Source organism: Arachis ipaensis, chromosome B4, assembly GCF_059453495.1.
Source record: "Arachis ipaensis isolate K30076 ecotype BB chromosome B4, ASM5945349v1, whole genome shotgun sequence".
Taxonomy (NCBI): Eukaryota; Viridiplantae; Streptophyta; class Magnoliopsida; order Fabales; family Fabaceae; genus Arachis; species Arachis ipaensis.
The window spans coordinates 6,119,091-6,180,038 of NC_142439.1; the positions used below are offsets into that span (position 1 = coordinate 6,119,091).

The 60,948-nt window shown below is 32.1% G+C and overlaps 4 protein-coding genes and 1 non-coding gene across 6 annotated transcripts; 2 read left to right on the plus strand and 3 right to left on the minus strand.

Moving 5' to 3' along the window:
• Positions 1-29,621: 29,621 nt before the first annotated feature.
• Positions 29,622-31,489, plus strand: LOC107638625 (protein S40-6). 2 transcript variants are annotated; one of them, XR_015881429.1, is made up of 2 exons: positions 29,622-30,402; positions 31,078-31,489. It is a non-coding gene; the product is annotated as a protein S40-6 (transcript). The 2 variants fall into 2 exon arrangements; XR_015881428.1 differs by having other exon boundaries at positions 31,105-31,489.
• Positions 31,490-40,010: 8,521 nt separating this feature from the next.
• Positions 40,011-40,799, minus strand: LOC148566549 (uncharacterized). Its single transcript, XM_088484297.1, has one exon. It carries the CDS (start codon positions 40,797-40,799, stop codon positions 40,011-40,013), a length of 789 nt encoding a protein of 262 aa, XP_088340423.1.
• Positions 40,800-44,824: 4,025 nt separating this feature from the next.
• On the minus strand, positions 44,825-45,678 carry LOC148566550 (uncharacterized). Its single transcript, XM_088484298.1, has 2 exons — positions 45,350-45,678; positions 44,825-45,071 (listed from the first exon to the last, which is right to left on the minus strand). The coding sequence occupies exons 1-2, from the start codon at positions 45,676-45,678 to the stop codon at positions 44,825-44,827; spliced, it is 576 nt and encodes a 191-aa protein (XP_088340424.1).
• A 3,560-nt stretch (positions 45,679-49,238) lies between these two features.
• LOC107638626 (calcium-dependent protein kinase 2) lies at positions 49,239-53,338 on the plus strand. The gene is made up of 8 exons (XM_016341977.3): positions 49,239-50,264; positions 50,853-50,996; positions 51,110-51,262; positions 51,691-51,806; positions 52,155-52,322; positions 52,424-52,551; positions 52,679-52,778; positions 52,860-53,338. The coding sequence occupies exons 1-8, from the start codon at positions 49,559-49,561 to the stop codon at positions 52,932-52,934; spliced, it is 1,590 nt and encodes a 529-aa protein (XP_016197463.1). The 5' UTR covers positions 49,239-49,558; the 3' UTR covers positions 52,935-53,338.
• Positions 53,339-53,837: 499 nt separating this feature from the next.
• On the minus strand, positions 53,838-60,684 carry LOC107635906 (uncharacterized). Its single transcript, XM_088484299.1, has 9 exons — positions 60,588-60,684; positions 60,291-60,470; positions 59,987-60,179; positions 59,676-59,842; positions 59,521-59,592; positions 57,963-58,401; positions 56,929-57,857; positions 55,619-56,836; positions 53,838-55,501 (listed from the first exon to the last, which is right to left on the minus strand). The coding sequence occupies exons 1-9, from the start codon at positions 60,682-60,684 to the stop codon at positions 53,838-53,840; spliced, it is 4,959 nt and encodes a 1,652-aa protein (XP_088340425.1).
• Positions 60,685-60,948: the final 264 nt, after the last annotated feature.

The window sequence follows — 60,948 nt, forward strand, 5'->3', positions numbered from 1 at the left end:
ATTGTGCATTGAAGTGGACCTCACAAAACCTTAAATAGGGAGATACTTTATTAATAGAAGGGAATATCATGTGGAGTATGAGGGCATTCATCAAATCTATTTTTCTTGTGGAAGGATAGATTATGATTAAAAAACAACTGTCCGTATAAACAGGAGTAAAACATAACAAAAGAGCCAATGGCACAAAACAACGAACAGAATGGAAATACCAATGGAGCTACGGCTAGTGAACAAGCACAAGGAGAAGCAAGAAGACAAGACAAAGGAAAGCAAATTGCCTACGCAGGCCAATATGATTATGGGAAAATGGTCGTACAAAGGCCAAAAAGAGGAAAGAGATGCCAAAAAAGAGAATGACTCAAGTAATGATATAGAACCTAGCAAAGGCAAGGAAAGAAGCAACAAAGCTAAATGAAAATCAAGATTTAGTGTGTGAGCCATAGAGGAATCAACACAGGAAGAAGCTCAAGAGCACATGGAGGAAGCCAGCGGGAAGGAAGAAAGGAATGAGATTGCAAATAAAACTAGACTCGGGGGGAGAATAGTGACCTATTAACAACGAAGAGCTAAAAGAAAAGGAAGTTGAGAAAGAAACCAGAGAAGAAGTTAATACATCAATCGAAAATATACCAGCACAAAACATGAGCAACCTAAGGAAAGAAAAAGGAAAAGAAATAGTTTCTGAAAGAGAGGAAAGAGCAGCTCACCATGAGAAAAACTGGGTTGAGGAGATGGAAGCTATCCTTACAAACATAGAGGAGTACATAGAACCTTCAAACCAAGATCAACTCACAGAAGAAAAACCACCTGATCCAGAATTTGCCAAAGCCCTGCCTATGAAAATAGAGGAAGGCAACAAAGATGAGGATATGAGTTTATTAGAGGGGATAGATTTCACTACCCCAAATTGTAATGCCTTTATGGACACTGAAATGCAAATGAATTAATTTTTCCTAGCCTTTTTTCTTTTGTTTTTTTAGTGATTATTTTTGTTTTTTTTTTACTGTTTACATTTTTTTATATTTACTCATTAATGATTTGCATCACTTAGAATGTTAAGGGAGCAACTAACGGAGCTTTTAGGAGAATCTTTAAAGACATGATGAGACAACATAAACTAGATATAACTATCCTCTTGAAAACAAAATGCAATGGAGAGAATGCTAAAAGAGTTATTCAACAATTAGGTTTCACCAACCACATCATAGAGGAAGCACAGGGGTTTGCAGGGGGTATATGGATATGTTGGAACAAAAATGACATCAACATCAACCCCATAGAATCCCAACCCCAATTCACTCATGTTAAAAGAATGGTCATAAAGAATGGTTCTTCACCACTGTTTATGCAAACTCTCATTATCAAACTAGAAGAAGTCTTTGGCCCACTCTTTCAAACATAGCTAAATCGATTAATAGGGATTGGTTGATTGCAGGAGACTTCAATGAAATAATGGACAACACATAAAAAAAAGGGAGTTGTAATTGACCTCCGAGCTTATAACTTATTTGCGAATTGGAGTAACAATTGTGGTTTGATAGATCTTGAATTTTTTTTTGCTCGATGTTTACCTAGAGAGGCCTCCAATAGGAGGGCCAAGACAAAGTCTTTAAAAGATTAGATAGAGTTCTGCTAATATTAGATGGAGAAATAGATTCCATGAAGCATCGCTTGGGGTCTTAACTAGAATAAAATCTGACCATCACCCACTCTTAATCAATATAGAAAAGATGATGAATGAAGGAAAAAACATACCTTTTAGGTTCGAGGCTATGTGAATCACGCATCCTAATTTTCAGAATCTCATCAAGACTAGTTGGAGTAATCACAACTTGCTCACTAGTGCCTTGGAAACTCTTAAAAAGGATCTGATAGAATGGAATAAAAAAAACTTTGGTAACATCTTTAAAGCCAAAAGAAGAATTCAAAATAGGTTAGATGGTTTCCAAAGAAGTAATGCCTATGGAAGAAATCCCTTTTTGGACGAGATAGAACAAAATCTCAATAAAGAGTTGAACGAGATCCTAGATAAGAAAAAAACGTTTTGGCTATAGAAATCAAGAGAAAAATGAATCATTGAAGGGGACAGAAACACTAAATTTTATCATACTAAGACGATAATCAAAAGAGAAAAAAACAAAATAGTCAAGCTAAGAAGCGCTAATGGAGAGTGGATTGAGGAAGAAGAGGAACTCAAAGCACATATCACCAGTTACTTCAAGAATTTGTACCAACAAGAGGTATCAATTGTTCCTTTTGATCTTTGCTATTATTCCCTGCCTAATTTCCGTTCATCTATATATAGAAATTTAATTGATATTCCTAATGAGGCAGAAATTAAAAAGACCTTATTCAACATAGGTTCCTAAAGGCACCTGAAAGTGACGGGTTTCCTACTATAATCTACAAAAATAACTGGGAGACTATGAAAAATAAAGTAGTGCGAGTTTATCCAAAGCTGTTGGAACGATCCAAGTCTCATAAAAGAAGCAAACAACACTCTCATTGCCCTTGTCCCAAAGCTTAATAACCCAGAGCTCATTACCTAGTTCAGCCCTATAGCTCTATACAACATTAGTTATAAAATTCTTACCAAGATCTTAGTTGAATGGATCAAGTCGCATCTCAATGAAAGAATAGCTGTCCACCAGTCCAGTTTTATCCAAAGGAATAAGATTCAAGATAATATCATCATAGCTAAGGAATTAATGCACTCTATGAGAAAAATGAAGGGAAAAAGCACTTTATGGCATTAAAGCTTGACTTTGAAAAGGCCTATGATAGGTTGAGTTAGAAGTTTATCAAAATCAGGCTGATGGAGTTTAAACTTCCAGAAAAATTGATCAGCATCATTATGCATTGTATCAGCTCTGCTTCTTATAACATCTTGTGGAATGGCAACAAAATGGAGGATTTTATCCCTAGAAGAGGAGTAAGACAAGGGGTCCTATCTCCCCTTACATATTTGTTATATGTATGGATAAATTATCTCATCTTATTGAAAAAATGGTGCAACAGGAGGATGCCAATGATTGCGGGAAAGATAAGACCCCAAATATCCAACCTCATTTTCACAGATGATGTTTTGTTATTCGATGAAGCCACACATACCCAAATGACAAGAATTAAAGAGGCTCTAGATAAGTTTTGCAAAACTTCAAGTTTAAAAATTATTGCGAAAAAGTCTTTCATAGTTTTTTTTCAAAAATATGCAAGAAAATATAAAAAAATACTGGAAACTGCAAAATTTAAGGAGCAGAAGGACTTGGATAGATATTTAGGAGCTATCATAATGAATAATAAAAAAGACAAAGAAAAATTTAAAGATGTTGTAGGAAGAGTCAATAGTAAACTAAAAGGCTGGAAGAGTAAGTGCCTCTTCCTTGCAGAGAGGCTGGCCCTAGTGCAAACCACCATCAGTCCAGCCTTAAACTATCACATGCAACATGAAAGAGTGCCAAAGGATATTTGTCAAGAAATTGAAAAGCTTTAAATAAGGTTCATATGGAGAAAAGAGGTCAATCAAAAGAAAATGTATTTGATCAACTGGAAACCACTTTGCCTTCTGAAACATGAAGGGAGAATGGAATTTAGAAAGCTATCAGAGATGAACGACACTTTCCTAATTAAAATTATATGGCAAATGGAACAAGAAGCTAACAATCTATGAGTAAAGGTCCTAAAATATAAATACTGTAGAGGAAACCAAATTGATAGCAGCACAACTGTAAAGAACTCAGACTCAAATTTTTGGAAGGAACTTGTCAAATTATGGCCAATTTTCTAGGAGAATTCAGCACAATTTATAGAAAATAGAAAGGCAACAAACTTTTGGAATGACCATTGGGTGAATGGAAAAGAAATACTTAAAGACTAAGTCTTGAACCAGAATATTGACAACCACAGTAAAGTGAAAGATTGGATCAACACCTCAGGAGAATGGAACAGAGAACAGCTCAGAGTCAGCCTACCTAATGCAACTATCCATAAAATTTTAGCTACGCTCCCCTCATTTGATGGCGATAATGATAAAAGAGGCTAGAAGCATACGAAAAATGGAGAGTTTCAATTGCATCAACATACAAGGCCTTAAACAAATGGTCGAAGCCGAATAGAACTATATAGAGCCTAATTTAGGACTGGAAAGGTCTGCAGAGAGCGAAAGTCTTGATGTGGACCATAATACACAGAAGAATTTTAGCTAATGAAAGGAAGGCTAGAACTTTCGGGTGGAACGGAGATTGTAACTACTACTAAGGAACCCAGGAAAGTTGTTTGCATGTTTTTAGGGATTGCCTGAGAGCCTCTATGAGTTGGGTTTAATTTTTAGAAACACCTAAATTACAAACCTTCTTTAACCTTGAATGGAAAGATTGTGTGAAAGCTATAACCTAACTCAACAATTAGGGAAGAACAGATATATAGAATGGAAGGACCTATTCATTGTTACTTGCTGGAGACTATGGTATTGGAGAAATAGAGAAGCTCATAAAGATAATTACAGAAGACCAAATCAACTACACATAGAAATCAGAAATCAAATTCAGGAAATTAAACAAGCTATATAAAGGAGTTACCTGATAAAGAGCGCAAGAGTGAGGTAAGAGATCAACGTCAAGTAGGAATTACCGGCGTATGGGTGGATGAAATTCAATTCAGACGAGGTGGCGTAAGGGAATCTCGGCAGAGCGAGGTGCGGCAGTTTGCTGAAAAACAGAGAAGAAAGGTGAGTGTTTCATGTACAACATCAGAACCTGCATAGTGTATATGGTGGAGGTCTGGGGAGTTGTGGAGGGTCTGAAAATGGCATGGACTATGGGCATAAGAAAAGTTGTGGTAGAATGTGACTTAGCAGCTACGATAAAATTTCTGAACAGTGATAAAAATATGGAAAATCACCCCAATTCTCTAGCTAGAAGTATTTTTACACTAAAAAAAGAATGATTAGAGAATTTTTTTTTTGTTCATATTTATAGAGAAGCTAATAGAAGTACTGTTTTTTTTTGTGAGAAAAAGTTTAGAGTTAGAAGAAGATTTTTTGTTTTGGGACTTACCTCCCCCAAATTTAGTAACTATCCTCAATGAAAATCATAAATGGGCCTCCTTACCCCGTATTATTTGTATTTAGTTCGTGTTTATTTTTAAACATTTTTAGCCCCGTTTTAATATAAAAAGAAATAATACCTAAAAAGAATCAATGCTCAAAATATGTGAAAATACATCATAAAATTAAACAAAAAAATTATCAAAGATACAAACAAATACATACATGTGATAAAAAAAACACTAAATCGATATTCTTTCAAATTTTAAACGTATATAATAAAAATTAGGGTTAAGTATGATTTTGGTTCCCAACGTAGAGGCCGAAAACCGATTTCGTCCCCAACCTTTTTTGCTACAAAATGGTCCCCCAAAGTTTCAGTTTGTTTTAAAATCGTCCTTCGAACAAAAATATCCCTCCCTCCCCTTTTCTTCCTCAACATTAACCAGAAGCAGAAGCAGATGTACAAACGCAGAAATAAAAGTAGGCAACAATGGATAACAATTAGCACAACAACAACAACAATAACAATGGATAATGGAATTAGAGCGACAACAAAAATAAACCAGAAGTAGAAACAAAAATAGAAGCAACAGAAATAGAATCAACCAAAGCATCAACAATAACAATGGAATAAAAGGAATAAACAGAACCTACCAGAAGCATCATCATCAACAACAACAACAATAGAATCCTTTAAATCTTAAAAATTAAAAAAAAAAGAATAAAAAATTGAAACAGAGAGAAAGGGTTGCGGCGGTGGTGGTGGAGGAAGGGCTGCGGCGGTGAACGACGATGTGGAGGAGGAGGGGTTCCGGCGCTGTAGAGGGCTTCGTTCCTTTCTTCTCTTTCTCTCTCCCTCTGCTCTCTCCTCTCTTGCCATTAGTGTAGGGAGCAGTGGCGGATTACAAGCAGCAGGACGGCGGTGCGGCTTCCCTTTTCCCCTTCTTCCCTTCCCTCCCCCCTGTTTCTCGCGCCCCACCCCCCTTCTTTCTCTCCCCCCATTCTCTGTATCCCTTTTCTTTCTTTTTTATTTATTTATTTTATATTTATTTTATTTTATAATTTTTTAATGAGGAGTAATTTGGTAATAAAAAATAAAATTAGTAAAAAGGACGATTTTAAAACAAACTGAAACATTGGGAGATCATTTTGTAGCAAAAAAAGGCTGGTGACGAAATCAATTTTCGTCCTCTACGTTAGGGACCAAAATCATACTTAATCCTAAAAATTATAATGAAATTACTTCTACAAAAAATTTAACTTAATAAAAGAGACACATAAATGAATATATCTCTAACATACTTCTCATGCAAAAACTTTATTTTAAATTTCTATAATTTTTTTTGCATAGGATTTTTTTATTTTTTTCTTTTGGAAAATAATAAAAATCAAGGATCAACATTTTTAATTTATTTTTACCAGTATTTTTGACTAGCAGTCTAATATCTTTAGTTCATCAATCTAATATTATATTTTAGCTAATACTTTTACATATTGCGTCAAAAATAATAAATTATACTAATCCTTTAACATTGGTCAAAATCGAATTTTACACTTTTTGATTGTAGTCTGATACTATATTTAAAAAATATTTTTTAACAAAATTATTGCTTTTATAACAAAGTTATAGGTGTAATCATGTAGCTCTCTTTCTTTCTTATAGCAAGGCTCCAATAATGTAATATTCAATTCATGTATACGGACGTATTTGTGTATTGGACATATTTTAGACACGATATTCATCGACACTCGTCTGATACGCATGTCTGTCATATCTAACTGTATCTTAATAAAAAATAAAAAAATTTTTTTTGGACATATTTGGATACACATAAATATCATCATGTATCAGCGTGTCTAGTCTTATTCTTAACATGTATTGTTGAAATGAGTTTAGAAATAATATATATATTATTATTTATTAAAACAAAAAATATTTTAGATATTTTTATATAGTTAAAAGAAGATATTAAAAATAGTTAAAATTTATTTTATATTTGAATAACAATAAAATATAAAAAATTTATTGTAATTTATCTAAAAAATACTTTATATTTTATATATATGCCGTGTCTCCGTATCTTATAAGATTTTAAAATTTGTGTGTTTGCGTATCTTGTATCCATATCAGTGTCCATGCACATATATCATTAAAAAATGGCTTGTCTCTACTTTGTAAAAGAAATAGGAAATATTAACTAGATTTATGAACACATCTAATAATAAGGTAGTATTAATTTTACTAAATAGTAATAGTACATCTTTAAGATGATTGATTGATTAGAACAGATGTATTATGTTGGGGACCATATTCACAATAATTAAAGTTGAATAACTAAGTAGTTCTGCCCGCCATAACTATCCAATTAAAGCTACGATTTGATATGCCCCGGGGACCTTTCAGTGAAAATTTGATTTAGTAATAATGTAATATATATTATTTTTGTGTATTTTTTTTATAAATTTAATTATTCTGGCAGTTCCGATAATTTTATTAAATTTTTAATTAGATTTATACACACTTTTTTCTTTTTAATTGAGTTCTTATATCATAACGAATTTTGTAGTTAAGTCTCTGTCTTGATAAAAATATTGGAATTAATAGAATATTTTGTTAAACAAAACGAATATACTTAATACTTAATTGAATATTCTATATAATTTAATAGAATATTCCGTTAATTCCAACGTTTTTAACACGATAGAGACTTAATTATAAAATCTGATATAGTATAGGAATTCAATTAAAAAAATATATAAAGACCTAATTAAAAATTTAATAAAATTATAAAGACTGATAGGATAATTAAATTTTTTTATATTTTGTTAATATTAAAAATGGTTGATAAAAAGTGCGATAAAGTAAAAAGTATTTTATATTTTATACACCATAAAAAATGTATGGAAAAAGTGTGCATATAAAAAAACAAAAAATAATGTAATTATTATATAATTTTTAATTTGATTTATGTAAGATGCCGAGTAAATCATCATTGATATTTCCATTTTGCTGAATATGGAGTAATTATAGTTTATAGTGCTTTCATTTCACTATTATATATACCGAACCCTACTTTATCAAGAAAATGCACTTGCCACGACCAAGCACCATATCCACAAAGTCTTTGGTTTCATCATGTTCGAGTGGGTCTATGCAAGTGGGATTTAACCCTAGGCAATGCTATAGAAATCAAATAAATTAATTAATTATATGTTTCTTTCAAATAAAGCTGCTGTTTATTTTAATATTTTCAAAATATATACAGAGAAAAACTACTTTATTATTAACAATCCGTCAACTTGATCATTGATAATTGTGGTTCATTTTATAAAAATAAATGTTTTAGCAAAAGTGACGTCCACTAACTTATTAAGATTAGGTTATATATATATATATATATATATATATATATATATGGTATTTTCTAGTCCAATAAATTAATAATTAATTTGTCGTAGATCAAAATTTTATTTAAGAATTTGTTACTAACTAATAGATTATTATATGCACAACAGGACAAGACGAAATTCGGAATAATTAGACTCGACAAAAGATGAGAAAGGAAACGAATAGAAAATAAATACATACAGAATGAATTTCCAGTTTCAGTGTCTAATCTCCTTTATGTGTTACACCAAATTAGTGTATAAACAACTAATCTAACAGTGATTAGACTAAAGTAGAGTTAACTAAGTTGGTTAACTTTGATGCAAGTAATACTAACTGCCGTACACCAATGGCAAACCATCAACTAACTATCATTAAGCTAACCAACTGCTAAATTGGGAAACTGAGTAACTAACTAACATAAAAGGAAAATAACCAACTAACATGCGAGACATGCTGCTTCATTTTTTTTTTAAATTATTATAATAATATTTTGAGTGTAAAAAAAGAATAATTGACTAGTCTTCTTATTCAAAAATAAGACAAAAATAAATCAATTTATATTCGTTAGTGGTCAGTTTATTTTTTCGTTTAAACAAGTATTGTGAGTTTAAATTTTGTCTTGTGCAATTTATTGGTTAACGATAAATTTTTTAATGCAACATAGATCCGTGACAAATTAGTTCTTAATCTATTAGATTAGAACATATCATAGACAAAAAAAAATTAAGGCAGAAATATAAAAAAAGTATTGATTACCTATAAAATTTCTCTAAGAGGAATAACCTTTGAAGGCTTAATTAGTCAAATCAGTTCCTACAACTAGGGATGTCAGGGGGCGGGGTGGGAGCGGGGGATGCCTCCCTGCTCCCCGTTCCCGCCCCAATTCCCGCCATAGGGAGATAATTACCCCATCCCCATTCTCTGCGTTCCTCGTGTTCTTCACAGGTCCCTATTTCCCATCTATTTATGTTGAACATTTATATAAAAATTACCATAAAAAATTTAAAAAAATATAAAAAAACTACAAAACATTATTACAACACACAAACATACATATCTTATCCAAGATTACAATTTACAAGTCAAGAAATATAAAATAACAAATCATAGTCCATAAAATGAAATTTTAAAATACAACTTCCATTCTTAAAAAAAGTCATAAAATAAAGTCTTCAACATCCAACAAACAACTCCATATTCTCTGTTAAAATACAATACAAACATGAATATGTTAACATACATCATAAACAAGAATACCATATATTTAATAAGAATTTGACATAATAAAAAAAATAAGGGTAAAGTATATTTTTTGTCCCTGAAGTTTTCGAAAAATTTTAAAAATACCCTTAAGTTTTAATTTATTTCAATTTTATCCTTGATGTTTTGAATATGCTTCAATTATATCCTTTTTGTTAATTTTTTGATAGTCAAGCAATAATCAATCTTTTATTTCCAATTTTACCCCCTAATTCTAACTGTGTTTGGCCCACTCCCTAACCCATTTCAACGCCTCCACCTTTCTTCCCAACCATCACCCATCCTCTCTTCATCTCTCTCCTTGCAACCGCCGGCGCCATCACCAACCACCACCACCACCAATCTCCATCTTCGTCTCCAACATCATTCATCCAACTTCCTCACTACTCATCCATCTCCATTTTCATGATCATAAAGCAGCAAAAGACAGAGATCGAATACCGATCCCGCATCACGTTTCTCTTCTCCCAATCCGACACACTCAAGTCTCATACAGCATCACCATTCACGGCGCCTCAAGCTCGTGCTCCACCGTCCACGATTAACTGCGCCTGGATCTCCATCGCTCACGATTCACCACGCTCAGAGCTCCACCGTCCGCGTTTCACTGTGCCTCGAAGTCCGCCGTTATGTGCGCTATGGCTTCCCTCTCCGACAGCTTTAACTCCCCCTCTCCCTCTACCCGTGTCCAGATCTTGAACATTAACTGGTTTCAGAAACAGCTCAATGGAAAGCGATGAGGTTTAATTTCTTGTTCAGATCTATAATTAGGGTTCAATTGTCCAAATGATTTTCTATTAGTTTGTCAATATCACCCTTTTACATTCAATTTTGGTATTTTCAACTTGTTGCTGTTGCTGTAGCTTTGGTACTTCATTTTGCAATTGAGCCAAATGTGTGAATTGATAAAGTTTGTCCACACTTGAGATACTGAAACAATTAACATATGTGGCTGTGATTAGCAACATGAATATATAGTCAATGCCTTATTGTCTAAAATAAAGGGTTATGCTGAATTTTTTGAACTATTGCCTTGTAGAATATAGTTAAAATTGAAAATTGTAACCTACCAAGTGCGGGGGCACAACGAAGAGAAGAAGGGATGAGTGGCAGTGGCTGTGCACGGTGGTTGGTGAGACAATGAGAAGCAAGGGAGAATGAGAGTTAGCATGAGAGAAAAGACAATGGGAGACGGAGATAGACATTGGTGGTGGTGGTTGGTGGTGGCGCCGCTGGTTGCAGCGAGATAGATGGATGAGAGGATGAGCGATGGTTGGGAAGAAAAGTGGAGGTGTTGTTGGAATAGAATGAAGCTGAGAAGAACAGGGAGAGGCGTTGGAAGGGATTATGCAGTGTGCCAAACACTGTCAGGATTAGAGGGTAAAATTGGAAATAAAAAGTTGACTATTGGTTGACTATCAAAAAATTAACAAAAAGGATATAATTGAAGCATAGTTAAAACATCAAGGATAAAATTGAAATAAATTAAAACTTAAGGGTATTTTTGAAACTTTTTAAAAACTTCAAGGACAAAAAATATACTTTACCCAAAAAATAATTACCTAAACTCCTAAATCTACATATCCGTCACATAGTCCCAAGAAATTAGAATTTTCGACCCTGATTTACCTATATTATATCAACCAACAATTTACGAGAGTTAAATTTAATATGAAATTGAACTTTAATACAAAATAAAATTTGAGTTATTAGTACTTTTACCTGAAGAGTGTATCTAATGCTGGGTGCAAATTAATGCCTCAACAAGTTCACAATCCAATTTATTACGATGTGGATGTATAAAATTTGAACAAAGGTTGAGTCTCAGCCATAAACTCATGAAAACCCTCTTGCTTAATGAACAACATAGGGTTTTCGTCCCTAATAACCCACCTTGAAAGTGCTCGTCGTGCTCCCTCTTAACTAAATGTGAAGTTTCCAACCAAAAGTGAATCTGTTGGCCTTCCCGTTCTTGTCGAACCTGATGATTGCTGCACTGTTTTCAATATTGATTGCTTTGGTCTCCTAACAGTACGAATCGGGCAAATTCTAATGTGATCATGCAAGTGTTTAATTCCTTGCTTCGTGTCATCTCCAATCTTTCTTTCGCAATATTTACATATTGCCTTCCACTTTCCATCTATTTGCTCCCTCCTAAAATGTTTTCAAACCTCAGAAGTTAATCCTTTTTTATTAGGACTAATTTGCACACTTTGACTAACTTCTTGTCCTCCCTCTTGTGTTTCTTTTTGTCCTCCCTCTTGTGTTCTTTGGACATGTACTTCAATTGCTTGACCCTCATCATCTTGAGTTGGTTCTGTCTCATTATTATTTTCAATAGGAGTCGAGCTTAAACTATCCATCCTATACAGTAACATTTAATACAGAAACACTAAATTAAAATTCAATACATAAACACTAAATCACAGAATCAACTCAGAACAAGCAAATTGAACCCAGCAACTCGGAATCACAGAATCAGAATTATTAACAAATTGAATCACAAAATCAACTCAAAAACATAACAGCATAGCATAAAGTCATAAACAGCTAATAAAATCAGAATTCAGAATTAATGAAAAATAAAAAATTAAAGTATGAAAAAATAAAAAAACAGCCACCAATTATCAGCAATTCATAGCACAAAGTATTCATTAACAAAAACAGCAGCCACCAACTTCAAAAAATCAAATCACCATCAAATTCATGAAAAAAAACAAAAACCTAAAGTGAAATGCCAAAATACAAGAAGAAAAGGAGAGAGCAGTGAATCTTACCAGGGATAAGGGAGAAATAGCCGAAGAGGTCAGAGACGCCGGTGAAGAGAAGAGTGGCGAACGACGTGGAAGAGGGCGAACAGAAGAGGGCGCACGGGGCGATGCGGTAATGATGCAGTGAGTGGGTCAGCTGAAACGGACAGTGGCAAGGCCGTGACGATGGTGGTCGGAGGTGGCTGGCTGGAATGAGGGAGAGAACGCAGAGGAAGGGTGCAAAGACAAAGGGTTTTGTGAGGAGCAGGGTGAGGGACTGAGGGTGTTTAGGGATTGGAATGCGGCGCTCTATGTGGGAACTGGGAAGAGGAGTTAGGGTTTTAACTTTTATATATATATATATATATATATATATATATGCAAAGTGAAATGACTAAAAAACCAAAATAAAAACTAAATTCTTAAGGGGAATAAATTACCATTTGTACCCATAAAAGATACAGACGCTGACAAATGTACCCATATAAGAATAAAACGATAATTGTAACCACGGAAGATGACCTCCGTGTGCCAAGAGTACCCAGATATTGGTTACGTAATTGGTCTGTTAGGGTACTCTTGGCACACGAAAGTCATCTTCTGTTGTTACAATTGTCGTTTTGTTCTTATATGGATACATTTGTCAGCGTCTGTATCTTTCATGGATACAAATGGTAATTTATTCTTCTTAAGGGTATTTAAGTAATTTAATATATTAAAAAATTGTGAGAAATATGGGAACGGAGACAGGAATCTCCGCTCGGGTCCCTACATCTGTTTCGGGAAAATTTTGTCCCCCATCTCCATCCCCGCAAAAAAAATTTTCCGCTATCGGAGCCCTATTCGAAACAATTCCCACGGGAATCCTCACTTCCTGAAAATTTTTGACACCCCTACCTACAAACACTTGGTTTTAATTTTAATTAATGCTATAGAGGTTATTTTTTTTGAAATAGTTCAATCAGTCTCTTAATTAATTGCTCTAGAAAAAAGATATTTACATAGAAAAAATGGCATTCTTCTTTCTCCTTTTACATTCTTCTATTTTTTTTTTTATGTTGCATATATGTTTTCTGTATCTATTCTATTATTTTTTTTTTCTTCTTTTTTATATTCTGTTATTTATATAGAATTACTATGTATTGTTTAAAACTTTATTATTATTGAAAAAAAAGTTATGTGTTCTTTCAAAATATATATATTTTTCATAAAATTTATATATTTCTGTTATTAAAAGAAAAAATAAATAATGTTTAGAAACTTAATTAGAATTTGATTAAAATAAAATCACTCATTCACACATTATTAAATGCATATTATTCATCATGATTTATGTTATAATTAAGAGTCACTTATACAGTAGTTATACACATACAGCATATACTACGTCCTACATGCGTTATTATTATTAGTCAAACTTTTTGTGCATTTGAAATTCATGGCTCTATATTGAATTGTATAGGAATATAAATGAGTAGTGATGATGAAGAGTGAGGTTTAATTTCTGTAAACTGTGACAGCAACAGAAAAATGATGGAAACTGTTAGCTGACGCAGCTACACATACACATAATACATAATTGAAAGTGACATTGTACCAAACTATATGGTCTTGATAATTATTAAATCTCAGAAATAGCTATGTTTGTTACCCATGAAAGTTGAAACAACGTTGATGCCTCTCTCTGGGTCGGTGGGTAACCCTGTGCCTCACACACGCCTGCATGTGCAACACGTACATACAATAATAACTTCAACAACATTATACATAATTACATAGCATTACATTTCTACACATTTAATTCCCAACTAGCTCTGGTTCTTGGCTTTTTCTGTGATATCTCATATATCATATAAACAAGCAAAGGACCTAGCTCTCAAGTTTATTATGCCTATGCTATTAGAATAATTGCTTCTATAGAAAATTTCACATACACAAATTAGAATATGAATTAACCACGCTTGAGAACTATATATATTTATTTATAGCTAGCCTACATATATATATATAGTATAGGGGGAACAAGAAACATGTAATAATTGTACATGAAAGGCAATCTAGTTGGAAACTTGGAATAGGTGGGGGAAATAGATTTGGGACGCTTGGTATAAAGAGGTAATAAACTTAAAACTTTTTTTTTTCTTTCTGTGATATTTATTTGTTGAGTTTTGTCGTGAAATCGGTTCTCCCAAAAACTTAAACTGATCGAAGAAGGTATATGAATAATAATTATATCTCTAACAAATTTAATTAAAAAATTTGATTTTTCTTCAATAAAAATATCAAGTAAATTTTAAATTACTTTTTTTTTATCTTAAATTCAAAATCTTAACTATAAATCCTAATTTTTTCTAAAAACGAGTGTTAAAAATTAATTTTATAATATAAAATGAGTAAATAGTTAAATTAGTCCCTAAAAGATTACTCATTCTTTAAATTGGTTTTTGAATGATTTTTTTAATCAAATTCGTCCTTTAAAAATTTTAAATTAGTCATGTTAGTCCTTCTGTCACTTTGTTTGTTGATAGTGTCAAAATTTGCTAATGTAACACGTTAAGTGACATCCCAGCATATATCTAGAGTCTTAATTGACTATTAACATGATTAATTTATGAAATTAGATCAAATCAAAACCTAATTGAAGAGAAAACTTGAGGCATTGGAATTTTCTAGCTAATTTAAAGTTAATTTGATCTAATTTCATAAATTAATCATGTTAATAGTCAATTAAGACTCCTAGGTGTATGTTGGAGTGTCATTGAACATGTTACATTAGTAAATTTTAACATCATCAAAAAATAAAGTGATGCAAAGACTAACATGACTAATTTAAAATAAGGACGAATTTGATTAAAAAAATCTTTCAATGACCAATTTAAAGAATGAATAATCTTTTAGGGACTAATTTGATCATTTACTCAATAAAAAATAGTTAATATTAACTAAATTAAAATTTGGTTTTTTATATTTATTCTTTCAATATAAGAATTTCTTTTTAAAAAAATACTTGATGAGTTTGAGAATATATTATAGTCTAGATGAATTAATTTTTTAATAAAAAAATTATACACAAGAAAAGAGAGTAGTTGATTCAGATTTAAGAAAAGAAAAAAAAAAAACTATCAATAAATTAGGAAGGGTAAAGATTCGCTAGGAATTGTTTATTATTACATAATATGTGGTGAACTGGTTCTTGGGAAATCGTGTTTCAGAGTAAACAATTAATGGGAAGGGGAATCTCTCTAGACTGTAGACTAGTTAAACAAATGGGAATGATTTGTGGGTTAAATAATTAATAATTCACCTTAAATTATTAGCCATTGATTTGATTTTTTTAAATAAAAAATTAATAAGTAGAGTAAAAATCGCTGTAGCTCTCTTTGATGTGCCACAATAGCCAATTGGAATTGGAATTTGTTAATGGGTCCATTGTTGATTGAGATGCCTTGCATTTCTTACCAACAAGACAAATTAAATTGTTTTTTTTTTTTTAATAAATTCCGGTGAGGTATCTTCTGAATTAGCAGAAGAAGAAACAAATATTATTGTAAGAAAAATGAGTACATATATATATACGCACTATTTTTTTTGAGCTAGGTAAACAAAAAAAAATAGACATAATTTGTCTTATTTAGCATTAATTAATTGTCGTAACAATTAATGAATGCTAAATAGGGTAAGTTATGACTGTTTTTTGCTGATTTTCTTTTATTAGCAAACATTTCCGTTTTTTTAGGACTTAGAAATATAAGTTGAAAAATAAATCTTTTCTTTTTCATTTCTCGAAAGAGAAAAGAGATGATGAACTTGGACAGGGAAATGAATGCATGGAATTTATTTGGTATTTATCTCAAAATAGAAACATAAAAATATAAGGATATATGAATTTGTTTTGACAAGTATTAAAATATATAAAATTTGGGGTGGTGTTTTAGAATGAAATTTGTACGAAAAGAAGGAACCATCGTGATTTGGCCATGGCGAGCTAAAATAAGGAGGAATACATAAAGTGGGTCCTAATAAGAAGGAAATAACCATAATCATCAATAAAATTGTGTTAATTAGTTAAAAATTTGTCTCTAATTTTTAGCAAAGTATTGTTTTTATTTTACTGATTAGCAATAGATTTTTCCGCAAATATGTCCTTAATTTAACATCTCTAATGTTTCATTCCCATCATTTGGCACCAAAAGAAAGCGAGGATCGCCAATGAATAATAGCTCAAATGGTATAATCTCCCCATACTTATCTAAAAGGTTGTGGGTTCGAGTCTTTATATATTTGGTAAAAAAAAAAAAAAAAGAGCGAGGATCACTTTATTTTTAGCAAATTTCGGTCAAATTTCGCCTTTCAATTAATTCGTTGCTATTTCGGTTAAATCCATTGCTAATTAGCAACAGAAAAAATAGGTCCCAAAAATTTGTCGCTAATGCTAATATTCTAGTAGTGCAATAATCAGCTACCACATATAAAAATATATATTTGACATCTCATCAAATTTTTTACATACTACTATAAATTTTAAAGTTTAATTATTCATCTATTGCAAATTTAATTATTCTATTATGTATTTTTGATTATTATATATGGTAATTAATTATTTTATTAGAAAAATATGTGAATTAGTATATATTAATATACACAGCTACATATAATAGATTAATATCTGATGTAGTATTTTAATTTTAGTACACATAATATATTTTATATTAAATAAAATGATATAAAAGTGATATATGGACTCAATGACATACAATACAAAGCAAAATTAACACAGAGTATTTTTTGGAGTAAGTTGCTTCAAACTAAATAGAAATTGAAATTGAAGGGTAAATCAAATTATCACTAAAGTTGTTCACTCAGTTGATCTTCCGTACATTTCCAGTTTCCAGCTGATTCTCAACTTTCCATTGAAAAGTAACGAGTAGATAATTAGATATTACTAGTTGGAAAAGAAAACGGGTCCATAAATAAAATTGATGAATGATGGAAGGAAACAACAAGTGGATGCAGATGAGCACAAATAGGGTGTCCCAGCTCCTCATCAGCCTGAAAATGAAAATTCAAGAGAGTCAATTAATTAATGGAAGATTTTTAAGTGTACTGTCGTACTGGTATATCAGTAATTTTTAACCGTTGATTTTAATTATATATATTCTATATATTTTTTATAATTAAAATCAACGGTTAAAAATTACTAAAACACCGATATGACGGCACACTTGAAAATTTTTCTTAATTATATAGGAAGAATTTTAAATACACTAGGTACACCAATGTTTTAATCATTTTAATTGTTGATCTCAATTATAAAAAATATATGTAATATATATTAATTAAAATCAACGGTTAAAATGACTAAAATACTGATGTTCCATATATATATATATGTTGGCCAAGCTAGGTCTATCTCCTTATACAAATGGTTGGAATAATAAGTACGGTCATAATTTAATTTGTGATGTGTTAAATAATTTATTGTTGTTATATGTATTATTTAATCAAAAAATTAATAAAATAAAATATTTAATTAAATTTAAAAATTTATTATTATAAGAAAATTATAATTTTTATTATAATAACAAATATTTAATTTTATTAATTTTTTATTAAATAATACATAAAAAAATAACAAATAATTTGACGGATGATAAATTAAATTGTTGTCATACTTATTATTGGGAATAATCTCCCAATTTTGCACTAGAGACCATGAGAATGGATTGGACCTTGAACATAATTATTATCCCAATACAAATATGATAGAACCATATGCACCACCACTATGGTAGTGGTAGCTGTTATTACTGTCACCAAATTACAATTTTGTTCTCAAAAATTAATTAGCATAGGATGGAGATGGTTGTGGTGGTCTCCATTGAAAGGGACTCATCTTATTAGCTATGTTTGGTAAGAGCAAGAATAATGGCCTAGCACTAATTAATAGCTAAACGTTTCGTTTTATAGATTGTGATATCAAAAGCATGAGATGTTGCCTCTCTAAATAGTGCAAGAAACTATTATATCAATATTGTTTTAACATCTAAAAAATATGGATATTAATACTTGACAATAATTAATTGTAGAAAATAAAAATTTAAGTATGAAAGGGGCCTCACGCCAATGTAAAATTGCTTAAGATGATAATAATTTTGATTCTTTAATAAAAGGTCTCAAATTTGAGCGGTAAGAATGAAAAAAAAAAATATATATATATATATATATATATATATATATATTGTTAAAAAAACTTTTACTTCTGAAAAAATAGCTTAAACAATAAATGACTATATTAAAAGTAGCTTATAAATAAGTTATTTTATATTTGAGTTTTTAGTTCTAAAAGTATTTATTTTATAGAAATATAATAAAAAATAGTAGCATTATGAAAGAAGTTATTTTTTTAACTTCCCTATAAATTCCTAAATAACTTTTTAAAAAACTGGAATTTAATTTTAAAAATTGCACCAAACATTAATATTACTATTTTTTATAAGTCAAAAACTCAAAAAAGTTACTTTTAAAGTTCCAAACGGACCCTAATCAACAAGTGATGTTGGATTAATTAGATTGTTAGTTGTTTGATTAAAAAAAAAAGGGTCTCACTAAAATCCAATGATGATAAAATGAGTATTGGATTAGAGTATATAATTTGGAAGTTCAACAAACATTTTCCCAATACTATTATGCCATGAATTTGGATGCATGCATAGATTTAATTATAAAATATCTATAATAATCCAAGAACCAATGTGAAGAAAGATGGAGAACCCAATTATCGGCTAAAAAATTTAGGTATAAAAATAGTAAGAGTGATATATCTTAATAAGGTCATTTTTGTGTTTTTTAAAATTATGAAAAGTACATAAATCGGATGGTCCAATTTTTGTACTTATACAAATTAGACTGTTCGATTTCTACTTTTCTAATTAAATGGTTTTATATTTAAGAATAACACTCTAACAGTCTACATTTTAAAAAAATACTACTACTATTCCAATATCAAAAACAAAAAAGTACCAATTATCCCCATAGAATTTCTCTTTGTTCCAATTTTGCTTTTTTTTTTTTTAGGGGATGTTAATTAAAGACACCATTTTATTTCTCTTGTGATATTCATAAGCTAATTAAAAATTATAGATATTATATAAAGTAACTTTAGATATTATTTCTCTATCGATCTAATATAAACAAAAACAGTTGATGATTTATGGAAAATAATGCCATATGATATGAGTGAATAGGAAGGGACTATAGTTGTTAGTGGAAGCATAGCTAGAGTAGTGGCAGGGTACCAAGCTAAGGTAGAAACAAATAAACAATAGTTTTAGACCATTTGATATGATGTCACATGCTACGTTTAGACTCATTTGATAAAATAATTTCAACTTTTTAAAAGCTTTTAATTTGTTAAAGTTAATTTTGGTAAATTAACTATGTTTATATATACCTTCAAATATTTTTTTTTATTTACCAAACAAAAAGCAGTGTTTAAACATTTTCCAAAATACTTTACGAAATCATGTCTTATTATTGGATTGTAAGGGGAGTGCTAGGTAAACAATGACTATCTTGAATAACATGAACAATCACCAATCAAATAAAAACACACCACACCTCTAAATTATTCACCTAAATCTTAATATTAAAATAATCATCCGTACACTTAGTGAAATAAACATCCGATATATCTATTATTCACATTGTTTAATATTTTCATTGTCTACATATACTTTTTCTTTATCTAATTATATTGCATCTTTTTCAGCAGGTATATACTAGAAGTATATATCCATTGTTATTCTTTCCTTTTTCTGTCAAATGCCACTTCAAATTTATTCCATCATGAATTGTTTTATTTTTTTCATTACTAAAGAAAAAATAATTAGTGAAATGTGCCTTTGAGGGGGGCAAGGAAAGATACTTGCTTTGCAAGGCATGTGGCCTTTCTTTAAGGAAGAGGGGACCTTTGATAATTTGATTGCCATAAATTTTTACATATATATAGTTTAATTAAGTTTATCATTTAGTATCTCTCTTGAAATTTTATTTAGCAAATAGGGTTTCCCTGTTACAATGTGCTCCTCCATCTCTTTTCATCTACCAACCAAAAATAAATAAATAAATAAAATAATTCTCTTAGATTATTTACCTGTACCATAATCATTGTTCAATTGATCGCAAAAAATATTGACAGAATACATCTAAGAACTTTTCCAAAATAATACCATGGTACATTTAATCTAAATCTAAATCTGTCACAAAACAAGTATATCCAAACCCATCTGGAAAAGCATGGGAATCACATGAAAAACCACATTTTTTTTTTAAACATCATTATTAATTACATTATTATTGCTGGTGCCTTACACAACAAATTAAATGAGATTCTGATTCTCTGATATCCTGATTGTGGCGAATTAAAATGAGCCACCTAGCTATAAATCTGATTCTTTAATTAGTAGTTTAGACAATATATGTAGTATTAGCAAAGCAAAACACATTGGCTGACAGAAACGAAGTTGTAGTGTGGCAGAGGACAACTAACGGAGTTGTGGGTCAAGTCCTGTAATTTGGGTGATTCTTATTCTGCCTATGAATCATTCCACTAACAAGGGGATAGTTTCCTAAGATGTGGGATTATTTTAAAACAAGTGGACCATCCATTATCAGCCGCCAAACCCAATTTTCCTGCCTCATTCAATGAAAAACCATTAAACAAATTTCACTGCCTCTGCCTTCTAACATAACACACCAATGTATCATATAACAGAATCTGAGTTAAACTAAGGTGTTAGTTTTTTTTTTAGTCAATATCAGATATTTTTTTATAATCTTTTACAATTATAACTTATGTATAAAAAAATATCAATTATATACGTTATCTATCTATCAATCATAATTTATATCCTTTATCTATAATTATAGGTGTATTTAAAATTATATATTATTATTATAAATTAAAAGTACAAAATTTATATATATCATTAATATAAATAATTATAACAAGTAATATATAATCGATCCGGTCTATAAACTAATGAGTTAAATTTATCAAATTTTAATATAAATTTATTTAATATATAGACTCAAATTTAAATTTAAATTAATTGTTAAAATGAAACTCGAATTGATTCATAAGTTGACTTCACTCGATTGTATCCCCTAGATATTCATAATATGAGTACATACATCAAATATGATGCAATAAAAAAAAAAAGAGAAATAGCTTAGATGGTTATGATGATAAAAATTAATGGATAATAGAGGGACTGAAAGCATATGAATAGGGCTGGCAATGGGTAGTGTAGGGTAAAGTTTATACTCTACCCTAACTCTATCGACGGGTTGTAAACTTTTTTAAAATTCTACCCTATTCTACCTGGAGATTGAAAATCTCTCAATCCTAACCCTACCTGCACCTTAAAGTTCTAAACCCTACCCTACCTGACCCTACCCGCAGAAACAAAAAATTTTTCAAATAAATATAAAATTTAACCATTCTAAATTTCATACATATTAATAAAATAGAAAATAAAAAACTAAATTCAAATTAAAATTAAAAACAACAAAATCTTAAGAAAATCCAACATAAAATTATAAATAATATGATCATCAACTAACTTAGTGATTATTTCAAGTTTTTATAAGAAGAAGATTGTGAATATAAAACTCACTTTATTCACTACATACATAACTTTTACATATATATAATATATTAAGAGTGCGGGTAGGGTAAGATAGGATAGGGTATATCTTAAACTCGTATCCTACCCTATTCGCATGCAAATTTGCACCCTACCCTACCCTACCCGCAGCGGATAGAGTAGACAACTCTACCCCAATGAGTTAGTCCGGATTGGATACTCGAGGGTAGGGTATATATTGCCAACCCTACGTATGAAAGTAGCATAGGATGCTTGGTGGAAGTGAATGGGTCCCAACCCAAGTCCAAAGGACCCACTGGTGCAAATGCAACCACTTAAAGTGGGGCCTGGACAATGAAACTTGTGTTTGGTATGGGCCCACTTCCTGGGCACTCCACAATCTAAGGCCCAAATAAATTTGTCAGAACTGAGCAATGAATAATAGGGTAAAAGATGGCAGTTACTGTACACTAGGGTGAGCCTGCCCGAAAAGCACGACCAAGGAAAGCAACACCCAAAGCCGCACATTCATAACAGAACCAGGGAGAGTGAGTTTAAGCTATCATCATCGCCATTCTGCTACAGCTTTCGGCTTTGTACTGGGCTTGGCCCTATGTCATTGTGAAACCTTTTCCTTTTCTTATTATTGATTGACAAAGAAAATTTTGTATTATAATGTTCCTCGGTTTTCACTTTAGAATACGACAACAATCCCTTCTCTTGGACAAATAGTAACAATAGTAGTGGTACAAGGATACTTCAAAAGAAATATCATTAATTATAAAAGTAAGTTATTCAAAGCTAATTAATCCTTTAAAAAAAATAGAATCGGAGTATGAGATTAAAAAGTTCATTTTTTTTTCAATATTGTATTTAAATATATTAATTTATTATTATATAAATTTACAAAATACAATGAACATAAGCGAATAATAAATTACATGTTAGTTGGGCGTTATTAACCTAATTGTCCTTTTCTATCACTATCATGACCATCATTTTTATAATAAAAATATATACAAATATCATTTTTCTTTAATTATTTTCCATTGGATTTGATTGCGTCAGATAATAGTGGAGTGGAGTGAAGTAGTAGATTGGGTTATCTGCGGACTGCGGTGTAATCATGACTTGATTATGGTGTTAACTGTTAACTGGTTCGCAAAAATGAATTATGATGAGTTATGAATTGGTCAGTTTAAATTGAGTGTCGTTGTCATCGTTATCTACGAAAGAAAGAAAGAACGAAATTAACAGGCTAGAAGCCACGCGCTGATGCAGACATAATCTGTGGGACCCATTCCCACATAAATCGGACACGTGTTGGGATATGAAAGGCTGCTACTCAAGGCCGTAAGTACCCACGTGGACTGTGGGCTCGCTCTTCATTGGACGCATTTCACCACTCAATCAATCACCATTTCAACCCCCTTACCCCTCTCTCTTCATCTCGTTAAAAATAATATCAAAAATAATTTCTTATATTTCTTTTTTTCTCACTAATTGATTTAGCTAAAGTCTAAAATTACGTTACAATTTACATGGAAGACGAAAGGCAGAACGATGGGACCAGGAACCGAACGCATAAATAATACAAAACATTTCGTATAAAGACGACAATTATTGTCGTGTGAGATGAGATATTATTGAAACATTACCTACCATTACATATAATCATATATTGTTATTAATCTCTTTTTATCCATATGATTGGTTGACTCTTATTTATTTTATGCTTATTATTATTCATTCTTTTATATATCTATATAGTCAATAGAGAAGAATAATTTGTGTGTGTGCCAAAATTAGAGTGAAAATAAATATACAGACAAACTAACACTAGCAAATAGTAAATAGTTTATTATCTGAAATCCAAAATCTATATTTGAATCTTTACATTTGGGATGCAGATAAACGGCAGCGCAACTACTTACTGTATTTTTTTTTTGTTATTTTGTTAATTATTTAAGAGTGAAAATACGTTGAGATAGACATTTTTTGTTTAAATAACATCATTTATATATGAAATAAGTGTTAACAATTGTAAGAGTACATTTAACGTTATTTTCACAATAATAGATATGTTGAATCAAGAGAGAGCTTAATAGATATCCAAGCGACTTTAACTAATTTACGTATAAGTCTATATAATTCATGACGTGGCGTTGAATGTGCAATAACTGGGCCTCACATTCTGACCTCCCTTGTAATTGAAACGGATACAACACTATTACGGGAGTGGATCTTTTCTAATGAAAAAAAAAAATTGGATGATATTTAATGTTCAATCTAATTATTTATTATTTTTTTTATTTATTTTTGGTCTCACTCATAAAATTAAAGATAAGAGATCATACTGTATTCTATCAATTGTTAAAAAAATTGGAGAGAACCCTTTTTCCTCCCAACCTACAAGTTTCAAGTTTTTTTCTCTTCTAAATATCTAAAATTCTTATTTATTTAAGATTTTACTTATATTTATTGAATTTTGTTAATGTGTTCTAATTACAATACTCACCGTTTCAATTATATATAATTTATTAAATCTACTGTTTATAAATAGATTCATTAACATAATTCAAAATACTAAAAATTTAAAAATTAGACTATTAAATAAATTTAGGCTCTGTAAACTAACATTGCCTAATAAATTAAGAAGTCTTTTTACAAAAAAGAATCGATCAAGCAAGTAAAAACTTAACATGTACTCATGACTTAGTGATGGACCTAAAAAATTTTGATTTAAAACAAAATTTATATAATATGACATTAATTTTTGTAATAAAAATATCATATTTACATAGAAAATCAGCTATTAAATCATTTAGTGAGTATTAACTATTAAGTACTTATGTATATATACATATATTATTTAAATTAGAGTAAATTATCAATTCCGTCCTCGAATTACCAAAACGCTGACAAAAATAACCTCTACTTTTATTAACGACAAAAGTACACTTAAAATAGAAAAATATTACAAAAATATCCGACCGTAAATAAAAATCTATTCCGTTAACAGAATTGGCTGAGCTGTCAAATGGATTCCGTTACACCTCTTCTTCTGCTTTTTCTTCATTCTCCCTCACTCCCTCCCTCCCCAATGCAACTACAACAAAAATAAATATCATCTGCTGTCACTCTTTTTCTCCCTCAAACCTCCAAGAAGCTGCTGCAAGCTGCAACAACAACAACAACATATCTCAGTCACTCTGAAATTGCAACAACGACAACAACATCATCTTCCTAGCTAAAGCTCCTGCAACAACAACATCTTCCTCATTATTTCTCTCCTGAAATACGATGTCGCCTCTTCTTCCACTGTGTCTCTCCCTCAAGTACGACAATGGTCTTGTTCTGTCATCTTACTCATCCACTTCTCCTTCTTCGATTCTTCTCTCTCGCCACCTCTCTCTTTCTCTCTCCTTGTTGTTCTACTTCTCTCTCTCCTCAACGACGGCACCTGCGGTGATATTGTCCTCTCCTTCCGTCCTCCCTCACTCCCTAAAGCAATTACAACAACAATAAGCAACATCTCAGTGACTTTCTCTCTCTTCCAAACCTCCCAGAATAGACCTTATGCCTTACCCTCTTCATCTCAGCCACAGTAATAATCAGTCATAATTAGTAATAATCATCCATAATCAGTAATTCTACAATTTTTTATTATATTTTTTTAATAATCTAATAAAAATAGAATCCAAAGAGAAAGAATGACAAAGAGAGAAGCTGAAGAGAGAGCTCCTCACTGGCCTAGAGAGAGAGGGACTATCCACTGCTAGCTTACTGCGAGAGAGGAGAGTAAGGCGCTGCAAGAAAAATTTCTGACAGCAATGGAGGGGTGGCGAGCAAGCAGTGACGACGATGGCGAATCTGAGAGGAAAGATCGAGAGATCTTCTGAGAGAGTGAAGAGGGCAAGGAACTGTGAGATCCTCTTCTGACGACAACGGAAGGGCAGCGAGTAAGCAATAGTGGCAACAACGAGATTTTGCTGTTGAAGACAAAGATACAACGGCGTAAGTTGATGAGCAATTGTTCTGTGTTAGAGAAGTGAAAGTGAGAAGAAGGGAGAAGAAAAAAAGAGCGAGGAGTGGGGTTTGAAAGCGTGAGACAGAGAAGATCGGAAGGCAGCAGCCATAGATTCAGAGTGAGAGTGAAGAGGGTGAAGTGTAAGGTCTTTCCGGGAGGTTTGGGGAGGGAGGGAGTGAGGGATAATAAAGGAGAAGTAGAGGAAGGGGTGTAACGAAATCCGTTTGACAGCTCAGCTAACTCTATTAACGGAATATATTTTTATTTACAATCACGTATTTTTGTAGCATTTTTCAATATTTTAGGTGTATTTTTATCGTTAACAAAAGTGGAGGTTATTTTTGTCAGCATTTTGATAATTTGAGGACGGAATTGGTAATTTACTCTTTAAATTATTTTCAATGTGTATTTTATATTTTAATATGTATTCTATACGAATGATTAATTGTTGTTATAATTATATTTTGTTATTGTAAAATACAATTAGTCTTCGAAATATCTAATTTACAAATTAAAACGCTAAACTAGTTTAAATAATAACATATAATTTAAAATTTTATTTCTTTAGATTTTATATTTTAAAAAAATTAAATAATTTTTTCTTTGACAATATAATTGAGATTTCTTTCTCTTTATTTATATATATATATATATATATATATATATATATATATATATATATATATATATATATATCAGAATAATTATTTAAAAAGCTAAGTCACTTTCTAATATAGTTAGAAGTCCGACTCTTGTTAATACTTATAATTAAGAAAGTTTTTTTAATTAATGTAGTTGTAACGAAAAAATTAAAACTAATTTTAAAAGAAGATAAATAATATTTTTTTGAGTCGATTTCTAAAAAATAATATCAATCTCGTTTAAATTTGACTATTTGAGAATTTATCATTTTGACAAATATCTAATATAAAATTTTTAAATTGATTATTAAGTGCCAAAAATTAAATAAAAAATTATTGTAACATCAAATTTAATAATTTAATAGAGATAAATAAATATTATTATTATATATTATTTAAAAAAAATTAAATTAGAATAAGAGCCCTTGCCCTAAGTGTATGCTTAGAACCGTCCCTGTTTATCAGCTTATAATCTGACCTTACTTGAAAAATAAACAGAGTTTTTCGCACTACATCAGTAATTCTACACACAATGGAGTAATCATATATTTTGTAGTAATTTCTCATGCATTTAAAAAAATAATTGTCATAATTAGGAAAAAGATTCGTCTTCTTTTATGACTAAGTCATTACTCTACTTTATAAATGTCACCATCATACTTCAGATAATTTATCATCTAATATTTTAATTTTATTTATACTAACTTAATACTCATATTAACTTAAGTATTAAAGTTCCTTACAAATATTTCAACCATTGCTCGGAGAGAACATAGGTGCGATTTTCAAATGAACATAGTCCATCTTGCAGGCCCATTTTCTTTTTAAGTAATCACCCCAAAAAAATCTACCATTAAAAAACTTTTAATATCTTATATATATTTTTTTAAAATGTCTGCCACTAAATGCGGTTATTAGTCATGTAATATATATCATTTAACTAAACATATGCGAGTAGCTACTCGTAAAATATTATAGAAAAAAAGATGATGAAAAAAAGTTTCAACCAAATAAAAGAACATAATATAAATCCTCAAATATGATATCTATTATTTGATGTCGATTTTTTTCAAATTTATCTTCAATAACAAATTTTAAATATTCTAAATTTGTTAATTTTTATATTTTTAAATTAAATATAAATTATTTAATTTTTTTTTAACAATCAGACCAAATTTTTAGTCATTATGCCAAACATCAAAACACAAATGATGCAAACTGCTATTCACATGCCAATCAAATTGCCAATTATGTAAGTTTCCTTCTTGTACAATGCACAAGTGGAGGGCTAGAAATATGTTAAAAACTTAAAATGAATAGTTAAAAAAATATTAAAATAATAATGAAAGACCATTATTAATGTGAAGGGATATATAAATAGACATGTCAATCGGGTAGATTTGTGCACATATACGAACATTCTTCTTAAACAAAATTTAGTATATTTAAGAAAAAATTATTGGGTTAAGCAGGTCAATCTATTTCTTTTGTCTGAATAACTGGCCAAATATTTTGTATTTTATAGGCTATTGAGTTGGGAATTTTTTTAAATAAATAAAATAAATATTATAATTATAATTATAGACACACGTCAAAGAATTTATATTTATACGTCAACAATATATTCCTCATCTAAAATAAAGTGTATAAACGTAAATTTTCTTACGCATATTTATAATTATAATTATAATTATAGTATTTATTTTATTTAGTTTGAAAAAAATTTATTGAGTTGGAATTTAAAATATTTTAATTAAAATTTGAGATCTTTAAATTAAATTATTAAAAAAATTATTTTTAAAAAAATGAAGATTTAAACAACTTAACAAACTCGTTAATTTTCGCATTTTCACAAAATTATTTTTGCAGGGAAAAAAATCCGCCCATTTAATGTGATTAAAGAGACCAATTAGACAAGTTTGACTCATTTTAATTTTATTTATATTAATTACGATGATATTATACGTACAAGTATTATTGTTGAAGAATACAAAGATTTATTGATATAATATAAAAATATTTGTATAAATATAAAAAATATTGCACATAGTACAAATTTATCAATATAATATACAAAAGTTTTATTATAGTATAAAAACTTTTGTACATAGTATAAAAATTTTTTACATTACACAATTTTTTATCATGAATATATTTTATTAATTAGATGAATTAATATTTTAGACGTATAATCTTTAAAAAATTTATGTATTATATATTAAAATTTGTGTGTTATACATTAAAATTTATATATTATGCGTATTTTATTTATTAGTTAGATATTAGTATTCTGAAGATATGATTCTTACAAATTTTTATATCATGTACTAAAATTTTTTGTTATACATTAATATAAATGTGTTGTGAATTTAAATTTGTGCTTTAATTTTCTAAATATATATAGAAAAAAATAGAGGAGATGATAACAATAATAACAACGTTGAAGAAACATGCGTACAATAAATTTGATTTGGAAATCACTTGACCACAGACCACTTACCTTTATCGTATCAATTAATTTCCACAGTAACAGAAACGCAACGCATGGTTAAAAATCCAACTTAATCCCGCAGAACAAAAGTCACCAGAAAAGAAAAAGTTGGCGAGTGATGCCACACAATCCCGCGGAGCGTGCTATTCGGGTTTTACGTCAACATATTTTCATTACTTGTATGTACTAAGTTGTTTATTTTTGTATTTTTAGTTTTGTGTCGTCACCATTTCACTATTCCATTTTTTAGAAAATAAAAAATAAAAAATACAAGGAAGGAAATTCAGGGAAAATGAAGCCGAAACTCAAATGCAAATGAAATTGCAAAAAGTTATATATACAGAGGTAGTGGCACTTTCTGCTGCAAGCTTAATGCACTAATCCGAATGAAAGGAGTGCAAATGAGTTCGTAGTTGTACCAATACTCCCTACTTTCCCTGCTCCACAATAAAATAACCACCGCCACTCCCCTCCGTGGCGCTACCCAATTCCGAAGCCGGACATGGCCAAGGGTCGCAAGCTAACCACCAGCCGTAGCGATCGCTTCCTCGGAACCTACCCCCAGGCCCAATCGTCCGCCGGAGATCCATCGGAGCTCCGGGAAGAGGACATCTGGTCCACGGCGGACGATACCGATGCCGCCACCGCAGCTTACGCCGATTGGGAGACAATTTCCGCTGCGGAGTCAAACGGTGGCGGTGGCGCGACGTACCGTCGCCGGATTTCCCACGATGGTCACCGACAATCCGGTGGATTGTCGCTGGCGTTTGAGGATCCGGCTTGCAATGCTGCGGCGACGCCAAGAGTCGTACACCAGTTCCGCCCTCGCGACGGCGGTACTGCTGCGGCTTCGCCGAGGGGGCGCCACGTGGCGACGTCGGCGCCAGTTAACGTGCCGGATTGGAGCAAGATACTCCGAGTGGACTCGGCCGAGTCGCTGCACGGCGGTGGCGAGGATGACGATTTTGACGACGGCGCGTCGGAGATGGTTCCGCCGCATGAGTACTTGGCACGAAGCCGGAAGGCGGCGGCGAACTCGGTTTTCGAGGGAGTCGGGCGAACCTTGAAGGGCCGGGACATGAGCCGGGTACGTGATGCCGTTTGGAGCCAGACCGGGTTCGATGGATGAAATCCGGTTGGTTGGGGTAAGCGATTCGAACCGGTTTGTAATTGAGTTGAATATTGTTAATTATTGTTTAGATTAAAGGAGGTGGCGGTGGTTAGTTCTGGAAATTGCAAAATAGATTTAGTTTTTTTTTTTTTTTTTGAGTAATACTATTTTAATAGCAATAATTTGTTAGACAATTTTAAATTGAGTAATAAAAGGGTGGATCCTGTACATTTTGTGTGGCAAGGTATATTTTCTCTCAATCCACTATTTTGTTACTCATCTTAAAGTTGTTTGATAATTTTAAGTTGTTAAAATAATATTATTCTGTTTCATTTTTATTTCCTTTCGGTTTTGGGGTTGGTTTCAAGTTTCTACTTGAACGAGTGGCTTTTGTGGGCAATGATTCGGTTTGGGTGGACTCACATGAAAAAGAGAGTTCAACTCAGTGGCGAGTGAGCCTAAGCATTTTAATTAAGCATGTATTTGGAATCTTTGAATTTTTCTGAATTAAGATCATCATAAGCTATAGTCTTAAGAACCTGATTGCATTTTGGGGTTTTATTGGCACTCTCAAATTATGTTTTATCATCTGTAATATTGTAACTATTCAAATCTGTTATTATTAGACCATAATAATACCATATTTTTCATCTTAGATATTGGTTTTTTTTTATAATATATATTTCAAATTTTATTTTGACAAATTCAGTTTTCATTCTTCCGTGTTTGAATGAAGATGAACGCCAAAACAGAAAGAGATGCTTGGTTTTTCCTTCAAACGAGATGACCTACCAGGCCACTACAGACAGAAATCAATTTATTGTTAATTTAGTTTAATTAAATAGTAGTATATAGTTGATTAATAAGAGTGTTTAAGTATTGAATCAATGAGACAGGCAACACCACCTTACTAACTGAGAGAATGTTTTGAAGGCACTTTGGTTGGGTGGTTCTTATGCAAATATTGAGAATCACATAAATGCTTATTACAACTCTATCTTTTTGAGATATGGGCCGAATTTGGTATGAGGGAAAAAAAATATCAAGTTCCATTTCCATTTGATGTAATCGATAAAATAAGCAGATAATTATCAACGCAAGTTGGCAAAGATAGATGAAAATTTGTGTTTCTTAACCATCTTTTTTAGATTCGATATTGAGAATGAAATTTGCTTGCCTGAGAGAATTGTTCACTTTATACTTCTACAGTATCAAAGGATTAGTCATTAGATTTTCAAGCCGATAGATACTCTGATACAAAAAAATAGATAATTAATTTTGGATTTTTCAACGAGATTTACTTACGATAATTAATTATCCTCCCATTTTATTATTTTATATACAAAAATGTAAAAGTAACTTAAGAGGATTTAAATATTATATTAATATATAAAGAAATATTATATGTATATTAAAATCAGTCACTAAAATTAGCTATCAGTATAAAATATATGTTACAATATAAATATATACTAAAAATAAATTAAATTATACATATATTTATATACAAATACATTAATAATTGATTTTAATGTACAAATAATATTCTTGTAATATATAATACATGCCCTTGTTTTTTTTTTCAAACGAATCGTAATTAACAAATTCCCGTAAGAATCGTGGAAGCAAACGGCATATCAAAGCAATAATGTTTGACTTGTAGGGAGAAAACTATTACTATAAAAAAATATTTAAGAAATAATAGAAAATTAATTCAAAACAGCTAAAAGTAATTTTATTTAATATTTTTTAGTTACTATTAAAATAATTAGATAATATTAAATATATAATTATACAAGTCACCAAAAAAAAATATATATAATTATACAATTATAAATATCACATATATAAAATTATAGATATTAAGTAAAATAAAATAATTTTAAATTATTATCTTTCTGATATTATCGTAACTATATTGAATTTAAGGTTGATGTGTTCCTGTATTTATAGAGTAACTTTTTTACAAATTTATTTAATTAAATTTATATATTTAGATATTCTTTAAATAATAGAATTGAAAATTGCTGTTTTTTTGGTATGTAAACGATTATATATATACACGTAATTTTTTACATTGTACATGAATATTAAATTCTATTATTTTTTTATAAAAGAGTAACTACATACTATTAAATATATAATTATTCTTATATATTTGTTTATTAGTTTAAATTTTAAAAGAAATAAAAAATACAAACTTATTGTAATTTAATATAGCATTTGTAAAGATATGAATTATTATTCTACAAAAACTTCTAATACAAAATATATAAAAATGAAAAACTATTATGATAAAAATAGATAAGAAACCATTTTAAAATCTATTTCGTTTTATGATGTTTACCTTGTATATACCTTAAATAGGATAAACTGATTAAGTTTTACAGGGTCAAAACTCTCAAATTTGGCATTGCAATGATTCAATCTCATAAATTCATAATAGACATCTGATGGAGCCATTGGGAGTTGGCAGGAATTATGACTGGATTATTCCCCGAAACATTTTCCCCTTATTATTTTTTATTAATTATGTAACGGCAGTGATGTTGATATCTAGAAGTTAGCTTTGGGTGAATAATTTCAGATTTAGTAAAGAATATGAATTAATCATAATCTTCTTCACCTTAATAGATTAAAAATAAATTTACAAATTTTATGAGATAAATCAACTAACTAAGATGGGTTATATTAAATTCACTAACTTTTGACATTCTAAGAATGTTAGTGGGGTGTGTTTGGATTGAAATTTATATTATAAATGAAAATTTACATAAAATTAATTTTATAAAATTAATTTTGATTAAAAAGAGTTAATGTGGTTTATATTTGATAAATTTTTATAAAAAAATAAATTATAATAAATTAAATATTATTTGAATTATATTATTTAAAAATTAAATAAAAAATTACTAAAAAATATGACTTTAAATAATTATTTTATATTATCTTATTATTTTATTTTGAATGTTTAAATAAATTCTAATACTCTTTTTCTAATTCTATTTTAGCTATAAATTTTCACTACTTATGATTTTAATATTATTTTTATGTTAATTTTTAATTTAGTATTTTTAATGGAATTAATAAAACCACAATACAAAATAAAAAAAATTGTTCATATAAAAAAGAAATAACAAGAGTCGTAAAAAAAAAATAGAAAATTCATATAAATAAAAAACAATAAAAACTCTATAAAAAATAACAATATGCATGAGAGAACATTAGAAAAAAATATTATAAGAAAAAAATATTAACAAAATTTATGATATGAATAATAAAGGACAAAATTAATAGATAAAAAATAAATTTTGTTAGTTAAGAAAAATAAACCTAAAAACTAGAATTTTTAGTTTTAGGTGAACGTGGATTGGACTACAAAATTACGTTTGCGTTAAAAAAGAGAACAATAACAAAAAAAAGGATAAAATTTTTAAGAAAATTAACCGTGAGTTTGATACTACAAACACTAAACTAAATACACTCTAATAAATTAATCTAGTATTTATTGGTATTGGTTTACAATGGACTAACTCACTTACTCACATGTTACAACTTACATTTATATTTACACATAACACTTTTGCTATTAAATTTACATTAGTATACATTAAGTATAACTCATAATTTTTATATTATAAATAAACATTTTTATTGTTGTTGACTTGTTGTCATCATGTAAATGTAATTATATAATAATTATTTTAACGAAGATTTTCAATGCATAATAGCTATATTATATAACTATGCATAATATATTGTCTTAAATAGGTCTATGACCCATATAATTATCTTGTATTTGGAATTTGGTCTCTATAAATATATTAGCATATTATATTATTCTTAATATTATTAGGTATATCAGTTATTAATTATTTTAAAACTAATTTTAGTTTGGCTAATTTTTTAAAAATAAATTTTTAAAAATTATTCAGTTATAACTTATAATTATATAATTAACATATTTATTTTAGTTTTACAAATTATAATTTATCTCGTGCATGAAAGGAGTTATTAAATTTGTATAATAAGAAAAATCAACACAAAATGAAAACAATAAAGCTTATTAAATTTAAAAAAAAAATAGGAAGATATTTTTGGGCATAGGAAGTGCAAAGTTATGTTGGATTTCGATCTTTTTTTTTTTTAATATATAATTAAGGTTTTTTTTGCTATATGGGTGTCTTCAATGAGGTTGTGCAGTTGGAAGAAAGAAAAGGTGCTAGTGTGTTAACAACATTATCGAACAGGTAGATATAGAGTTGAATGACAGTAAGTTTACGTGGTTCATGGGGTCAATTGTGCAGTCAAATTAATAGAATATTGGTGAGTTTGGTTTCATTGTTATCATTTGGAGCACTTGGTTGAAAAGGAATGACAGAATTTTCAGGAATCAATAATCAGGTGTTACAGGAGTAGTTACAAAGAGTGGAGTGATATTTGATCTTTTGGGTTGTTGATAACTTTTGTCGAAGATGATTAGGAATTAGTTTATCTTATCTGTTTCGTACTTTTCTGTTGAGACGTTGATGCTCCACCTTGTTGTGTTGAGCTTTTTATTTCAAAAAAAATATATATTTTAGTTAGTTAGAGTTTGTATATATACATAGTAGTTACAGTAAAACTCTAAGAATTAGTGTTGTTATTTCTTTTATCTATATATTATCGTTTTTCTCTGTCTGTTCATTATTACTGGGCTCAAAGCTTCAAGACTTTGTCGTACTACTCTGAGTTTTTCTCTTTCTTTTTTTCATCCTTTTTTTGCACAGCTCATACTATAAAATTTAATGAAAATACATCGCTTCTATTATTGCAATTGTATAAGACGATGACTCCGATCAAATAAGCAAAGAGAATATTTTAATTTGTTCATCTCTTCGAAAATTTCATGGTAGATTCAAATTCTAAAAAAAGTGTTTTTTCAGAAATTGGCGTTCACCTTTTATCGCAACCGCTCAATCAACTATCACAACTACACTCACAGATAAATCGTAACAACGTAAGTCTCCTTTCTGATCCGTCAAGATGTTCTTTCTCCGACCTAAAGAAAATTCTGGAGTTTCAATTATATCTCTCAAATTAGATTCTAAGAACTACAATGAATGGTCCGAGCGATATTAATCGCACTAAAATCTAAGAACAAGCTTTTTTAAAAGTATACATGTCTAGAATATTGACATCTAATTAACAAAATACACACATCACAAAAATTTTAGTATACAACAAATAAAATTTAATGCACAACACAGAAATTTTAATGCACAACACAAAAAATTTATGAAGAACTATATATCCAAAATATTTATACCTAAGCAACAATATAGATACATCACAGAAATTTCACTGTACAACACAAAAATATTTGAAACATCACATGTTTAAAATATGGCTCACTCAACCAACAAATTATATTAGGGGCAAAAAATTATGTGCTATGGATAAAAATCTATGTTCTATGTGTAAAAATTTGAGTAAATGCCCTTTCCGGTCCCTAACCATTTGTCCGATGGACTTTCCACTCCTAAGAAATCTAAAAACCCAAATCAATCCCTATCTACTTTGATATATGTACGTTCCAGTCCCTATAACCGGTTCCGAGCAGGTCACTTGCTGATGTGTCAGTAACTTGTCCATGTGGGTTTCTCTTCTTCATAATTGAGACAAATCGCCCCCTGGACCTTTGTTAAAACGTTGCGTTTCATAAAGAGTAGTTATCTCCTGGGTGTTTATTGTTATTTAGGGTTTTTTCTTTATTCTTCGTTGTGTAGAGTAAAGATAAGGACTTTTCTCCTGAAGAAGAATATGGCTATGAAAGTCAGAGACTTTTCTTCACGAACCGTGGAGGAAAGCAGTGAAGCTGGGAAGAATTTGTGCTGGAGTCCGACTCTGGGTTCTACTGGGAGTATAGGAGAAAAGGCAAACCAAGGCAAGAAAAGATTTGTAATACCAGATATCATTGCGGCACATATGCAATATTGTTTCAATCTAGCACTGCAGAAAATCTGAACAGGCTTTTTTTTGTTGCTCTTATTTTAGGGTAATTATTTTTCAATTTTAGCTTTGTTTCAAAATTTGTTGCCATTACCATGGAGTATTATTTGTTGCAGACCGCAGCTCCACATTGCAAATACTTTGTTTGGCTTGATGAATATATTGAGTCATATTCACATAAAGCTGATGTCAATCAGAATGGAGTGGTTGAAAGCTTGAAGACGATGGAGGAAAGATTGGAGGCACTGGAAGTAATGATGGCGAAGCAGGAAATTGAAAAAACATTTGGAGGCAACACCAAATGCAGAACCTTAACCACTTTTTTAATTGAAATTGCAGTTACACTTATAATTTCATCAATTTTCAATGGATTCATTGAGAAAAATGTGAATTTGATTTAGTGTGAAAAGTTATATAAATAGAAGACAATTACTTAATGTATTATGGTTAAAATTCATGGCTTGTATGAAGACAACAACTCATGTTATGGTTATTTACTCTAACTTAGTGATACTTAATGTATGTTATTTCATGTAGTTAGTAGAAGTTAAAATAGTGTATTGAGATATTATCATATTGTATCATTATGTAATTGTGAAACACATGTCTATGAAGATAACAATGTAAATATTCAAATATGTGACACATTTAGAATTTCACTCCAATTCATGAGAGTTTCATAAAAGTTGAAACTAATATATAAAGCGATTCATTGATTCACAAACCAAACCATGAGTGTTTCACAAAAAGTTCGCTCTAAAATATGAACAGCTCCAGAGTTTCACTCACAAGACCATGTATGTTTTTCAACTTTATACTAAAATAAATACCAAAAAAATTGATAGTATCTCTAAATCAACCCTGAGTATTATGTAGACTTCAAATCAGAACCTAATCATAACATCAAACTTAACCAAAATAACTAAAGTTCTACATTCCCTAAACAACATAATATCCAAATAGCAAGTTCTTTCACTGTTTTTTTTGTGGAGGCTTCATTCTTGGAGTTGGAATGAACTTGAATAGCCTTGATGAGGTCCCAGTGCTAGCTGTTGCCAGAGTTTCATTAGAGATTGCAAGAGAGGTTCTCTGTAAGACTTGTCCTTCTGGTTGGACTTGTACATTGTGAGTAGGTGCGTTGGGCTACACTGGAGGACCTGGGGGCCTTCTGACACTCTATTTGGGCCTAAACTTTGAAGCTGCAGAAGGGGGATGAGCCTTTGGAGCATGAGTTGTGGCCTGATTCATTAGAGCAGTTTGATCAGTTCCTAGAACCTGGTAAAACAATAGTGAATCACATATGGGCTCCAAAACTGCATCTTTTGTGTTTAAAAAAAAGTTAAGAACTATGGTGTGTCTATTTACCTCTGCAGTTGGGGCAGTTTGTGAAATGTTTATCTCATCTGGCTCTATATGCAACCTCTTTGGCATTTTTTTTTGTTTTTCCTAGCCTTATCCTATATCACAGAAACATGTTTTGCAGCCACATATGTTTACAAATATTAACTCATTGTGAATACTCAAAGACACAACCCAAAATCTATATAACTTACAAAATACTTGTCTAAAAATAGAAAACTTACAAGAGGGTCCAGGTTAATAGGTTCAGGTTCTTCAACAAGTATGTTATTTACACCACCATCAATACCAGCCACATTCCCTATAGGGAGAAGGGCAAGAGCTACATTTTCAGTCATCACAACCAAAGCTTTGCTAGCCTCTTTTGCCTTCTTCCTTTTTGGTTGCCAGTCAGGTTTAACTGGTGCTCCCTTGCATGTTTTATAATAATACCCCTTCTCCCCGCATTTGCTACACGTTACCTAAAAGTTCTTCTCACTTTGTCGCCAATCACTGGGGGGGGGGGGAAGGGGTGCACCGGATTCAGTCTGACGTTTCTTTGGACGACCAGCTAGTCTTACTATCCTAGGAGGTTGTGGCTTTGGATGGTTTGTCTTCTCCCAAAATTTTTTGCTGTTCACTGGATTTACACACAAGTCATATGTTTTCCTCACAGCATCCATAGTGAGATAAGGGCTCACAAAGTCTTCAGCAGCCTTGATCCTCAACCTAGAGATAGCAGCAACTGCGTGGACACATGGTATCCCTAGACAACAGCAACAATAACATAAATATGGTAAGCTAAAAGAAAATAACAAGACAAGAATTAATAATTAATGTTTACCTGTCAACTGCCATGCATTGCAAGTGCATGTATATTGTTGGAGATTGGCGCCCAATTTGTGTTTTTCCTTAGTAACTTCAAATAGAACCCTGTCATTATCTCCGTTCCATTGTGCATTCCATTTATGACTCTGTGGTTTAATGTGCCTGTCAAGCCTCCACTGCTGCGCTAGTGCCAATTTCTCAGTGTACCTCCCTAGAATCCTCTTGTGCTTGTCCATCTTTTTCATTATTGTACACCTTATCTCTTCACACATTGTTAGAATCGGCTTCTCCCTAGCCTCAACTATCATAGAATTTCAAACCTCACACATGTTATTGGTGAGGCTGTCATTCTTCGGACCATGACTGAAATTTGCCTTGCACTAAACTCCTGGGTCAAATTGATTCATATACTCCCATCCTCTATGGCTCACACTTTTAAACTTTTCCATTGATGCTTTGAACTGCACCTGAGTAGTGTACTTGGCAGCATGCCATAACATCCCTTTATCTGCTTGTTATTCCATATTTGTTGAAGATTCTTCCAAATGTACAGCACACAATTTCTATGGTGTGCATAGGGCATGAATTCCTTTGCTGCACCCATAAATCCCTGCAAAGATGGTTTAAAAATCAAATATAAACCATTTATAATTGCTACAGACATCTAATTATAAACCAATTGCTGGTAATAGAAGTCACTGATATAAACCAATTATAAGCAACTTAAGCCTATGGCTATAAACTAATTATAATTGTTACAAATATCTAATTATAATCCAACATGTATAATAGAAGTCTATAGCTATAAACTAATTATAAGTCAACTATATTGTGCAGAATTGTATTTATAAAACAAAAAATTATATGCCAATTATAATTGTTACAAATATCTAATTATAATTCAATATGTACAACAGAAGTCTATAGCTATAAACTAATTATAAGTCAACTATATTGTGCAGAATTGTATTTATAAAACAAAAAATTATATACCAATTATAATTGTTACAAACATCTAATTATAATCCAACATGTACAACAGAAGTCTATAGCTATAAACTAATTATAAATCAACTATATTGTGCAGAATTGTATTTATAAAACAAAAAATTATATGCCAATTATAATTATTACAAACATCTAATTATAATCCAATATATGCAACAAAAGTCTATAGCTATAAACTAATTATAAGTCAACTATATTGTGCAGAATTGTATTTATAAAACAAAAAATTATATGCCAATTATAATTGTTACAAACATCTAATTATAATCCAATATATGCAATAGAGGTCTAATTATGACTTGATATAACCCAATTACATGCTACAGACTTCTTTATACACTCTAATAAACAGCATTAACACTATAATCCAACTATACTCTGCAGAATTATAAACAATATCAGAATAGATTGGCAAATGTTGTTACCTTCTGTTAGTCGGACATGAGATTTCATCTGCGCACTTGATGGTCTCCCAAATCATCCTGTAGCCGAGTTAAGAACCACATCCAGTTCTCTGTGTTTTCTCACAGCATATGCAATAACGAATACATGGTTGTTGGTATCAAGTGACATTGCAGTTAGGAGTTGGCCTCCATAATACCCCTTTAAAAAGCATCCATCTAGGCCTATTAGTGGTCTACAACCCTTAACAAATCCATTTCTGCATGCATCTAAGCATATGTAAATTTTATCAAACAGCAGTAGAGACTGCGGAATCGGGTCAACACACATGTCAGCCGTGCTGCCTGGGTTACTCCTATGCAACTCTTGTAAATAATCCCACAACTTTTCATATTGTGCCTTGTCATTTCCAACAACAATTTCCCTAGCTGCTTTCAAAGCCCTTTGGATCATTTTTGGATGGACCTGAACATTGTAGTCCTGTTTCATATGCTCCGTTGCTTTCTTCGGTGTCAGCTTAGCCTGTGTTGCCAACTTTTTTTCTAGCTTATCTATGACCCATGCCCAATCGGCCAAGTTGCTTCCATAATCCCTTCCACATGTATGCTTGTTGTGAAATGTTTTTATCTCAAATTCCATTATTTTTGAGTTCCTTGCCACGTATATCAACCATGGACAGTTTTTCTCTGCACATCTAGCCCTGATCCTCTCCTTCTCATTCTTGATATACATGCAATCTCTTCCATCCCAGACAAATACATCCTTCAAGGCCTTCTTAAATGTCTCCATACTCAAAAATTGCATTCCAAGCTCAAACTGAACCTCTCCATATTCATTTTCTTCACTGAAATCAAGTCCATGCATTGTCCTCCCATCCTCAGAAGATACCGAGGTATGACACTATTCAGAAGCATATTCATAGTTGTAGTCATCACTGTCACTCTTCTCATTAACCACTACTGAACTTCCTAATTCATCTTCTACTGGCCCTCCCATATCTGTTTCTACTGGCCCTTGGGCAGAACCCAACCCACTCGGAGGTGTCTCAGTTCGATTTTCTTTACTAGATTCACCATATAGTACATGTCTCTTCCTCCTCTTCCCGGTATACCTCTTTGACGATTTCTTACCATTTTTCTTAGGTGACACTTTCTTCTTGTTTGATGGAGACACCGATGCATTTTCCTTTGTTTTTTTTTCACGTCTTTTTGGTGACTCAATATCACAACTATCAGTCTCATAACCAGGAGGAGGAGGCTTGTAGGCCTCATCCTCGGCACTCTCGTATCTGTTATCCGATGAAGAATCATCTGTGAACACAACGGGCTCTTCCTTTGGTTCTGGCTCTGGTTCGACTGCCATTGGTTGACTTACTGGGTGCTCAAAGTAGATGTAGAACTCATTTCTATCTGGACAACTTAGGGTGGCTTCACACATGTCATTAATATCCTGGTCACCCTTAAGCATATGAAGCCCAAACTCCAAGTTTTTTGCTGCTGGATCAAGCCAGTAAATTTCTTTGTATTCTGGATAACCTAATCCCCTGAAGTGTTCTTCTAAATCCTTCTTGTTGACAAAATCAACATCTATGCATGGGTGGAAATTTCTCAATCTTTCCATTTACGTATCGTAACACTCTATTTGAATCTTTCTTCAGTCTCCCACCATGATGAAAAATAGGGACAATAAACACACATCTGTAAAAATCCAAACCACAACTCAGTAACAGAGCTAAACTTCAAACTTAATCAAGAGCAAATAGACTACAATGTCTATCAGTTAAGAATTCTTAACTCATCAGTAAACACAAAGGTAGAAACTTTCAAAGTTAACATCACTGTTATAGTTTCGCAACAACCCTAACTCATCAAACAAAGCTAGTGCTTCACCCCATCCACCCATAATCACCATGCAGAGGAGAACTGAGTTATTAAAGCTAATTTTACTCCCACTATCTGACACACTCCTCAACTTGACTACAGTAAAAGATAAAGTAAGTAGAAGAGAATGAAGCATTCCTTACCGTTTCAAAGAAATTTGCCAAATGCAGTCAATGTCTTCCCACACAGTGGTGTAACATGCTCGCACGTCCTCAACGTAACACTCTTTTGGAAGGAAGGAGAAAGATTTTCAGAATTAAGGGCAAATGTAAATGATGAGGGAGAGGAAGGTGTTTTATAGAATAATGCTCTTTATGAAATGCAACGTTTCAATAAAGGTCCAGGGGGCGATTTGTCTCAATTATGAAGGAGAGAATCCCACGTGGACAAGTTACTGACACATCAGCAAGTGACCTGCTCGGAACCGGTTGCAGGAACTGGAACGTACATATATCAAAGTAGATAGGGACCGATTTAGGTTTTTAGATTTCTTAGGGGGTGGGAAGTCCATCGGACAAATGGTTAGGAACCGGAAAGAGTATTTACTCTAAAAATTTCTATGCTATATTGATAAAATTTTTGCTATAAAAAATTGTGCTATATGTAAAATTTTGTGTTATGTCAATAAATTTTTCTACTCTCTAAAAAAATTACGCTAACAAGATACGAAAAAAGAAAAATGGTAATGCATGTACGCGTATTTTTTTGTTGAACTTATGTCAACTTAATTAAACTTAGCCACAAAAATAGTTGTACATATAACATTACTGTAAAATAATAATCTTTTAAGTTTTAGTGAATCAAAATAAAAAAATATTTTGTAAATACAAAAAATTTTAAATTTTTTCTAATTTTTCCTATAGAATATCTGAATAAGTATGTAGAAAAAAATAACGGGTCTCACCAAATGAGAGGAGGATACCATTAATTTTTCTTGGCATAACCAAATGCTCAGGGGGACTATTGATAGTTCTAATACTATTTTAAATGAGAGAAACTACACATCAAATGTAACTCACCTCTCCAAAATTGGATGACTTTTAACACGGATATCTCAAGAATTAATGAGTTAAGGAAAGCTGGATGTGGAGGTTTAATAAGAGACAACAATGGTAAATGGATAGCAAAATTTTCTCGCTTCATTGGAGACTGCTCTGCTTACAAGGCAAAAATTCTGAGGTGTTGAACAAGGACTGAAAATAGCTTAGATAGTGGAGCTGAAAAAAATTATTGTTGAATGTGACTCCAAAACAGTTACCATAAAGCTAAAAGACAAGAATTTAGCTAATCATCCCAATATGCTCGTAAGAAAATTCACCGCTAAAAGGAGAAAGAATGAAAAATTCATTTTGTAAATATCTATAAAGAATGTAACAGAAGTACAAATTGTCTTGCGTGTAAAAGCTTAAATTTATATCTAAGATTACATTTTTAGAATATTCCTCTTAGAGACGTGATAAATATCTTTTTTTATGATAAAAAAGAGACTTCTTTATCCCAATTATTTTATATTTAGGTCTTTTGAGTTATCAACTCTATTTTAATATTAAAAAAAAAATTGGCTATGAAAAATTAAATAAAAGAGAATTTGGCTACTGGCCAAGAAAAAAAAGGAAAACGAAAAGGAAAGAATTTAGTTGATAAACCGAGCTATGTATTCCAATTCACAACCATCGGTCCCTCAAAGTAGCTAAGTACTAAAGTTTAGACCTTTTTTATTAAGACAAACACCAATTAAAAAAGCAACCAAGATTAGAAATATATATATTTTTTAAAAATATCTTCTTCCTTGAAAATCAAAATTCACCAAAAAAAGAAAAGACCTCATTTTTCCTGGATTAATTTGCATAAATGGTCAATAAATCAAATGCCAATTATAAAGTTATTTATGTACTTTTTTTTTGAAAGCAAAAGAACTCAACACACTAATGTGGAGCAAATAGCAACAGACAACATAAACAAGCAGGCAACTCCAAACGGTACCATAATTCAAAGAAAATCAATCCGCATGTCATCTCCGGCATAGCTATCAACAACACTAGGAATGTACACCTCTCCACTCGTCGCAGCTCAGCATGGTCATGTTGATGATATCTTCTACGCCTTTGCTTTTATTCTGAAATATCCTCCTATTCCTCTCCATCCAAATGTGCTAAATGATCGCACAGAAGCACCTCAAATGCTCCTTCCGATCCTCTTTTCTACGCGGCTCATCTGTCCAACTTAGGAAGTGGTCTTTCACTAACTCTGGAAACGACCAGTGTCGGCCAAACACAGATAACCAAGCACTCCACACCTGTCAAGCAAATTCACAGGCAAGAAATAAGTGATGTACTTGCTCAACATCCTTATTACATAAAACACAACTCTTATCATCCTGGCTAATAATCCCAAACCGACTTAGCCGTTCCTTGGTATTCACCCTGCCTATCAGGACAAACCAAGCAAACAACTCCACCCTTGATGGAACCAACCCTTTCCATATGGTCTTCGTGAAACTGTAAGTGGTAACGTCCTCTGATAGCATTCCTTCTTGTAGTACCTGCAAACAAGAGTTAGTTGAAAAGATACCAAGTCTATCATATTTCCACACAACTCTATCATCTCTATTATTTGCTAGCCTCACAGGTCTCAAAATCTCATGCAACTGACTCAGAAGGTCTAACTCCCACTGAAACAGCTCTCGCCTCCATTGGAAGTTCCAACCCATTCTAACCTATCCCAAAACCCACACTCTCTAATAACTGAATCACATTGGTTTGAAACAGAGAAGAGTCTAGGAAACCGATCTTTTAAGGATCCACAATGTAGCCAAATATCCTTCCAAAACTGAGTCCGTCGTCCATCACCAATCTCCATAGCCAGGCCTGTAAGCATCTTTTCCCTTAGATGTGGCTCCTTGATTTGTATATGGCAAATATCCTTCCATGGGCCTCCTCTAATGGGCAGCACCTGAGTCGACAGTAGCTCATTTGACCTCAGATTATTGCAGGAACAAACCACCTTCTTTCATAACGGGCATTCTTCTTTAGCAAAGCGCCACCACCACTTAAACAACAGTGCAGTGTTATGAATCATAGCGTCTCCGACTCCCAACCCACCTAACTTCTTAGGGGCCTGTACCAACTCCCATCTCACCAACGCCATACCATTTCTCCCATCCTCCTTACTCCATAGAAATCTTCTCTGCAATGAGATCAACTTCTCAGCAACTGCCTTTAGAATCTTGTATAAGCTCAAATAATACACTGACAAGCTGTTCAAGACTGATTTGATAAGTACCAACTTCCCCGCTTTGTTTAGCACCTTAGCTTTCCAAAGGCTTAGCTTGTCTTCCACCTTGTCGATTATAGGCTTTCAGGTCTTAACCAGCCTTGGATTAGCTCCTAAGGGGACCCCAAGGTACTTAACAGGGAGGGTCTCTTCCTTCAACCCCACAACCTACACATACGTTGTACCCACTGCTCTTCACAATTGATTGGAATTAGACTGGACTTTTCGAAATTAATATTGAGCCCTGACATTAATTCAAACCATCTCAGCAGCCGCTTGTAATTCTTCATAGTCTCGTTTTCTGGTGGGCAAAACAGAATAATGTCATCAGCGAACTGAAGGTGTGATAACTCCACACTGTCTCGACCAACCACCAAAGGAGAAATACGTCCAATCCTGACTGCCTCACCAACCATTCTATGCAGAACATCCACAACCAGCACAAATAAGAAAGGAGAAAGTGGGTCACCTTGTCTCAAGCCCCTTTCCATTTTAAACGGTTTAGATGGCGAACCATTAATCAAAATAGACATAGAAGCTGTGGTTACACACTCCATAACCCACGCCCTCCACCTACGCCCAAAACCCATCTTTTGCAGTACTATATCCACGAAACTCCACTTGACCCTGTCATATGCTTTTTGAAAATCTAACTTGATTATGGCTGCTTCCTTGTTTCTTCTTTTAAGCCAGTGCACTGTTTCACACGCTATGAGGGCCCATCATGAATTTTTCTACCCTTCACAAATGCACTCTGAGTCTCCCCTACTAATCCTGGCATCACTGCTCTCATCCTCTTAACCAGTACCTTCGAGATCACCTTGTACACACATCCAACCATACTAATAGGTCTGAGATCTTTAATCTCCTTCGCACCAATGAACTTAGGGGCCAGCGCCACCCACGTAATATTGGAGTCTGCCGGTAGTCTGGATGTATGAAAGAACCCCATCACAGTTGCCGTAAATTCCGTCCCAATCTCATCCCAGCACCTCTTTATGAAATTCATGTTGTACCCATCACAGCCTGGTGCCTTCGATGACTCACAATTCCACACCGCCTCTCTAATTTTCTCAATCGAAGGCATCGCCTCCAAGGTCATAGATTCTTCCTCATCTATCCTTTTCACCAGACCATCTCTGAACCCCAACAAAGGAGAATTTCCCTGATGATACAGATCTTTATAAAACTCTCCAATAGCTATTTTTATTCTAGCTTGGTTCTTAACCAATCTGCCATTAACTATCAAATCATCAATCCGGTTATTCCTCCTTCTTGCCGATGCTATATTGTGAAAGTACCTTGTGTTTCTGTCCATTTCCTTTGCTTGCCGAGACCGAGACATTTGCTTCCAGTGAATTTCTTTCCTGACATACCACCTCTCGCAACAAGTAACTAACGCCTTCCTTCTAGCCTCCATAGTTCTATCATACACTCCATTACTTACCATGTCATCTACCTTTTTGATATCTTCTTCAAACTTCAAGATCTTCTTGTCCATCTCACCAAAGTTGTCCTTATGCCACCTTCCCAAAGGCCCCATCAACGCCTTCAATTTTTCTGTAAACTGCAACTCCCCTAACCCTCTCCATTCCTCCTTAACCATTCTAAGAAAATCTTCATATGTAAACCACGAATCCAGGCTTCGAAAAGGCCTAGGACCTCCCCTTATCCTCTTATCTTCCAAAATAATAGGGCAGTGATCTGACAAGCCCCTTGGTCCGCCTCTTAACCGAGTCTCGGGGAATTCTTCCAACCATTCTACACTAACCATATTATCTTTGCTAAAGACAGAACCATCTACTTTTTATGTACATCGTGAAAGTGATTTTTCTTCCATATTAATCGATTATTTCAAAATAGTTAATGAAAATAGAAAAGTGTTTTGATGTATTATTTAAAATTGTGTTGGATTTTGAGTCTAAATGTGAGATCTAAACGTCTTAGATTGAGAAGGTTTCAATTTATTCGCTATAATTTGTAAAAAACTTTAATATTTAAGTCAATAAGAGTTTAAATGAGCTTAAAATAAGATTAGATTGAAAAAATATTTGAGTGTATGAGTATTTATAGAATAATAAATGAGACTTAATCATTTTTTAAAAAAAAAATTAAAATATAATAAATGATTATTTTTGTATAGAGTGAGAAGTTAATTATCCCATGTTTGAAATAGTTACCACTTTAGTGATAATAACTAAAATCATAAAAAAATATTTAATTTATTTTTTTATCAGATAAATTAGACAATTTCCAATTTTAAATATTACAATATATCTACAATACACACTCATTTTTATAATACTTAAAAGATTCTTTTTTTAATACTTAGTATATTTGTCAAGATTCGAACTCAGATGCAATATATTAAGAAGTATATAAATTACTATATGAGCTAAGTCTCAACTGCATTTAACCTATTTTCTAAGTTAGGTCATATATAGGTTATAATAATCTGTATACAAGTTGGTTCGACCATGTGAATGAAGCCATACGAATTGAGTGATAATAATAATAATAATAATAATAATAATAATAATAATAATAATAATAATAATAATAATAATAATAATAATAATAATAATAATAATAATAATAATAATAATAATAAAAAAAAAAAAAGAAGATTGAGTGATTATAAATAATAAAATATCAGAAGATTGAGTGATTACTGATTACAATTAAAATATGGAGATTTTTTTGTGGCGAGTATTAAGGTTAGAGCCCGGGCTTCCCTTCCTGTGTAACGATGGCCCAATATATGCTCCCATGTCCCATGGTGGATGACTAGCTCGCAATAGGTTGGCATTGACAAATAGGGCAGACCACAAGTAAAAGACCCAACTTCTTCGTTTGAAGCCCATTTCCTTTTAACACGTATATAAAGCCTAGTGTTTGGGCCTTTAAATGGAGGGAAGAATATGGTATACTAAATATTTAACACCGTTAACCGATTTGGGTTGGTCGAATGGTGCTTATATAAAGTCCGTAATAATTAGGATGTAGATACATTTTATATTAAATAATTTAATTAAATATTCTAAAATATCTAATAATTTTTAATTAATTTTTTCATATAAATATATTTATATTAATAGTTATCAATAAAATTACTCGGTGATTACCGGTTAAAAATGCAACACAAAAGTAGCAACTAGCAAGTAATGGAATAAAAACAAAACATCATGATTAGGTATGACGACGGTGAAAACAAAAATTATATTTCACCATGAAAGAAAAGCTCTAGTGGTCCAAGAAAAGGAGGTGAAAAATAAAAAGGATATCTTTGATAGATAAAATGATAAAATATTTCGGAATATTGCATTACATTGCGGGGCATCAAGCCATCAAATGTTATAAAAGGATAATAAATTACATCATCACAACTATGATAAGTAATTTATTATCAATAAGTAACTAATATTATAAGAAATTAAATTTTAGGTTCTTTAAAATATAGTTGATGTTCTTTTGTTTCTCATAGTATTTTTTAACTTAACAAGAAAAAGATAATTCATCATAATAGAAAAATTTTTAATTACAACAATGTGATTTGAAAAAGAAGATGCGGAGAAAAAATAAATAAATTGTTGCTATAAATCCATTACAATTATAATGTATTTCAAAAATATTAGTTTGTGTACTCTGTCCTTAAAGGAATTGATATTTTTGGGACATGACAAAATGCCCTGCGAAGTGTAAACATCAATGTATAAAATCCAATAATTGGAAATTTCATTTTTTTAATTTTTGTTTTCAGAGTTCAGACATAGTGTGTTCACCAATCTCAGTTATTTACCCAAAATAGAAAAATACAGAGTGCGCTACGGATTATAAACCAAAATATTTCAAACTAAAATTAACTTGAAAAGACTAAAATGAAATCTAACATTTAAATAGTTTCAAAAATAAAACTCAGCATATTTTGCTAGATTCACAATTTAAAAGGTATCTCAAGATTTTAACGTATCATAAATTATAAATATCTCGCTAAATGGTCATAGATATGTCAAAATATGATAACATAAAAAAAGTTAGAAACTTTATTATTGAAGATTTTCCAAAAGAAAAATAAATTAGTTCCCAAAATTGACAATTTTTTTTTTTACTTTACACCTAAAAATATAAAGCCATCTCCTTTTTTGTGGTTGTTGAAAACAACAGCATGAAACAAATAAATAGATGAATTTTATATTCCATCTAAAATAAATAAGAAAAAGATTTAAAATGAAAGAGTGATTATGAATAATAATACAAATCTTTTTGCAAAACACGTTTTTGGTGAATGACTTTTGAATTTTTCTATTTTTGTATTGTCTGGTAGTGGCTGTCTGGCAGTAAAGCACTCCACTGTGTACCCCATTGCCATAGCCCATAGTCTCTTCATCTCAATCTCAGATTTCTCATTCCCATTCTCATCAATTTCCAAACTTTCTGATCTTACTCCAAAGAAAGACAGAAACTTCAATCATGGGGTGCCATGGTAGCAAGGAAAAGAGACCAGCAACAAGTGGCTATGGATCAATTGAAAGCCAGCATCAAAGTAACCACACTGTTCAGACTCAAACTCACACATCAGAAACAAAGAATCAGCCACAGGTTCAGCAAGTGCAAGTTCAATCGAAACCTTCTTCACAGAATGTGAGGCCAGTTCAGAAGTCTGAAGCAGCAACCATTCTAGGGAAGCCATTTGAGGACATCAAGAAGCACTACACACTTGGAAAGGAATTAGGAAGAGGGCAATTTGGTGTCACATATCTCTGCACTGAGAACTCAACAGGGAGCACTTTGGCATGCAAATCAATCTTGAAGAGGAAGCTTGCTTCAAAAGCTGATAGGGATGATATGAGGAGGGAGATTCAGATCATGCAGCATCTTTCGGGGCAGCCAAACATTGTGGAATTCAAGGGTGCATTTGAGGACAGGTACTCTGTGCACCTTGTCATGGAGCTTTGTGCTGGTGGTGAATTGTTTGATAGAATCATTGCTCAGGGTCATTACTCTGAGAGAGCTGCAGCTTCCATGTGTAGGGCCATTGTTAATGTTGTTCATATTTGCCACTTTATGGGTGTGATGCACCGCGATTTGAAGCCCGAGAATTTCTTGCTTTCTAGCAAGGATGAGGGAGCAACACTTAAGGCCACTGATTTTGGATTATCTGTCTTCATTGAAGAAGGTTGAATCTTTACTTAGTACCTTGCTTTGCATATTATATATGATTAGTGTGTCTATTTGTATGTCTGAGTTCTCACCTTTTAGGCTCTGATTAAGCTTGGTCATAAGTAGTTCATGTCTAATACAAGTTTGTTAGAACATTACATAATATGCATATCATACTCTGCAGAACATGAGATGTAGTAGTGGAATAGAATAGAAATGGAATAAGATGGAATGGAAGAGAATTGAGTAGAGTGACACTATAGTTTCGTTCTGTTGTTCGGATATTTTAGCAATGGAATATACTTGTGAAGAGATTCACATTCCATCTCATTAGGATGGAATAGATTCCATCCTTCCCTATTCCACTCCATCCATTTTTATTCAATCCAAACATTGAACTCTTAAAATTCCTTCCACCTTGTTCCACCAATTGATTTTCATTGTAGGTAGCTGATTGCTCCATTGTAAGTGATAATTTGTTTTACTAGTAAATGTGATGAAATGTATCAGAGTTTTAGACGAGGTTTGTTCCAAAGGAACTACATGACATTGTCATTAATTTATCTGTTCATAGTATTTGAGTATCATATATTTTTTTTTTCAGGGAAGGTTTACCGTGATATGGTAGGAAGTGCTTACTATGTTGCCCCTGAGGTATTGCGTCGTAGTTATGGAAAGGAAATAGATATCTGGAGTGCAGGCATCATGTTGTATATTCTCTTGAGTGGTGTACCTCCATTCTGGGCTGGTAAGTAAAAATTATAGTTTGACAAGGTTGCATGTTTGCACTTTATGGTGAAGTGTCTGATATACATTTGGACTAGAATATGATGCTAAACTTTATTTTGTTTTTATTTGCAGAAACTGAGAAGGGAATATTTGATGCCATATTAGAAGGTGTAATTGACTTTGAAAGTGAACCATGGCCATCAATATCAAGTAGTGCTAAAGATCTAGTCAGGAAGATGCTGACACAGGACCCAAAGAAGCGGATCACCTCTGCTGAAGTCCTTGGTACTATATTATTGTGTTATTTTTTCATGACATTCGTTTTTGTTCAGTAAATTTATGACATAAGTGTTTCTGTTATTAAATTTAAAACCTTTATTATCTTATTCTAGTATTAGTTTCAAAGTTCAGCTGCCTTCTGTTCTTTCGTTACTATGCTGTGAATTCTTTTATCTGCTATTCTTTTCCATTTTATAAAACCTATAAGTATTGAATAATTTTGTTGGTGAAAACTAGAAATATTGATATTCTATTGAGTGTCACCAAAAACTCCAGTTTGGGGAAACAGAATCACCATAGCAACAAGTTCTTCAATCAGATTATTAACCATCAACTAAATAAGTTATCATCGTTCATTTGAGTTGCCACTGGTTTGTCTATTTTTCAATGACACTTCTTGTAGCCTGACAAAGATTAATTATTTGTTTGATAAGAACATCCATGGATCAGAGAAGGTGGAGAGGCATCTGATAAACCAATTGATAGTGCTGTCCTGTCTAGAATGAAACAATTCAGGGCAATGAACAAGCTAAAAAAGCTTGCATTGAAGGTATGGCATCAAACTCTGATCAGAGAGAACTGTTTTGTTTTCAACCTTTTCATTCTTTATGGTACATAAAGCTATGAACCCCTTTTGCTATGACTTGAAAAAGATTTACACCTGTTCATTTAGCCCTTAGTAAGAAAACCGTCAAAGTAAATCATGCTTTTAGATTTAATTTTAGGAATGCAAATTCATAGATGAATTCATCTATAGTTGTCCAATTTAATGATAAAAGATGGAAAAGCCTGCACATCCAAGGTTTAAACTTCCACATACTGGTATCATGCTGCCTTGTCTGCATGATAAACTTTATTATTTCATCTTTTTGAGTTCCAGTTACAACTTATTTCATAGGTTATTGCTGAAAGTTTATCTGAAGAAGAGATTAAAGGTCTCAAAGCGATGTTTGCAAATATGGACACTGACAACAGTGGCACTATCACCTATGAGGAACTGAAGACAGGTTTGGCCCGAATCGGATCAAGCCTGTCTGAGGCTGAAGTGAAGCAACTTATGGATGCTGTAAGTAGTTACAGACCCCTCCTTAGACCTTAATTAGTTGAACATATTCCTTGCATCCGAAACTCAATTGGAATTGTTGCACTTGTTTTAATAATTATCAGGCTGATGTTGATGGGAATGGATCGATTGATTATATCGAGTTCATCTCAGCTACAATGCATAGGCACAGACTTGAACGAGATGAACAACTCTATAAAGCATTTCAGTATTTTGATAAGGATGGAAGTGGGTGAGTCTATTAAGAAGCAAATTATTAATTTCCACTCTAAAAAGTTTAGCAATAACTTGTTGAAGTTGTAAAATTATGGCTTGGAAATGACTCTGATGAACTTTGCCGTCTTCGAATTCACTCACAGGTATATTACTAGAGATGAATTGGAAACTGCTATGACTCAGCATGGTATGGGTGATGAAGCTACTATAAAGGAAATAATTTCTGAGGTGGATACAGATAATGTAAGTTGGTTCTAAACTTAAATCTGGGGAACTTCCTTATGAAAAATATTGTTATCATTATTGAGATTCTTAAACTAACAGGATGGAAGAATAAACTATGAGGAATTCTGTGCAATGATGAGAAGTGGAACCCCACACCCCGGACAACTACACTAAATCTCTTGAATTCACTCAATTTCACACCATTGATCAAGTGGCTTAACATGTTAATTAGATGTCTCCAGGGTATGTATAACTTGGCGCTTTTCGGGTTGATGATTTCTATTGAAGTTCTTTGTAATCCTGATCTTCATGCAAGGTTGGTTGTTTATCTATAGCACTAAAATCTGTATTTGTTGAAGTATTGTTTGGTACGAATTTAAATTCGAGCTGTCACATGTTATTGTACTGAAGCCGGAATTTTCATGTTAAAGTATCAGCTACGATATCCTATGAGGATTTATCATTCTGTATGTTGGCCGAGGAAAGAGCAGCCAATGAGGCAAGGAAAGTTTGGTTTGCTGAATCTGTATGGAAGTACAAGCTTAAATATAGTTGTTCAATTTGAAATCTTTCCTGCATATTCTTTCTGGTCATTACTTCTCATTCTTGTGTGATTACTTATTGATATTACATCGCTACTATTACAAGTCCCACATCGGATATGAATTCGTAAGTTTATACTTGTTGAACCAGCTTTTGAGGTAGCCATGATGATCATACTCTAGATTTAATTGCATATTCTTCTTCAATTCTAAAATTAGTTGATTTCTTTTTTGGCATGTTGAATAATATAAAGACTACATCTCTAAAATGGGTATAGAATTTTATGAGAAATATGGTAATACATTATACTAAATTTTACCATTAAATGATTACTTTTTATTTGTCTATTTCTTTGTTTTAAAGGTTCTACTAGTGAAAGGCCCCGTGCTACGCACGGAAAAAATTACATACAAAAACTAAATAATTTTAAACCAAACATATGGAAGGAATTACATGAAATCAATTTAAAAACATTTAACATAACTTGAAACACAATAGTATCACATAAAAAATGTAAAACTACTTGAAATAACATCAAGAAATATTGTTAAAAATTTCCCTGAATACTACATTTATTGTACTACCCTTGGGCATGGTACCATTATTCTGAATCAGCACTCTAAGGCATTTCTTTGATTTTACTCGAGAGAGTGCAACATACAGTTGTCCATGTGTAAAAATGGGTTTCGACAAAAATAGCCCAACAACACCCAAAGTCTGTCCCTGCGCCTTATTTATAGTCATTGCAAATGAAACAATCAAAGGGAATTGCCTCCTTCTGAACCTAAAAGGGAGTGTGTCATTATTTGGTATCATGTCCATGCGTGGAATGAGCACAACTCGGCCTGTCTGGTCCCCCGTCAATATAATGCACTCAATTACATGATTACCTAAACAATGAACCTGCATTCTCGTGCCATTGCACAACCCATTAGACTGATCAATGTTCCGAAGCAACATAACTGGTACACCTTCCTTCAAGCATATTTGGTGTGGAGGTAAACCTGAACAATTAATCGCATTCAAAACATCAGGTGAAAATGTGTCTAACTCAGACTCCATATTACCTTCTTCAACACATAGAGAATCAGAACTAAGATAAACTTTCTGTTCTCCAGGTAGTCGACTCATAATACTGTTGTTCACCTCATTCACAACTTCTAATGTGGGAGCAAGAATCGAACGTTCCTTGAAGTAATCAGTGTGGTTCAAGTTAGAAACAATATTTGGATAGACAAAATGTACCAACTCTCCAAAACCATCTTCAGTATCATTTATGAGCATGTCATCTGGAATCAAAACTTCTGACTCACCATCTGTAGAATCACCGGCGAATCCATCACCAATCTGGATAAGCCACTTGGCAAATTCGTTAACTTCACTATTGTCTTCGGAAATATCAGAAGATGCTAAACGCATATTCCTTGTTAAATTCAAGACTGAGCAGTGATCCCAGAGGTAAGATGAATTAATGGAAGCTTGAACAATATCTTGACGTGATCCCATCGGTATGACTGGAAGAATCTGTCGAAAGTCACCACCTAGTACAACAACCTTACCTGCAAAAGCCATGCTCGGCTTGTAAGATCGTTCATATCTTAGGATATCCTTCAGTGACTTGTCCAATGCCTCATAACAGTGTTTGTTCAACATTGGAGCTTCGTCCCATATAATCAAACTGGCTCTGGAAACCAACTTAGCAAGAGATGAACCTTGTTTAATGTTGCAAACTGAATCCTCGTTAATGTTTAGAGGTATCTTAAATTTTGAATGAGCAGTGCGTCCATTGGGGAGAAGTAGTGAAGCAATACCACTTGATGCAACATTTAGAACAATCTTTCCCTCACACCTTAATGAAGCAGAAAGCGTACGCCAAAGGAATGTCTTGCCAGTACCACCATACCCATAAACAAAGTAAAATCCGCCACGATCCATGTTCACGGCATCAAGTATTGTATGATATGCATAGCTCTGTTCATTATTCATAGATTGCAAAGCATCATTCAACTCTTGACGGAGTAAAATTCTATCAAAATTCAACTCATCCATTATCAACCGATCCTCAATACCATCAATCGCTTGCATATCGGGATAAGGCAACGTAGAAAATTCTTTCAAAGATCTACCATTAGCTTGTAATCGTTCCTCAAGTTTCATCAATGTTAAGTTCAAAATCTGATCATCAGCTAATACTAAATCTGTAAAATTTATAACAAAATGGTAATCACCGAAGAAGAAAACCAAGAAAAGTTAACACAACTGCATAATTATATGAGAGAGTGATAAATAATAGTATAAAAAAATAAACAACGAACCATCAGAATGGTGAATCCTTCTCTGCAAGTATAGTATGTCTTCGGATAATTGCTGATAGCATGATTGCCAAACTACTTCAGGGCGAGATATGTTATTAGATATAAGAAGAACAACAAAGAGATCACGAACATACGAACCAGATGCCCATGAACTTGCTTCCAAAATAGCATCAATAAACTCCTTGTCATCTTGAAGAAGACCTAATGCATAACATGCTTCCTTGAATGTGTCATAAACAACACCTTCGACGGTCCTAATATCAATGAAACTTTTGCATCCTTTCTGTATGTTAAGTAAAAGTCTCAAATAATAATCTTCACCATTCCCCCTAGGGACATGAGTTAACCGGCCAATAGAAAAACCCTGTTTTCGTGGGACCCACATGGAAACATCATCTTTCCATACAAACTTGTTTGGGAACTCACTATAGGTCAAGGACCTGGCAAAGGGATACACATTATTAGCAAGGAACCATGCCAATAATTTGGTCAACTTGCCTTCTACACGATTCAGAACAGCTTGAATATTATCATGATCTCTGAAAATTACAGGATGATCTTCAGGGAGGTGAAAAGGCAACCTAATAACAGCAGGTTCTTTAATTTGAATGTCATAACCAAATAATCTCCAAGCCGCCTCGCATGAGGATATATAACGACAGTCATAATAGTTGTTTATTTCATCCACTACACGTCCAGACATTGAGTCCTCGGCAGATTGATAGAAAGAAGCAGTTACACGATCATTACCCTTGTGCACATATTTAAATAGATACTTGATAGCAGAAGTTTGGCATGTATGCTCCACATTTATATGACAGCCATACCTCAACAACAAATAAGGATTGTATGGTACAATGAATGAATTATCAATGATAACATTCCTCTTTGTTAACGTTCGACCATTGTCTGGTCTCTTATACTTGGGGAACCCGGCTTCATCAATAACAGTACGTGACCTAAATGGCTTAGGAAAAAATTTTGAACAGTGGCCCTCTACCATGCACGGACTCTTTTTGTTATGTCGACCGCAAGGACCATGTACCATGAATCTCTCAACAGCAGCATACAACTTTGGTCTACGACGCTTATCAGGTATCTCAGCAGAAATAAACTTATCAATATCTGATGGAGACTTTGGCTTGTCTAGAGGATGAATGAATAACAATATGTGTGCATGGGGTAAACCCCTCTTCTGAAATTCAACAGTGCATACATCTGAAACAATTAGAAAAAAATAGAGTTAAAACAAATATGACAATTTGTACGTATAACATGTAATAATAATGAACTTCTAAAATATATCTTACATCCAACAAATTTTCCAAAAGGAACACCGCTTTTAAAATCGCTGATTAAATGATTAAGCTTAATCTTGAATATCCTTGATACAATGTCTGGACGATCCTGAGGTGATAAACCAGAACCGTGAAGCAATCTCTTAACCTCATCCCAGTCAGGATTGGAAGTAATTGTAATAAAGAAGCTAGGATATCCAGCATATTTGCAAATAGCAAAAGCATCCTTGCAGTTGTTAAACATGTACCTAGGACCACCGGTAAATGTGCTAGGAAGAATAATACGCTGCCCAGTGGCAACGGCGTCAGCTTCGCCTCTTACGAATGACTCATGTAAGGCCTTGTATCTTTCAACCCTTAACTTTGGCTGGTTAAATCTAATAAAGCTCAATCGTTCAGCCTCAACCATTGTATATGCATCAACCAAGAATTGTTGGAAAAGTCTAGCAGAATGTAACAAAATAGGAGAATCTTGAGACCTCATCTGCAAGCGATAGGCAAAGAACTCTCTCATGCTGATAGTTTTCCTCTTCTTTGAACCATCAATATTGTAATGAAAGGAAGTTTCAATTCCAACCCTATATCCGTCCTCCGCATATGGAAACAATAAAGGATACTGCAAAGCAAGGTATTGTGGGTGAAGAACATCAATCCTTTTTAACTGGCTAGAATGTGACTCAACTATTATATCCCTTTTCAAAGAGGACTCATCAATATCACCCAATATGATAACTGCAACCTCAGATATTGTTGGCAAATTATAACGCCTTCCATCAGTATTCCTTCTTCTAATCAACTTAATTCTTATGTCAGGAGGATTAAAATCTTTAAACCGGTCTCGAGCATATCGAAACGTCCTTGCTAATGGGTTGTGAATATCAAGCATAGTTTTAAGTTGAGCTACAATAACCCTTTCCACATCGGTGATATCATCAGATTGCCTATTTAATATTTATAACTGAATTAGACATATTTGGCTGCACAAAAAATACTTGTAGTATAAAATTATTAGAAAAGGTTAATAAAATTTAGAAAACTAAACTTACCGAACAGCCTTAATTCGATTCTCGACTTCATTATCAGTATCATATATATATAGCTGAGCAAACTTTGGGGTATTATTCACTGACGGAAGTAAGCTACCAATAGAATGGTAATTCTGACCGCTAAGTAAAAATGTTGGTGGGGCAGATCCATTGTTTATGTTGTTGTTCATTCTACCAGCCATAGATGTGAATGAAAACATAGAATTGAATAGTCGAATTTTCTTCTTAAAGAACCTCGATGTCTCATCATGCTTAAAGTGAAGATTTTGTAAAATATCAGGAGCTGATTTAAGAATAGGCAATTGAACCTTCCCATCCATACAACAAAGACCAAAATGTGGTGTAGCATGCCCATTAGTTCTGGTTAATCTCTCTTTATTCCACATGTTGGCATTGCAAAATAGACAACAAAAAATAGGATCACCCGCATCCCAATAATCTATAGAAGAATAACATGCAGAAATTTTATGCAGAAAATAGAAAAAAAAAGTTAATAAACATATATATATAAATTAATAAAAATAATCCTAAACATTTGTAAAGGGTAAGGCTATAAACCTTCCTCGTTTTCTTCAAGCTGATCATGATCAGAATGTTAAAAAACATGTCCTGTATATTATGAAAGAGATAAACAAATAAATAAGACCTCTAAAATATTTAAGGATTTTGTTATCATATGCCTTTAAGAAACACGTTAATAAATATTAATTGTATCTGCTAATTTTTATAAACTTTTGTTCAAAATTATCCTCTAAAATTATTAGTGCTAAATCTGAAAACTAAAAATAATCAGAATGTTAATTGACCTTTTACATTATTTTTCTTTATTTCTTCTTCATATTTTCTTATACATACAAATAAGAAAATTAATAATGCCGTGGAGTACATGGTTTCTAGCATTTCCTATTTGCATTGTAATTCCTCAACCTATCTAATTTACTCTCTTTGTTATATGCTCATCTGTTTTAAAAAAATTTTAATTAATCTGTCTTGTTATTTGATAAAGCAAATTAAAGATACACCGAAATACTATTTAAAAGCTAACGATTCTTACCCATTTTTACTTGTTAAAAAATAGAGTTTTATAATTTTTTTGTTTAATTTGTTGAATGTACTCTCTCAATTTATCTACTCACACCTACCTTATCTGTTATAGATGTTACATTGTAGTAGTAAAAGAAGGGTAAAAAATGAAAAAAAAATAAATATGCTTAAGTGAAAAAATAATTTTACATATAATATATAGATATTATGTTGTAACGGTGAATTCAGAAAAAAATTAAATATGCTTACGTAAAAAATTAAATCGACCGAATATTTTTAGAGAAAATTTTGACTAATGTAATTAAAGTTTTAAAGCTTAATTTAGGAATGAAAATATGAGAGATGATGATATTAATTTAGTAGACTAACTAATCCTTAAATGACACATGAATTTATAATTATCAAATACAATTAATGCTTCTAAGCTATTTCCTAAGGGAATAGAATAGCAAAATCAAATATTTAATTAGGACATAATATATAAAAGCTATATAATAGAAATTAAAATTATTACCAACTGCATCCACTGTATCTGACTCGGGTATGAAGGCATCATCTACAGCAATGTCATCATATCCATCAATGACTGCATACATAGATATATCATTACATAATAATTGTACCTTGTATATAAGTAAATAGCATTACTCTAAATAATTGAAAAAATACAAAAGGTGTAAAATACCTTCGCAGTCATGTTGAACTTCTTGGAAGAAATTTCAACTGAATAAGCTGCTGAATGATCGATGTCTAATTGGGATTCGTTAAACAAATTACGGGTAGTCCCAGCAAGATAAATCAACGTCTTTGAAGATGGAATCAAAGGACGTTTGCTCCTAAATTCATACGGAATGAACAACTGAATCAATATTGAAAAGAAACTCTACAGAACAAAAATAAATATAATAATAACACATAAGTGATGTGGGATAACTGCTTCAAAATAACTACATGAATAATTTCATGTCTGCCGAATATACCTGTAACTTGTTTTAGCATCTAGATTGGCAGATGGAACCAAAATAGTCTCCGCAGCATCTAGATTGGCAGATGGAACCAAAATAGTCTCCGCATTGGCTCCGAGGTTAGAAGTAACATTCTGCTTCAGAGAATGATTCTCCTTACCATGAATTTGACCTCCACATATATTAATGGATACAGCAGAATATTGAGCTAATATGATATTTCAGTTAATAATTAAATAAAAAAAAAATCACATATAGACGTAATTTAAATAAACATCAGTAAAAAGAATCAAATGGGATGAAATTTAAAAATTCGGACCATTAGTCTTGTCAGATAGAGGTGTTCTATTTTGCCCATCACAAAGACGAACATCATAACGATGTATTGAAGTAGAGGCACCGTCATAATTCTGAGTGGATTGAAATATATTTTCCTTCTCGCACAATATAGGTGAATGATTTGTTGTAGAATGCCTCTTCATAGGTAATATTTGGCCATCTGCAAGTTTCATAAATTCAAAACATCTAATTAAATCGAAGGCTAAATCATAAGAAAATAACAAAGAGCACGAAATGATTGTTTGTGATAAATTCGAAAAGGAGCATACTATCTAACCTTCAAAGGCCACGTTTTTAGCCCTTTTCTGCCTTCTAATGAGACTCCTATTAAGCCTTGCAAGCTTAGGAGAAATATGATAATCTGTGTCTTCCATTTCTAACGAATATAAGTTTGCTGGATATATGATGAATACAGTGGATGAAAAAAATTTTAGAGAATGGTTAATGAATTCAATGAATATAGAAAATGATAGCTAATGAGGGGAACAAAAAAAAGAACTGAGACATACCAAACTAATAAGAAATTGAAATTACAATGAGAACATATGACATAAAACTGAGATACACAACTGGAAATGGACTATATAATGAAAGAAAGTGACAATAATATACACATATAATATGTTTGTATAACCTCT

Excerpts from the sequence above, each read along its gene's own strand:
- LOC148566549 (XM_088484297.1), bottom strand. The coding sequence starts at position 40,799 with ATGCATGGACTTGATTTCAGTGAAGAAAATGAATATGGAGAGGTTCAG.
- LOC148566550 (XM_088484298.1), bottom strand. The coding sequence starts at position 45,678 with ATGGGTTTTGGGCGTAGGTGGAGGGCGTGGGTTATGGAGTGTGTAACC. Across the intron at positions 45,072-45,349 it reads TACAAGCGGCTGCTGAGATG|CTTGTCAGTGTATTATTTGA; the intron begins GTTTGAATTAAT and ends AGTCTTGAACAG.
- LOC107638626 (XM_016341977.3), top strand. The coding sequence starts at position 49,559 with ATGGGGTGCCATGGTAGCAAGGAAAAGAGACCAGCAACAAGTGGCTAT. Across the intron at positions 51,807-52,154 it reads TAAAAAAGCTTGCATTGAAG|GTTATTGCTGAAAGTTTATC; the intron begins GTATGGCATCAA and ends CTTATTTCATAG. Across the intron at positions 52,779-52,859 it reads CTGAGGTGGATACAGATAAT|GATGGAAGAATAAACTATGA; the intron begins GTAAGTTGGTTC and ends TTAAACTAACAG.
- LOC107635906 (XM_088484299.1), bottom strand. The coding sequence starts at position 60,684 with ATGGAAGACACAGATTATCATATTTCTCCTAAGCTTGCAAGGCTTAAT. Across the intron at positions 59,843-59,986 it reads GATGCTAAAACAAGTTACAG|GAGCAAACGTCCTTTGATTC; the intron begins GTATATTCGGCA and ends GTATGAATTTAG. Across the intron at positions 56,837-56,928 it reads TTTTGGAAAATTTGTTGGAT|ATGTATGCACTGTTGAATTT; the intron begins GTAAGATATATT and ends TAATTGTTTCAG.